A 72089-nucleotide genomic window follows, 5' to 3' on the forward strand; every position below is an offset into this window, starting at 1 on the left:
CCCAGCTCTCTCTCATCTTCAACCTTTCACTCATTCCGTTCCCTCCCTGAGAGTCCCCACAACCCACCTTTCACCCAGCCAACTCTTCTTCAGCCTCGTGTCTGGGTTTAGATATCAAGTCTTCCACGAGGCCCTTCCGGACCACACGCCACACCACATCTGCAGCGTAGGTTGGATGTCCCTCCTCTGGGCCCCCATCAGATCCCTGCCACCTCCATGGTGCCTACCTGCTCTAACTTCCCATTTGACTGGCTGTGTTCCTTGCTAAACTATGAACTACTGAATCTTACCAATACATTTCCAGCACACAGTAAGCCCTTGATATGTATTTGTTGAATGAATGAATGAATTGATGAACGTGTGCATTTGGCGGCAACAGGCTGTGCAAGGTAAGCATCTCATTTTCCAGGTCTCCCTTTCAAAGCCTCATTCCCAGCTTTCTCCAGGCAATGAAGACTGGACTTCTAGAATCACCTTCATCCTGCCTGTGCCTCATCAAAGCCCTCATTATATCATGTTGTAATAACAAGGCCAGATCTTCCTCGTGCCCTTTGAGAGCAGCGACTCTGCATTTTACCCTGGGCTCTCACCTGGCACAGATGCAAGTTGCTCAGTCAATACCTGTGGGCTCTAGAAACTAACAGGAATCTATTCTGTCCACCTTCTCCCCAGGTGCACAACACTCCAGCTGATTTCAACCTGCCGTGGAGGTATTTATTTTGCCCCAAGGTCACTTTAGATTTACATCTGCTTCTCTGGGTGCATCTGGCGCACGAACAGCAAATTCCAGCTCATCTCAATATTACTCATTTTTACCTCTAACTAGTTCTGAGAAACTTAACAAATCATAAAAACAAAACAACGGAAAGTCGGCTGAGGATGAAGACCTATTATTATCTTGGCAGGCATTTTGTTATAATTTTATAGTCAATAATAGAATGTCCCTGTTTTACATTTTATGTATATATTTTTGTGTGTATATATATATACATTATGTATCTATTCTTCAATAGAAAGAGACATAAAAAAGCCTTTTCAAATGAGGCATGACACGTAACACTGGACACTCTTCTTTACAATATAGAGATGTGCTTTCTACACAATTACAAGAGATGCTCAGAGGCCACATAGGGTTTACAAAGACAGCAAAGCACCCCCGTAGAAGAGAGGTGCACCATGCAGCTGGACGGCACCATGCAGCTGGACGGCACCATGCAGCTGGACGTTTATTGCCATTAGTTCTATGTCCAGACAGCATATTGAAGTTAAAAATGGCATCCGGTTATTGGAAAAGACGATGATCACTGATTCACCCTGGCTCCGTAACCGCTGGCTGCACGGTCTTTCAAATGACCAGGGAATGACAAACTTTGCTGATGGGCACTGGGAACACAAAAATGAAATGCTCACCGGAGGGGCAGGGCTCCTCGTTTGGCCAAAAAGGAGAAGCTGCTACAAACGTATGGTCCTGCACTGAGCTTGGGCACTTATCTGGACCAAGAAACACAACATCACAGGCTGCATTGCAGGAAGCATGTTCCCTCTGGGTTATACAGCAGACTGGTCTTGTTCATAAGTAACCAGAGTCTATGCCCATCGGGAAGCTGGAAAAATACCGAGTGGGAGAGTGACCAGAGGACTTACTGATCCCATACGTGTTAAGACCAAGATACAATGAAAGTTTGAAGAAGACCCACAGAAACCCTACATCTGTGGTGTGGGAGTCTGTCTTTCAACTCCCTCCCCAGCTTTTCCTTTCTTAAGGAATGTATAAGTCTGCTCTCCTACAAAGCTGCCCACCTGGACTTGATCCCCATGGTCTACTTTGTTTTCCAAAGTCGCATTGCTAATATGCAAGGACCTAAAATTCTCAGATGAGTCTAGAATCACTTGGCTTATTACCATGGCATTGGTGGTCATCACCAAGGTTCTGGTCCAGGGGTTGGGACCACGAATCTGGTCCTAGATGAGTTTCTACATTTTTAGAAGCAAATTTTGCAGAAGCAGGAGTTTTTGCCTCCAGAAGATGGGTCTCCCGTGTTAGTTGTCCCTATGGTCCTGGGTCATGCATTCCTTCAGTACAAATGATTCTCTAGTCTTCCTTTAACTCATAGAGTGTACTCAGTCTTTGGGACCGTATTAAACACCCTGGTAATTTTCCAAACTTCCCCTTCAGTCACTTACCAATAACAATTTAAGTTGAGTCCTCGATCTGGCTGTTGTTCTCATCTCTGATCTCACGTTTGTCCCTGTTGTCTCTTGGTTTGTATCAGTGGTGACCTTTCCTAGCCCTTTATTTTCCTAAGGCAAGAAGACATTTCTAGTGAAAGATAACCAGCACCCTTCTTAGAGCTCCCCTGAGGTTTTAAATCCAGCACTCCTCCACTTAGATGTCTTTCCCCTTCCACGGAGAGGAGAAGCAGCTGGCCATACGAATGGTTTTAATTTTTTGCAAGTGCATCAAATGCTAACATAGCATTTCTTTGGAAGTATATCAGCAGGAGCTTCACACGTGTGCATTCATCTCAGTGCCCCCTTCTGCTAGGTTTAGTCTCAGTCAGTTTTCCCTACCACAGACAGAGATTTCAGCAATCACGAAAGTAATGTGCGGACCAAGGCTACGCATAGAAAAATCTGGAGAAGTAGGCAGAGCAGCCAGTTCACCGGTTATTTCTTCTCTGCAACAAACTTGCATTTACTGATAGCATCACCTGCCTCTCCCCATACCTCAAATCACCCCACCCACTGCTGTTATGAAATAAAATTGGAGTTTACAAAGCATTCCTTTGCCCCTTGTTGAGAAAACATGAGGAGAGAATGAGAATATGGGCATCACATGGTCTTGAACAAGTGGCACATTTGAATCTATTAAGGATTGTATTTACACAAATATGTTCCACTTCTGCACAGAGGTTAACCTGAGTTCTGAAATGCTTGTGTGCATCAAAAATGATAAAGCTATGAACTAGTCACACACCGAACAAATCTAGTTAAGTTGGAGTGATCTCTCTGTGAGCCAGTGGTAGTTAAGAAGGTGGGCTCACCAACTCCAAGTATTCTGTTTCTTTATTTTCTCAGAGTTTTCCTAGAAAGTATCTTGAACGAGACTCCAGGTGGCTAGACAGGTTCGGGCAAAGTCTGTTGTCTTTTACACTATTGGTTCAGCTTTCCCAAATCTCCAAAATGGAAGCACCTCGAATGTCTGGTCCTACCCCACCCTCCATCCCTCAGCGCCTTCCTCTCTGAGCTCCAGCCTGGAATGACAGAGGTCTGTAAAAGGATGTCTCAGCCAGAGCTCTTACAGATCGTCAACGTTTCTGGCGAGCTCCCCAAGGCCGCTCCCTCAAAGCCGCTACTTGAAGTAGTTGAGTCCTGCCACCAAGAAGAACTTCTCCAGGAAGAGCTCGGAATCCAGCACAGCGATGTGAGCTGCTCGGCCAATCAGGGTGTTGGCAGTGCTGGGCAAGGCATGGAACACGTTGTGTCGAATCAAAGTGCAGTCCTTGGCGTCCACCAGAGGGCGGAGAAGGTTGTTGATCATCTCCGCGAAAACGGGTCCTGCGAGGAGGGAAGACGGATAGGAGATGGGGGCAGAACTCAGCAGCAGAATCTAGAGAAAAATGCGGGTGTGTGTCGGGCTCCTAGTCCTGAGCAGAACGGCTGATGTGCCCTAATGGGTACAACACCTTCATGACTTCCTTCTGCTTTTAAATCAGAAAGTCACTGAAACAAAGGAGGAGGAGGAGGAGGAGGAGGAGATGGAGAAGGAGAATAGGAAAGAAAAGAAAAGAGAAAAGAAAAAAGGAAAAGAAATGTGGCTCACCTGTGTGTCTGTCTTTGAGGGCAGTTTTACACATCTCGATCCTGGCTGAATGAAATGGCACATAGCGGTCTTGGGGAGAAGCAACCAGCACAACATTTTTAAAATACTGCAGACCTGCAATAAGCCAGATGGGTGCTTTTTTACCCAGGTAGTTTCATCTTAGCCTCTGCTTTGCATACATTTTACAAACTTGCCCCAGAGAGAGGAAAAGGGAGAAGACACCAGACACACTGGTTGAGTCACTGCATAAGGACCTTCTGGTCTGGGAGGTTGAAAGAGGGAAGGTGACGGCTTTGTCCTCATCAGCCACGGAAGCTAAGGAGACACACAGCTCGCTACTCTGAACAGTGAGAGATAAACAACACGGAAGTAACAGAAATGCCCTTCTGGGCTGGGAGTCCTAGGGAGTCCGTAAGGAAGTAAATCTAGTCTTTTGCTCCGCCTCCTCAACCCCACGGCTCCCTTCATTCCGGCCTCGGTCATGTCCGCTGCTTGAGGAAATCACCCTCTGACCTCATCTCCCTGCAGGTAGCTTCCCCTCCCTGGAATCAGTCTCACACTGAGGCACAGAGATCTTTTAAGTGAAGCATCACAGCCTATTCTTTCAGTCCCCAGAGCCCAGCAGGGATCTCCAGGTGCTGCAGTGCTCCGCCCAGGTCCTCCACCGGCCTGCTCTCAGCCCAGGGACCCTGCGGGGGACGCCTCCACTGACGTGAGTCTTCTCATCCAAGGTCACAGCCCAAGACCATAATACACTGGGGATTGGCTGGACTCAGTGACTGGCAGATACGGGGCAGGGGGTGTAAAGACCAGCCCTTTGCCCTCCGTCAGGATACCTCTGTAGGGCCACCCCGGCTCCCAAGCTCCCAGAGGGTGGGGCTCGCTGAGATGTCCGGGGCGACCACGCTGTGGTCCAACTGCCCCGCTGCCCAAGCCTCCTTCCTCACTTCCCCATGGGGGGATAACCCTCAACGTAGCACACAGAGACACACGTGGGTAAGGAACTTGACCAAGGTTATGGTCAGCCCAGGGCTAAGCCGGACTCACATTCGAGGAGACAGAGATATCATCAGAGTCAGTGTTTATAAATTAATGGAAGACTGTGGACCATGAGACAGACCCTGGGCCAGGCCGGCTTGCTCAGCAGGACTGAGCGGGACATTCAGGCAGCCTCTCTGTTCTCTCCGTGGACACGAGGTCACTGCTGTGCTCTGCTCGCTCCCGTGGCAGGTAGGGTCTTCGACATCTATCTGTGCTTCCTCATTACGGAGTTGCGGGTGAAGCTGTGATCTCAGGCCTGCGAGAGGGACCCCCATCCCCCCTTGCACTGCCAACAGAAATGGACGGTGTCCACCGGCCCTTTTTGTAGGTGGATCTGCACCTGGCTGAAAGAGCTGGGAGTTGGCACATAGAACTTGGGGCCTGTGCAGTTAGGACATTAAAGGCTTGGTGGGCAGTGGAGGTTACAGCTCTGCTGTAGAGGTGACACTGCACACACCTGCCTCTCATCATGATACCATCCCCAGGCCATGGGGGGAGGCGGTCCAGGGGCAGCTGAGTTCTTGGGTAGCTGGTGGCCTCTTCATGAGTTGAGGAGGCTGTGTAGCAAAGCAGCTCATGACGACATCCTTCTGTGAGTGAGTCAACGTAGCCTTGACTCTAATTTGGGTCTCAGGAGTTGGCTCTCCATCTCTCACTCATCGCGGTCTTGGGGTGCTGCAGGGGATCCACTCACCTGTTTTTTGGCTTAGCTGGTAAAGGAAACATTTGCGCAGATCAGCATTATCCCTGAAGGTCAGCTGCAAAAGGGACCCGGACTTCTTCAATTTCTGCATGAGCCACAAGCCTAGAAAGACGAAAACAAAGCAAAACCCACATCAAACGCATCAAACAAAAAGAAAGCAAAAAAGAATGGGGGAAAGATTTAACATTAAACCGTGATTTGTTAGCTAACTTAAAAATGAGAGCGTGCTAGGCAATTTAACAAATCCTTGGGAAGTCAGAGGGACATTTGTATTCTTATGTACTGGTAGCGGGGATAGAAAATCTTATGAGACAGGCTTCAGGAGTCATGAAACTATCCACACCCTTTGATTTTTCAGTCCCCTTCTATGAATCTAGCCTAAGGAAACTGTCCTAAGTACCGAAAGAAAGTATATAAGAATGCTCCTTACAGATCCATTTAGGATATCAAAAAGCTAAATTCAACCTATTTCGAAGTCTGTCCATTTACTGTGGTTATGCTGACACTAACGCGGATGAGTATGAGTATTATGTCACAAGCACAAAGAAATGAATTTGATAAAAATGCAAGGAGGATGGCGGTGTGGGAAGACGCGGAGTTAGCGTCTCCCCACAACTAGGGCGCCTGTCAGCTGCTGGTGGGGGACTCTGACCCCCAAGGAGATGGGAGGAACCCCAAAGTGAACCGGTAGGATGTAGGGGGACCTAGGGGGGAGGAGAAGTGGAGGCCAGACAAGATCAGTGTTGCTGAGGCTGGGGAGATCAGGAGAGGCAGGCGGGAGGGGCCCTGCAGGAGGAGCAGGAGAGGAGCGGAGGGTGATTGCCCCGCCCACTCGGGCATGGGGAGCCTGCTGAGCTCCCAGGCCCGTCCCCTGCCCTCCAAGGCCCACCCCCCCCAAGCCGCATTGGTCCTGGGAGGATAGGAGGGAGGCTGGGGAGATCAGGAGAGGCAGGTGGGAGGGGCCCTCCCTACCCACGACCCGAGAAGCAGGAGAGGAAAGGAGGGCGTTTGCCCCACCCACTCCAGCCCAGGAAGCCTGCTAGGCTCCCAGGTGAGGTCCCCTGCCCTCTGAAACCAGAGTGGGGGGCACGCCTGGGTCTCTTCTGTTCCCTGAGCCTAAGCCCCACCCCCCACAGCTCCCAGCGCCTTTCCAGCCCTGTGGGTCCTGAGCATTGGCCCCGCCCACCACCCAAACCCTTACTTAGGCCCCACCCTCCACAGCCAAGGCCTTTCCCCCCACCCTTTTTTTTTCTTTTTTTCCTTTCCCTCCTCCTCGTTTTTACTATTGTGGTACTGATGTACCTTCCGGTTGTTGATTCATCTATATTTTTATTTTTACATTCTTTCTGACATATCTGTTAGTTTCCTAGTCTAATTTTATTTTTTACTTTTTTTGTTTTTTTTGCCACCCCACATGGCTTGCGGGATCTTGATTCACGAGCCTGGGGTCAGGGGGAAGCTCCTGTGGTGGGAGCTCCAGTCTGAACCACTGGACTAACAGAGAACCTCAGACCCCAGGGAATATTCATCAGAGTGAGGTCTCACAGAGTTCCTCATCTCATCACCAAGACCCAGCTCTACCCAACAGCCTACAAACTCCAGTGTTGGAAGCCTCAGGCCAAACAACCAGTAAAACAGGAACACAATCCCACTCATTAAATAAATAAAATAAGATGGCAAAAAAATATGTCACAGATGAAGGAACAAGGTAAAAACCTGCAAGATCAAATAAATGAAGAGGAAATATGCGAGCTACCTGAAAAAGAATTCAGAGTAATGATAGTAAAGATGATCCAGAATCTCGGAAACAGAATGGAAGCACGATTGAGAGAATACAAGAAATGTTCAACAAAGATCTAGAAGAACTAAAGAACAAACAAACAGAGATGAACAACACAGTAACTGAAATAAAAAATACACTAAAAGGAATCAGTAACAGAATAACAGAGGTAGAAGAAGGAATAAGTGAGCTGGAAGACAAAATGGTGGAAATAACTCCTGAGGAGCAGAATAAAGAAAAAAGAATGAAAATAATTGAAGACAATCTCAGAGACCTCTGGAACAACACTAAATGCACCAACATTCGAATTATAGGGGTCCCAGAAGAAGAAGAGAAAAAGAAAGGGTCTGAGAAAGTATTTGAAGAGATTATAGTGGAAAACTTCCCTAACATGGGAAAGGAAATAGTCACCCAAGTGCAGGAAGCACAGAGAGTCCCATACAGGATAAACCCTAGGAAAAACACACCAAGACACATATTAATCAAACTAACAGAAATTAAATTCAAAGAAAAAATATTAAAAGCAGCAAGGGAAAAACAAAAAATAACATACAAAGGAATCCCCCATAGGGTTATCAGCTGATCTTTCAGTGGAAACTCTGCAGGCCAGAAGGGAGTGGCATAATATACTTAAAGTGATGAAAGAGAAAAATCTACAACCAAGATTACTCTACCCAGCAAGGATCTCATTCAGATTCGATGGATAAGTCAAAAGCTTTTCAGACAAACAAAAGCTAAGAGAATTCAGCACCACCAAACCAGCTTTACTAAAAATGCTAAAGAAACTTCTCTAAGCGGGAAACACAAGAGAAGAAAAAGACCCACAAAAACAAACCCAAGACAATTAAGAAAATGGTAGTAGGAACATACATATCGATAATAACCTTGGATGTAAATGGATTAAATGCTCCAACCAAAAGACACAGACTGGCTGAATGGATACAAAAACAAGACCCATATATATGCTGTCTACAAGAGACCCACTTCAGACCTAGGGGCACACAGAGGCTGAATGTGAAGGGATGGAAAAAGATATTCCATGCAAAGGGAAATCAAAAGAAAGCTGGAGTAGCAAAGACTACTATTTGCAAATGAAACAACAGACAAAGGATAAATCTCCAAAATGTACAAACAGCTCATGGAGCTCAAAATCAAAAAAACAAACAATCCAGTTAAAAAATGGGTGGAAGACCTAAACAGACATTTCACCAAGGAAGATATACAGATGGCCAAGGGGCACATGAAAAAATGCTCAACATCACGAGTTATTAGAGAAATGCAAATCAAAACTACAATGAGGTATCACCTCACCCCGGTCAGAATGGCCATTATCAAAAAAGCTAGAAACAATAAATGCTGGAAAGGGTGTGGTGAAAAGGGAACCCTCCTACACTGTTGGTGGGAATGTAAATTGATACAGCCACTATGGAGATAGGTATGGAGGTTTCTTAAAAAACTAAAAATAGAACTACCATATGACCCAGCAATCCCACTGCTGGGTATATACCCTGAGAAAACCATAATTCAAAAAGAGTCATGCACCACAGTGTTCACTGCAGCACTATTTACAATAGCCAGGACATGGAAGCAACCTAAGTGTCCATCAACAGATGAATGGATGAAGAAGATGTGGCACATGTATACAATGGCATTTTACTCAGCCATAAAAAGAAACAAAATTGAGTTACTTGTAGTGAGGTGGATAGACCTAGAGTCTGTCATACAGAGTGAAGTAAGTCAGAAAGAGAAAAACAAATACCGTATGCTAACACATGTATAAGGAATCTAAAAAAAAAAACAATGTTATAGAAAAAAAAATGGTACTGATGAACCTAGTTGCAGGGCAGGAATAAAGAGGCAGACATAGAGAATGGATTTGATGACATGGGGTGGGAGGGGGAAGCTGGGGCGAAGTGAGAGTAGCATCGACATATATACGCTACCGAATGTAAAATAGTTGGCTGGTGGGAAGCAGCAGCATAGCACAGGGAGATCGGCTCAGTGCTTTGCGATGACCTAGAGGGATGGGGTAGGGAGGAGGGGAGGGAGGCTCAAGAGGGAGGGGATATGGGGACATGTGTATGCATATGGCTGATCTGCTTTGTTGTGCAACAGAAACTAACACTGTATTGTGAAGCAATTACACTCCAATAAAGATCCATTAAAAAAATGCAAGGAAATAAGCAAGACACGGGGTCTACATATATTATGATTACTGCCATGTAAATGTGCATGCATGCAAAGATAAGGAGAGTCAACCATAGAAAATCACTCTAGCTATGCTAGACTGGAAGGATTATTGGTAATGTCTCATTTTTCAACTCTTTATAGTGTTGCCAAATTACTATTGTGAAAAAATGTGGTTCAAATCATTTGTTTCTGTTCAAAAATGGCTTCCTTGGTTTGTGAGGAAAGACAGCTTGACAGGGGAAAGGACTTCCATTTGTTGTGTACCATTGTGTCAAATAACTCATGTTCCCAGCGGATGTCCTACAATAACAAAAAGCAAACAAATCTGACCCACCTCCTGTGAGGAAAACAAGCAGCCCAGTCTGTCCTGAGTGCGGGTCAGGTACAGGGGAGCAGAGGCAGAGAGCTGGGAGACGGGCATGGAGGGGACGCTTATTGGGGTGACCCCCAATAACACGAAATCGATTTGGGCAGTCGGGAACTACTAGTGAACTCCTTGTTAGGCATATAACTTAATAAACTGTTCACGACTATACAAACCCCAATGACCTATAATACTTGGGCTGTCTACGTCAAATCATGTCACTTCCACAGACGCCGCCCCATTAGTCGTATCTATATGGTCTACAGGGTAACTCTAGCGCCACCACGTCACACAAGGCTCTTCATCGTCACCAGGCTCTTGCTGAGACTGCCATGGTCATCCTGCATCTGCAGGTCGCCCTGTGTTTCTGTCACAGAGAACCACCTGTGGTTTCCTGATTCCATCGAGCTCTAGGTTATTAAATACACTATTTCTTCGGCACAGAAAACTCGTCTTAGCATTCGCTGTCTTGGAAATTCTGCTCATCTTCCAAGATTCATGGAGTCTCACTGCTTCACCCTCCATGATGTCCCTCCCTTACAACACAGAGGAAACCGTGAGAGCCTTGGAGCTGTGGCTGTGTGGTCATCCCAGGAAGAAGCTTAGAATCCAGCTATAGGTCACCTTCCATACATGATAACTCCTTTTGTCCTTCTCCTGTTTAATCGTCAACAATTCTATGGCACACACATTCACACCCACATACACGCCCCCATGTATGTATATATATAATGTACATGTTTATAGACATATATAAACACATACAAACACATATATACACATATATGTTTACAGATAGGCATATGTATATACATACACACACACATCATACATGTATCCATACTTATACACAAACATATACACATTAGCTTCATTTTACCAGTAAGGAAACTAAGTAGCATAGAGATGAAATGTCTTGGTCAGAGTCTTCCTCGAGTGCCTGGGTTAGAACTTAACCATAAGCTTGTCATGGAAGTGACATGATTCAAAGCCCATTGCTACAGACTGAATGTTTGTTTCCCCAAAATCCACATGCTGAAAACTAAACCCTTCCATGTGATGGTATTTGAAGGTGTGGTCTTTGGAAGGTGATTAGGTCATGAGGGTTGGACTCTCCTGAATGGGATTAGTGACCTTATAAAAGAGACCCCAGGGGCTCCCTTGACCCTTCTACCAGGTGAGCACACAGTGTGAAGACGGCCGTCTGTGAACCAGGAAGCGGGACCTCACCCGATACCAAATCTGCCAGTGCTTTGATCTTGGGCTTTCCAGCCTCCAGAAGCATGAGAAATAAAAATGTCTGTTATTTCCAAATCCCCCCTTACCCAGTCTATGGCAATTTGTTACAACAGCTTGAATGCACAGACATCCATGCTCTCTTCCGCACCACTATTTATTTTTAGTCACAGAAAACTGAAGCAGAAGAGACCTTGGGAAACATCCTGTCTAATCTCATTCAGCTCACAAACAAAATAACATCTTTCTGAGCCCAGGTCTCCTTCCACCATCTCACGCTTTGAAGAGGTTCCAAAGCCACAGGTTCCATCAGGAAGAGCATCTGTCTCTGGTTCCCCCTCCCCTGGGTCCTGAATGAACTCTGAGGAATGACGAGGCTGGGGAGAGTCCTACCTGTACTGACCAGGGTGCTGTTGTTGTACAGGGTCCCCAGGTGCGGCCCGGAGAGCGACAGGAAGGTGTGGAGTTTGTTGAGGTAATACCGGAACCGGGGCCGCGTTAGGACCGATCGGATGATGATGTTGCCCAGAGAATGGCCGATGAAGCTGTCGAGAGACAGAAGGCGTCCACGTGAGCGACAGCAGGAGGCTGGCTGCCAGGAAGGTGCTGCACCAGGAGCACCAAGGGGCGAGCCACCCTCCACCTCCCATGGGATTTAGGGGAACCGGCAGGGAGAAGGGGGGCCGCTACTTCATCCCCAACGGGTTTCCGAACGCTGGCCACGTGAAGCCCGAGGTGGGGCCTTTGTGAACGGAAACTCTGAGCCCAGTGTGGTCAGAAGAGAAGTGTGGGCATCTTGGTGTTATTAGAGCGCCCTCTTCCCCCCAGTCCTGGTCTCTACGCCTCCCTCAGTGCACCTGGGGGTTCTTTCTGACATTCACGTTGGAGCATTGAACCCTCCTGGTCATCCACAGGGTAACATCCCAGCTCCTTAGCCTGGCTTACGAGGCCATTCATGTCCCGACTTCTGCCTGCCTCTCCAATTTTACTCATCCCTCGTTCACTCAGTACAGTTGGTGAGTTGCCTGCTCTCGGCCCACAGAATGTGCTCTGCTCCAGCTGTACTGCTGCTCAAAGATCTACGGATTCGACACATCATCACTTTCAAATTAAATGATTATGTATCAAAACCCCATTATATTATATATTATATTAGCTGCCTAGCTCTTCTCGTGTGCGTCCTTTTATTTTTACCTAACTCTGTAGCCTCTGAAACCGCATCTGTTGAATAAAGAAGTGATATCTTAGAGGCCTAAATGGGGTCATGGATGTTGAAGACTCACCACTATGTCCACATCTGCAAGTGCCCGAGAAACACAAGCTACCGACTATCACCTTAACCATCTCAACATTTACGCCAAGTGGCCTGTTACAGTGGAAGGACACACTTAGCACTGATTGAAACCCTTTTATGGGGCAGGCGACGCATCCCCTCAGGGCTGGTCCCACTTAATAGATGGGGAAACCGAGGCTCAGAGATGTAAAAAGCTTGTAAAAGGTTAGATGGTAGAATCGGGACACAAACTTGTGAGTGTTAGAAGAACGAGAATTTAAAACCTAGGATATTTGTTTAAGTCCAATTCTCTTTCTACAGAGCTACACGGTGTTTATTCTCCTGCACACCTGCTATGACAGACATGGGCGTGTCAAGCAGCCCTGGTACCCACTTCTGTTCTGAAAGTAATCTACCCCCTTAAAAGTCCCAAGTTAACTTATCCCACACCGGTATACAGACGGCATCATGCTGAACTTGTACACAGCAAACATGTAAAAATGGCACCCCTCCCCCCAGCATTAACTACCTGTGGTTTCCTTTTACCTAATTCGCGATATGGAGAGGTTGTACAGCTGGATGTGCTGAATGATTTCATCCAGTAACCGATCGGTCATGGTATCAAAATCTGCAAACGTGTCCATCTGGAAGGAGAGAGAGGGAACGGGTATTGGGGAGGGCGTGGTGCCAGGCCAGGCCCCGTGCACAAGCCCATCTTCCTCTGCTAAACACCACCGTGCATCCTGGGGGCATGCCCACGCCTGACATTAGGGTACAAATCAGTATTCGACATCAAGAAAAGGAGTCCCCGATTGGGGCTCTCCAGGTCAGACTGTGGGTTCCCTCTTTGTGAGGCGACAATGGTGCCAACACTTCACAGAACAGTTGGGAAAAGTAAATGAAGAAACACGCCAACTGCTCAGCGCATCGTAGATGCTCAAAGCGATCCTCTTTCCTCATCACACTTATACCTCTTCACCCTGCGGAGTACACGCCTTATATAGAGCAGGTGTCAAAGAAAAGGCAACAGGACGGACCACTGAGAGAGGAGGAATGAGACTGCACCTTCCAGTGTTTGCCTGTTGATTATTCTCTGTACGATTCCCATTGTCAGTGGTCATGGGACCCTCTAGTTATAAGCAGTGCTATGCCTCCAAAGAATACTTAGCCTCATCCATCTCAAATCCCATGGAATGGGGCTCAATGACAACATTCCACCCAGCCCCACCTCTTGGCCATGGAATCTCTCAGTTCTCATCTACCTTGACATCCCATTAAGGCTCCAGACCTGAAATGGCAAAGGCCCCATATTTTACCTCTGACTATGAAAAGGTCATAATCCAGCTCCACTGGCTACATAGATGCCAGTGACAAACTCCTTCCCCAGGACAGACCCACGGATGCCTGATCATTTATGCTCTGAGCTGTCACTCAACCTATGACCGTGAGGTCAAAAGGCCCAGTCACCTGACTCACATGTCCCCATTTCTTACTATTTCCTCCTCCCAAAAGAAAATGAGCTCTCCAGACCTTCCAAGTGCCTGGCCAGTGTCCCTTGGTAAAGTCCCCTCCCATCTGTGTGGCCATAAACCATCACGGTGACTTTAGGAGGCTCATCTAAGACACGAATCAGGGATTCTTTCGGTTCTGACGCTTTTGTTGTCATACCTGATTCTTTTCAGACATTAGGAAGTCCAGTTTTCCTCCGGGGAGCCCCAGTTCTATGAAAGTCTTTACCAGACGGAGGTCCGCACTGTTCCCTAAAAACGACAGATAGCCCCACCGCGGATCCACAATTAATCATACAACAGCTGACACACAAGGGATTTATTTCTTACTCCTTTCCGGTCCCCCTCCCATTTCCCGTTTTTTCAATAAGTTGATAATAAAAACAACTAAACGTGTCCAATCCACTGGTCCCCGCGCTGCCCCCTCCTCCCGTCCACACAGGGTCAGGGCCTTTCTGGTAGTCCTCCCTCAGTGGGATTATTCCCTGATCTATAAATATGTGGCTTGTGAACACTCTGTACACAGGAACGGTTGAAGGCACGCCGCCTCTCCCTTCTTTGACAGCCAATTCTGTTTACTCAGGACATTCTGCAAGTGGTGTCACTTAATGATGACACACTGATGTGGCACAACGTGATATCTACAAGTCCCCTCTCAAATCGCTTCCTTAATACAAGGACTAGTTCTGCCATTTACAGGTTGTCAGCAAGCAAGTCCCTCAAACAGGGGCATAGTTATGTACAACAGAGTAAGAATCTCCCTTGGGAACCAGAGTCAGCAAGGGCAAGCTCCATGGGTACCAGCTGCCAGAGTGACCATCAGGGCAGAGGAAGAAGAGCTTAAGGACTTGAGGCTCTGCTGCCAAGAGCAAAGACACAAAGAACACACAGAATGCATCCCTGAAGTGAAAATCATGTGGAAAACAGTTCTGATATAACAGAATAAGCTTCATGTTCAAGTATGGTTAGGGGTAAATTTCATGCAGGCCATGGGGTTCAGCGGCAGCTTAATGAATGTTTTAATCTATTCCTCAAAGGGATCCCTACAGAGTTGAAAGTCCGAAGCTGCTTATGTGGCTATATAGGTGACCTACTTTACCATGTAACCATCCTTTCAAAGCAGCTGGGAAACTCTAAGTGATATAGTTGACTACCAATTTTACACCCGTCTTTATGAAACCACCAAGTGATTCAAAGGAGGATGAAAATGCCACACAGAATATGGGAGAACTAAAGATATTTGACTTTGTCTTCCCCTTAATTTTCAAGGATGACCCAACAGAAGGGTGACCCAGGACGATGGCCTGTCAGAGCACATGCTCACACATGCAGGGCTACAGTTGTAAGATACTCCTATTCTTTTAGAAAATGTTTCTATTTTGTACTAAGTTAAATTTTGTTCATTCCTTTCATTTCTGACAGTAAAAGTTTGCTCTTTGGTCCTGTTCTTGTTTAAAGCTACCTAATGGCATTCTAGGTTGTGGCCTTAATATGTATGTATCAAGTGTTTCTGTTTAGCTTAAGGAGTCTAAGGAAGGGATGACAATGGGCCCCTCTCCTTCAGCTGTTGAGCAACAGAGAACTTTCTGCAACTTAAAGCTTTTTCAAAAAATATGATTTGATAATGTGTTCCACTGAGGACACTTACAAGAATATAAATCTTGGGCTTTGGGCACGATGTGAAGAATTGGGCAAATACCCATAACCATTACCAATTTCTTCAGTTCTCTGTTCATATCAATACAGCCTTGGAAGTGGCATGTAACCAATGGGTCCTGTAAAACTCTGCAAAGTTTAAACATATGGACGTTGAACTAGAGAAATCACCTTCAAAAGACACGTGTGCTTTGTGATTGGTTGTCTTTTTGATGATTTTATGCCCAAGTGACAATGCTGTGATTGGCGGCTCCGTTTTCGGACACAGCACAAATACTGGAGAAGCTAGCCTATCTTTATGGCATCCCTCTTCTCCCACTTGCAGGATGGAGTCTGTGGCCGGACCAGATTTCTTATTTTCGCAAAGAGATTGAGAGGCTTATCTCATTTTAATGTAACATCAGGTAAGTAAGAGATGCACACTGGTCATAGATCCTGTGTTAAAAATACACAGGATGAGCAAGAACGTTATTCTTTGCCTTTCTGGAAGTCCTTCTGATTGGAAGCCCCAGTTAAAAATAAGCATGTTTTCAACAGCTTAATACTTTTGCAAAGAGAAAGTGAGTGTCAAGCTCAAAAAAGTCTTCCGACAATGGCACACGTCAAACTTCAGCAAACTTATTTTGTTTATATTAATTATTTTTAGTATTACTCTTTGTGTGTAGCACGTGAGTCTAGTATTTAATTTGTGGTGTGATTTGAAGTTTATTTTTTTTAATAAATACACTCAAAAAGTATGCCCATTTCAGTACAAATTTTGAAATTATAGTACAAGGTACATGGGTAGAGTAAATAAGGGGAAGGGAATGTGTGAACAGCTGAAATTTGCAAAGCACTGAAGTCAGTGCAGAGAAAGGAAAGCTCACCGGAAAGAAAACCCAGTGTTGAGAAAGACACAGTGGTGTGAAATGGTCCCTGTCCATGGAGATGGGAGTGAACTGGTGCAGTTGGAAGAGGGGAGAGCAGAAAAAGCAGGAAATGAGAATGAAGAGGGCCAGACATAAAGAATATTTTATGCTGGGAATTTTCTAAGCTTTCTAAAATAGCAGTTCATTTTATTTTATTTTCTGAGAGCTACAAAGAGCTTCCATTCCAATGATGGAATGACCAGACTTAGTAAGATTTTAAGAAAATGACTCAGGGATGTGGATGGAGGTTCGGGTTGGGGGAGAGATGAGAGCTTGTTGGTAAAAGGCAAAATGAAACCATGGGCTCTGGAGCCTGACAGATGGGTTTTAATCCTGACTCAACCACATTAGCTGTGGGACCTTATACAAGTTACTTAGCTGCCCTCTTACTCAGTTTCCCCACTTATAGATGGGGGTGATAATAGCAGCTACTCTGCAGGGCTATGGTCAGGATCAACCACGTTAATAAATGTTAAGCATCTAGAATGGTCCCTGGCCCCTGGTGAGTGATGTGTACATTCTGGCCATCATCTTAGTTTTCGTCATCACCATCATCATCATCATCATCATATCATCATCTGGAATGGATGATCTACCACTGGATTCTTTGACACTTCACTAAATAGACCTGTTGACTTAGCATCCTGGCAGGCGACACATATAGCCAGGAGTTGATGCAGACAATTAAATGCATTAGCCCCAAGAGTGAGGAAGATTAAGGATATTAACAAGAGTGTGTCATGGAAGTGAAGCCCATCACCATTCCCTATTTGATCATCATAAGAAGAATGTGACCACCGGTTTTGCTACTCATCACCACTGAAGCCGTAGAGGAGCCCTTTCACTCCTCTGACCCTTAGTCATACATTAGAATCTGTATAAAGTGGATGTGATTTCTTCATTCCATTCATTCCTTCATTGCATTAATTCATTCGTGTATTTCGTTAACTCAACATATTTTTTTGCCAGAGAGATCTTTTCTTTGAGAGCAAAGCCATGCCATTTTCCTAGATCCAGGATACTTACTAATGTTCCACAGTCACTAATTGAATATTTGTTGAACAAGTCCCTAAACTAGATTAATTCATAAATATGATAATTCGTCTATAGCGCAAAACTTTGAGGAGGAAACCTTTTTAGAACTCACCATCCAGGCCATGGACACAGACTACCAGGTGAATCCCATCTTCCAAATTTTCTTCCTCTTCCTCTGGTGGGAAATACGGTATGTCAGAAGCTAGTACAGATAAGTCACTGTACAGAAATCCATCAATCTTCAGCTCTTTTTTAAATTTTTCTTTGGCCTGATAAAAACTGGAGAATACACTAATTAATCACGAGCCGAGCTGTGTATTCCATGTTGAACAGGAGATGCATTGAGCTGGGATGCAGGAGTGACGGACAACTACGAGGAAATATCTGCCAAGCGACCAAGGCTGAATGTGGGACCTCATGGGAGACGCTAGTGAAAGAAGGTTTGTTCTGAACAACGAGGCAGAAAAGTGACCCAGTAAAACCAAGGGCTGTATTGATTTGGGTTCTGCAGATGTGGTTCCTGCATTGCATAGAACCTCTAAGGTTCCCTCCAGCTCCAAGGATCCACACAAACTTTAAGCGATCCTCCGAGAGTGAGAGTTTATTAACCTGCTTCCATCTACTTCTCCAGCATCATCAGCTAGCCTCCAAGAAGAACACGTTTCTCATAAAGTCCCTGCATGAATTATGCCTCTTGTCTTTACTTCCATGCCTTTGTGCATTTGGGTCTATCTGTCTGAAATTCCTTTCCCACCTGGTTATCCTGTTCTTTATCTGGTTACCTGACAAGGTGGTTAAGACCATGGACTCAGGAATCAGACTTCCAAAGTCAGAATCTCGGCTTTGACACTTACTAGCTGTGCACCAACTGCTTTAACCTCTCTGCATTCAGTTTCCTCATTTGTAAAAGGGGAATAACACCTGTATCGAATTCATAAAGTTGTCTTTGCCTTGCTGTATTAAGTGATATAATCTATTCAAAATGCTTAGAACAGTACTTGAAACAGATTAAATGTGAAAAAGAAGATGTGATCGATTACCAGCCATACCATCATCACCATCATAATCATCAACATGATGTCTCATGTTTTCTCCTTAGCTTAGGTATCATCTCTAAAAAGCTTCTCCTGGCCACCATCTCTGTTCACACTCACTGCCCCACAGCCAAATTAGGTCCTTCTCTTTCTGGTTCAGCTGTGCACACATGAACCATCCCATTTACTCAGTTGCCCTCATTTGCTTCTGTCATCTCCCTGTCTCCTTGTTAGACTGAGAGCATAATTACAACCAGGACAACACTGGCCAGGCACTGGATAGTGCCTGCTATGCACTGGTTAAACTGGTGACAAAGTACTTAATGGTCTTTATAAAACATGGGATCCAAAGTTTACCTGCCTGTGTAATTTCTTTTGGGGATAACATTAATGTGTAACTCTTCAGCATTTTTTGAACAGATGAATGAGATGGGATGTTTTGATTAAATGATTCCATACTATACTTAATCAAATACATAGTTTATAGATGAGGGAGTAATATGAATACAAACCCAAGACAAGGATAAAGGGATGGATTCTGGCATTTCAAAAGGAACAATAAACTTAAGAACCACACAAACGGGGCTTAGGAAGAAAATCTGAATTAGTCCTATTCCCAAAAGGCTCTTAAAGAAGTGTGCAAAGACAGAGGTACAATGACACTCATAAGATAGTTGTTCATCATAAGAAAAACTGAAAAAAAAAATTCATGGTTTATCTCTAAAGGATTTTGTTAACAAAATCATGGTACATTTATACAATGGAATATTACACTAAAATGGTAATGCAAAAATAGATTTATAAACATATAAAGATGCTTCCAATATATTAAGTTGGAAAAAACTTAGAGTTTGTAAAGAATTATCTTACTTTTGCAAATTAATAGTATATACGTAGAGATGCACATAGGAAGTATAGATGAACTTAACACAAGGGCTATATTTGAGAGATGGGCTTATTGATGATATTTTTTACTTCTTTACACTATTCTACATTCCTGACTTGTATGATAAGAATATAACACTTTATTTAAACCAGAAAATAACTGATTTCACAATTTTGAAATAGTATGCCTGAAATTGAGAAATATGTGGAAAAATCTAAAAGATGGTGCTTGTGTAGGTAAGCCACCAGCAAACCTACCTGAACATCCTTTCACTGACTTCCTCCTCCAACTTGCTGGAATGGTTCGGAACACCTCCAAAGGAACCCAAAGGTTGATGAGTGATGGGAAATGGGGTCTGTTTGGAAGAGAATCCAGCCCTGGCAGGGGTCTCCTTGGGCACAGACGAGAAAGGGAGACAGGTGGCAGTGCAAGACACGGATAAGTTGACGACCTCGACAGCTTTCAGGCTGTCCAGAGAGAAGGTCTCTGCAGAGGTCACGTGGGACAGCATGATGGAGGGGCCTGCCCTTGGCTCTTGGTTTTCTGTAGCTTGGGACTGAATGGCGTGAGTCACAGTGGAGCACACAGTGCCTGCTTCACGTCCATCCTCTGGGAAGGTGTTAGGTCCTCCACTAAGCGCTGTATCATCAATGATGCCAGGTGAGCTGCTTCGCTCATCTGTTGAATCCCGGTTGATGGTTTGGGCAGCTGAGGTACAACTCACTTCAGGCACCTCATGGTGGGTGAAATGCTCAACGTCCAAGATGCTGCTGTTAGAAAGAGTTCTTTTCCCCGCATTAGAGTCTTCAGGCATGCGCTCTGGGGTCTCCATGAGTTCTGTAGGAAAAGCTCTGTACCTAGGGGTTTCAAGGGCTGGGATGCGTGGTATTTTTAAAGTCAGACCTTTGGTTTCAACCCCTGGAGGGTTATCGGTCCTGCCATCAAGACAACAGGGTCCTTGAGGATCAAGCTGATTCTCTTTACCTTTGGGGATATCTATGTAACCAGGGCCCTGCTGGCTGTCAGCATCTGCAACTACCTCCACAAGGGAATGGTGAACCCCAGCATTGCTAAGGTGAAGGCGGCGTCCGGAGGGATCCGTGCTCCTGATGGGCGCAGCTGAAGTCTCAGAAAGACCTCCGCCCTGCGGCAGGGAGTCCGCATCTTCAGCACACTCCTCGGGGCTACTGATCTGGGGCGCAGAGACAGACTTGGTCAGTTTGGTCAGGGCCAGTTCCCGCTCCTCCTCCTCAAAAGGCAAAGAGCTAATGGAGGTGAGAGAGGCCTGGATCCCGCTTGGCAAACTCGTATTGCTCTCTGTGTGTCCACCCTCTAAGGAGTTCCTGTGTAGGGCGTGTCTTCGAACCAGCTGGTGCAAGACGTCCCGGTCACTCGGCAACTCCAGGGCTCTACTTCGAGCCTCGGACCAGGCGACGGAGCTTGGCTCACTCTCGATGCCCGAATCAGAGATGATGGAAGAGGATCTCTTGATGACCCCAGAGAGTACGGACACTTCCTCCTGCTCCTCTGTGTGAGGGTCCTTTGGGGAAGCCTTGACATCCAAGGGGTCCCTCGAAGAAGAGTTTAGTGGATCACAGGGCTCCGAGGGGACGAGCTTCTGACTCAGCAGCACCATCTTGCTCCCCTGGTCTGCTCCCTTTCCGAGAGTACTTAACTCATGGGGTGTGGTTTCCTCTGAAGAGATGGCATTGCGATGACTTCCGCCTGCTACCCCTTCGCTTAGCTCAGTTCTGTCTAATTCATAGTTATCTCGAGAGCACGCACTCTCGTGCTGGGTACTGGTGACCGCCGTGGGTTCAGCTCTGCAGGCGTTCTTATTGCTAGAATTCACGTCAATGTAGGTCAGTGCTGGGGCCTGGCCATCCTCTGGACCAGGACTCCTCCTGGGCAGGTCTTCATCTGTCGGCGGGTGTGTTCCAACATCAGACCTTTGGTCAGTCTGACATTCATCTTCAGGCAAACCTGTTTTGTTCTGGAATTCACCAATTGTCAGATACACCTGAGATTCCGAGCACACGTCCGTATGACTCGGTGTGGTGACATTCTCATTTGGCCCTGGACACCTAATAACCTCTTCATTCGAGTCCATCTGGGGTGGTTTCATGGTGGGCAAGACAAGGTCTTCCCTCAAAGATGATTTTCTATTTACAATATGGTTCTCCTCTCTGTCGTTTAGATTCAGTACTGCGGGACTTGTTGCTGGAACATCAAAACTAGGGTACACACTCAAATTATGCCCTACAAAAAGAAAAAAAGAAAGAAAAAAATGTGTTATACTTTAAGAATCTACATTCACGGGGCTTCCCTGGTGGCGCAATGGTTGAGAATCCGCCTGCCAATGCAGGGGACACAGGTTCAATCCCCGGTCCAGGAAGATCCCACATGCCGTGGAACAACTAAGCCCGTGTGCCACAACTTCTGAGTCTGCATGCCGCAACTACTGAAGCCTGCACACCTAGAGCCCCTGCTCTGCAACAAGAGAGGCCACTGCAATGAGAATCCTGCACACCGCAATGAAGAGTAGCCCCTGCTCACCGCAACTAGAGAAAGCCCGCACGCAGCAATGAAGACCCAACGCAGCCAAAAAGAAATAAATAAAATAAATCAAGTTATTAAAAAAAAAATCTACATTCACAAATTACCCAAATGCCTGATTGTATAATAAAGAGTTTGTCTGGACTTTGTTCCTGCTTCCTGGGAGATATCCTCTAAATTCTTGGAATTTCCCAAGTGATAGGAATGTCAGTTATTCATGGCGGATCCTGAGCTAATGATAACGAGGTGACTCATGGTGAGTCCTCTGATAGTCTGTGCTGAGAAGGTGACTCGGGACGGGGGCTGGCCATGCCAGAAAGACCAACCACGTGACAAGTTGACTGAGGATTTGAACCAGGTGACATCGGTACAACCTCTGGGGAGGAGAGATGGGCTGGGGATTGAGTTCCATCATGTGGCCCATGATTCAATCAATCATGCCTACATTATGAAACGCAGCATGAACTCTAGACATGGAGGATTGACTAAGCTTCCCCGGTGGGCAATGCACATTTATATACCAGGAATACCAGTCCTGGGGGCATAAACGTTGCATGTTTGGGGCCCTTCCAGACCTTGCCCTATGAGTCTATTCTTTTGGCTGGGCTTTATTTGTATCCTTTCTAATAAAACTGAAATCATAAGTATATCCCTTTCCTGAGTTCTCTGAATTGTTCCAGCAAATTATCAAACCTGAGGGGGTCATGGGAATCCCCGGATTGGTAGCCAGTTGGTCAGAAGTCTGGGAGGCCTGAGAACCCCTGAGCTTGCGGCTGAGTTGTGAAGGAAGGACAATCGTATCAGAGACTGTGCCCTTAACCTGTGAGGTTTGACCTAATACCGGATTATCAGTGTCAGAAACGCATCACACTAATGCAAAAGCTGCCAAAGATTATAATTCTTGATTTACCTTTTACTTAGTAAAAAAACATTTTGAATAATTACCACTTACAAATATTAAAACATTTACCCACCTTGTGTACAGTATTTACAGAGTATAGAGAATGCTTTGGAGCCAGGAGCCCCTGGTTTCCAATCCTGACACTGACACTTGCCAGCTGTGAGACCTCGGACAGTTAGAAAAAAAAATAAGCCTTTTTCCTAGTTGAATACATTTTCTTCTTAGGTGGGCAGGTTCATAGTAACCAGTGGGCCTCACAGCCATAACTCAGAGTAGACTTCTGATATGAAATGGACACATGGGGAAGACAGATTTCTGCTTTCTGATGGGAAACAATGCCAAGCTTGAGCTCCATAACCAGGGCAATTATCGTACACGGCACTCAGACCACAAGAGGCTCCCAGGTCGCTTTGGTCTTTATAGCAGGATGGAGGAGCGCCAAAGTGTGACCTTCTTTTTCTTACTTTTCTTGAGGGTAAACTATTATGTCTCTCATTCTCTCCCCTAGTCTCTTTTCTCTTCTATTTCATTCCCCTCCTCCCTTCCTCCTCCTTCTTTTCTTTATTTTCTTTCTCGCTCTCTCTCTCCCCCTCCCAATATGCATAATTGGGATAAGATAAGTGCCTGTAACACAGCTCTTTTGAGAAAGCTATATGATATATTATTCAATTTCCATATACACCAAACAAAAAAAAGGGGACTGGCCTTTTATTTTCTTTAAACAGTTTAAATCTTCCATGCAGTTTTAATGAAGTTAAATGAATATAATTATTATTAACATTATCATGGAGTAAACCATTGAGACACTTACTTAAAAACTACATGGAGCTTTTAGACATCACCATGTCATCCTTTGAGTGAAATTTATGATTGGGTCAAGGATTAGAACAAAGATTGTGAAGAATGAATCTCTTCCTTACCTGGACATGTTCTTTGCATCTTGAGACACTGAGCAAATTTCCCTTCCTCTGGGGAACTGTCTCACACCCTACAGCAAGTTAGACATTCTCTGTTGCAAATTCCTAGTGTCTCCTCTACACACATGTAGTGTAACACATCTACCACCATACCATGATCCATGTGGGCATGGCTTGTTCCCACTGGAGAGAAGAGTTTGTGTTTTATAAGTATCTATATCTCCAAGGCTAGCATCCTGGCTACTTCGCAGCCAATGAATTGTGTTCATAAAATGAATTGAGAATAGATCAGAAATGCAGCAGAACAAAGACTATTACTCTCATTGACCGTTTGTACTGGTGTGAAAAAACACAATTTCAATATTATTTAGTCCTACAAATGGTAGATTGACATATCCTATGTGCAAAGCCCTATACTGGGCCAAAGTTTAGAGAGAGGGAAAGTGGGGATCAGTTATAATAGTGAACCAGTCTTTGTCTTTATGGCATTTTCAAAATATTGGGAAACAAACATGGTACAGGACAGCTGGCTCTCCTACCAAAACATGTGGGTTGTATGCTGGAAAATATGAATTGAGCTTCTTCATAAAAGGAGACAGTAGGTCAACCTAAGTAGGGAGGATAGTGTGAGCAAAGCCCCAGGAGTCTGGGCGGCATAGTCTGGTCAGGTGTTGGTTGGATCCCACGCGGATGCAGCAAGAGTGAACAGAGGAAGTGGGGGAAGGGCATGAGATTAGACAGGAAGAGAGAGCCCACAATATGGATGAACCTGAGTGCCTCGTAGGAGTAAGGAATCTGGTCCTTATATTACAAGTAACAGGTGGATTGGTGGGTTCTTGAAACAAAAAGGAGAGATTTATCATAGACAGTTAAGACAGGACATAGGAAGCCCAGTGAGGAAGTAGACTGTCAAAACAGCTATTTTAATTTCACTACTACAACTACGGGAAAAATGAGAGTAGCAAAGGATCTGATTCACAGAGGATGGATTTAGACTCAGAGACTAACAGTATTAGTTGACATGCATTCATAACTTCCTTTGTGCCAGTGGACGAAACTATCCATTGCTCCCAGTAGCCTATGGAGTAGAAACCACAACCCCTGTTGACCAATTTCATACAGTTACTAGATGTTGGCAAAAAAAAATTCAAATCCAGGCAATCTGGCCAACTGTTAAGACCTTAGGAAAACAGCCAAATTGCCTTGGGACAGGAGAGCGAGGGGGTGGGTGAGAGAAGGGATTACAGATCATATAGACAGAATTTGCAAGTTCCTGGTACAGGTTAAGTATTCCAGCCACAGTACTACAGTAGACCATGAACAAACATTACAGTTTTAGTATGAAAACGAAATTCTTTTATTTCCCTTTTTCCACTACACTAAAAGAATGGAATACAAACCCAAAAACTTCATTGCAAATTATAAAAATTAAGGCCACCAAGCCCTTGAGGAATAAGAAAATAGTTATTTATTCGCTAATACTTTTGCTCCAGGATTAAAGAATCACTAAAGTAAAGTGTAAAAGAGCAAGAACTCAAAAATAGCTTTGGGAAATAGACTCACAGACGTAGAAAACAAACCTATGGTTACCAAAGGGGAGGAGGAGAGAGGTAAATTAGGAGTTTGGGATTAAAATATACACACTACTATATATAAAATAGATAATCAACAAGGACCTACTGTATAGCACTGGGAACTATACTCAATATCTTGTAACAACCTATAATGGAAGAAAATGTAAAAAAAGACTATATATATTTACATAGATATGTGTATATATAACTGAATCACTTTGCTGTACACCTGAAACTAACACAACATTGTAAATCAACTATATTTCAATAAAATTTTCAAAAAAAAAGAATACCTTTGGGGTTTGAGCATGGATATAGGTGACTCTGTAAAAGTAGTTTTGGGGATGGGGATGGATCAGGTGAGAGGTGTGTGAGGGAAGCCTTGGGGAAGTATCCAGGCCTCTGAGAGCAACTGCCTTGGGGTTCTTCCAGGGAGATGTGACCATAAATGCTGGGGTCCTAGCCTCAGCCAAGTCCCATGTCCCAAGCACATAACAGAAGTTGCAAAGCGGACTTCTCTGGTGGCGCAGTGGTTAAGAATCCGCCTGCCAACGCAGGGGACACGGGTTCGAGCCCTGGTCTGGGAAGATCCCACATGCCGCGGAGCAACTAAGCCCGTGCGCCACAACTACTGAGCCTGTGCTCTAGAGCCCGTGAGCCACAACTACTGAAGCCCGCACGCCTAGAGCCCGTGCTCTACAAGAGAAGCCACCGCAATGAGAAGCCCGCACACAGCAACGAAGAGTAGCCCCTGCTCGCCACAACTAGACAAAGCCTGCGTGCAGCAACAAAGACCCAACACAGCCAAAAATAAATAAAATAAATTCATTAAAAAAAAAAAAAGAAGAAGTTGCAAAGCAATGCCGGTCCTAAAATACTCTGTAGATGTGGACAATGCATGGCTTCCAGGGACCTGCGTGGGCAGATGGCCCTAGAAAAGACCTCCCCTAACAACGTCTTGCTGCTTTGAAACTCTAGGGCAGTGATGTGATGGGCAGTAAAGAGGATTGTCAGGGAGCCCCAGAAAGGCTGAGATTGACTTTCCAGCTAAAGCTGCAGGGGGGATGGGGCTCAGCTGAAATGAGGTTGATTCATAAAAAATAAAGATATGTGATAGTATAGCACATGTGAGCTGGAGGACTGAGATTTATACCCATGAGAGTACCTATTAATATGTATGTAAAAGAGAGACTGGAAGCTGATCTGAAGTCTAATAATGATAGTATTAGGGGGTCTGATAGTGGGTGATTATTTTAAATATCTTCTCTAACTGTTCAAATTTTCTGTGGTTCAATCATATAACTACAATGAAGATCAACATATGTACATATGTACACACACACACAGTCTCAATCCAATGTTCTGAGCTTTTTTTTTTCTTTCAATATATGTATGTATTGTTGTTTGAGATGGTGCCAAATCTTATTTATTTATTTATTTGTTTATTTTTTACTTTTATTGGAGTCTAGTTCATTTACAACATTGTGTTAGTTTCAGGTGTACAGCAAAGTGACTCAGTTATACATATACATATATCCACTGTTTTATTTTTTTGTTTAGATTCTTTTCCTATATAGGCCATTAGGGAGCATTGAGATTGTTTTGCGCAGCTGGTTGGCTGCCATCTCTGGAGCTCACATGCAGTCAAGCCGTCATACACAGCGTAGACACTAGATGTCAGGGTACAACAGAAAACCGGACAACATCCTTTGTTTGCAACGTTGCAGTCCTTGGAAATCACCTAGACTTTTTAAAACATCCTACAAATCTCAGATTGCAGAAACTCTGAAATTTAAGTGGCCCCTCCTTTAATTATGGGTACCCCAGTAGAATGGTTTAAAAAATATTTTGCCAAGAGATGACAAGCAGACACGGGCTTTGGCATTGCAGTGAACTGGCTTTGAATGCTGGCTTTTACAAGCTGTGTCATCTTTGATTAATATTTACCCTCTTTGTGCCTCAGTTTTTCTCTGTTAAATAGGGCTTCTGAGGTTGTTTATAGGGTTAAAGAGATAAAGCTCATAAAACCTCCAGCATAGGGGCTGGCATAGTTTGGTCCTTTAAGGGATTATGGGTCTCTTTCAGCTCTGTCATTTTTAAGAGCTTGTTGCGTTTCCATGAGCAGGGCTGTGCAGGGGACAGGGAACGGACATTCGCTCTACAGTTTGCACTAGGCTCTTTCCAGTTGATGGATCAGTTCATTAACAAACTCTGTGCAGCCCCAGCAAAACAGATTGCAATCTGCACACACGCGCACACACACACACACACACACACAAACGTGTTACATCTTCCCCCTGAAGGGAGCTGTTCATCCATTAATCCATATATTTACGTGCCCACTTTCTCAAATACTTTACCTGGCTCGTTCCATAAAGCAAGCACTGCATAGGAATGTCAACCGAATGCCATTTAGGTTCAACCAGAAATGAATTTATATTTGAATTGTACATTTGAGATAAGAAAAGATCTCCGTCTGACTCTCAGGGGACTCTGGTGAGGGGGAGAATTTGGCTCCCATTTTACAGGTGAAAACATTGAAGCACTAAATACAATTCCGCCCCAGGAGTCCCAAAGGGAGTCTTTACTATAAGTGTCCTTTGCTTCCATTGCTTTGTCCATTCATGGCAACAAAGTCATTTCCAATCACAAGCTTAACCTTAGTTCTTGCTTCTCCTCTAGGAACTGACAAATACTTCATTGATTTGTTCCCATGGCTGCTGGGATGTAAACAGAGCAACTGATGGGAACCCAGTGGTAAGCCCTACTCTTGAGGTTTCCAAAGCAAAAAAGGAGAAGACACACCTGTGGCCGGGCAGTCCACATATCTGTCCTCGAAGATAACGGGCAGAGTGCTCCAGTCACCGTCAATGTCCAGACACTCTGCGGGCAGCGGGGGCATGGCGGTGAGGTACTCTGAATTCCGGACATCCAGAGACAGCTGGCTGTGGGTCTGGATCCTGGGGAACATGGACCCGATGAGCATCCAAGGAAGATTTAAAGGTGTTAAACTTACTGCTCCATCCCTCTTATCCCAAGACAGCATTCAGAAAATGTTCAGTAGACTCTAACAATTGCCATTGGTCTGTCTACCCTCCCTTTTTCTTCCCGGCTACCTACCCAGCCCCCAAAGCCCTAGTCTGCTTTGAATCAGAACTGTTCTGGGTGCTGATCAGGACATGGATTGTGTCATTAGGCAAAACACCAGGGCATTTATCACATACCAATTAGTAGAATGTAATAAATACCATTCTAGTGGAATGTATGCTGAGTTTCTAAATGGCTAGGAATCGTAAATTAGTGTTTTGGAGGAAACACTTAAATATATATATACTTTACTCCTATTTCTCTAACTACCTATAGCACTTAGGGTCTGAATCATATTTTGTGGCATTTGCATTCAGAACCATCTACAATTGCTTTTTTATTGCTTGCTGTGTGGACAACAGGATCCTTGATTAGGGTATAAATTCCCCTAATTCAGGAGCCATATTTTTTGTTTCCTGCATATAGGATTTTCAAATGCCCCTTATTCCTCCTCCATGACCCAGATATCACTCCACGAGTAGGGATGTGATTCCAGAATTTGAAATAAACAGTATTCCTAATTCAAAGGCTGGGCTGGCGGAAAACGTTTACTCCCTTCTCCTCAAGTCCCTGCAAGATGGCAAGAGTTTATTTTTCCCCCATGAAGGGAAAATTATTAACAATCCATCATTTTTCTCCATGCCAGCTCAATCACTCTTGCCCAAGCAAAGACGATGCTCTTATCGGGTTGGTGAGTTTGGGAGAAGAATTGAGCACGCATAGCTACTTTCTGTCTGTCTGTCTTTCTGTCTCTTTGTCCAACTGCAGATGTTTTTAGAGAAGCCTGACTCTGGAAGTCCCCAGCTCACTCTCCAGCCCTTTAGATTATCTGCCCGCAGAGAAGAGTTCCGTAGCTGTGGAACATTGCACAGGCCAGGGCAACTTCTGTAATCCAGCATCCTCAGTAAGAAATATGATGAAGATGGACATATATGCACATATATGCTATTTTATATATGTATATTTAACATAAATATTAAATGTGTATATTTCATTTGCCTCTTATTTCTCAATTGGATTTTAACCTATGAAAGAAAAAGAGAAGCAATTTATTCTCTCCCTCAAAGCCATGAAGGCCGTTGCAAATTCATCATTCTTTGGACCTCTGCCTGAATATTTAAATGGAATTTTGTTGCAATCAGTTCTGCACTTCTCAGCTATCATCAATTTTTGGTCCAGTTTTCAGCTTATTAACAAAGTATACTGATTGAACACCAACGTGCATAGGATGGTGTGCACACGGTAGGGAGTAAACCTAGAGGATTGAAACTTGATTCTGGACCTAAAGAACTTATAGAGTCATGAATAAATTAGGTGGTTAATCAGGTAATTATAATACAACAGGATAGGTGCTGGAGAGTCAGAACTAAGTTATTTTAGGCAGGGAGTTCTCTCCTGCTGGAATGTAGTATACAGACATTGTGAATGTGACCACATGCCTCAAACAATGCTTCTCACGTGTTAACAAATAACTAAAAATTCCAGGGCATGTACACTACGAGCTACCACCTCACACCTGTTAGGATGGCTATTATTGGAACAAACAAGTGTTGGTGAGTATGTGGAGAAGTTGAAATCCTTGCACCCTGTTGAGGGGAAGGCAAAATGGTGCAGCTGCTGTAGAAAACAGTACGGAAGTTCCTCAAAAACTTCAAAATAGAGATACCATATGAGCTGGCAATGCCACTTCTGAGTATTTATCCCAAATAATTGAAATCAGTATATTTAAGAGATATTAGCACTCTTATGCACGTAATAGCACTATTCGTAACAGCCAAGATATGAAAACAAGCTCACTGCCCATGGGCAGGTGAATGGATAGAGAAAATGTGGGACAATGGAATATTATTCAGCCTTAAAAAAGGAGATTCTGCAATACGTGACGACAGGGATGGACTTTGAGGACATTACGCTAAATGAAATAAGCCAGTCACAGAGGGACAAACGCTGCATGATTCCGCTATACATGCGGTATCTAAACTAGTCAGAGTCATAGAATCAAAGAGGGGAGGGGTGGTTGCCAGGGGTTGGGAGAGGGGAAAATGGAGAATTGCTCATCACGGGGCATAAAGTTTCAATGAAGTAAGATGAAGAAGTTCTAGAGATCTGCTGTGTAGAGCATATAGGGCCTTGTTCATTTCATTTTTATTTCAAGGTCAGGTTTATCCTGACTCCCGGAGTACAGCCCAACAGCATACAGATACTTCTATTTACAGGTCAAAAAATCTACATTCTATTTTTCTGCTGTATTCTTTAGGATAATGGTTCAATGCTATATAGAGCAGCCATAGCAGGGGGGCTAGGAGTGTGGGATCTGGACTTTGACAGATCCATGGTTGCATCACTTGCTTGCTGTGTGGTCTAAGTTACTTAACCTCTCTGAGCCCAGGTTTCTCCAGTTTCTTCTGTAAAGTGGGGATAATAACAGTTCCTTGCTCAGGGGCTTAGTGTGAACATTAAATGAGCCACTGCGTGTAAAGTATTTAGCACAGCTTCTTACCAGAAGCTTCTCAATAGACTTATTAGCAGCAGGAAGGCAGGTGAAGTGACTGTTGTGCTCAACTCTATATACATAGCAACTTGTAGAATAAATGATTTTTGAAAAGGAGACGGTGTTACAATTATTACTACGGAAATCATAAAAGAGTGGCATCTCAATGATCATTTTACAGAAATTAAGTCATCAGTATAGGTCTTCATACTCATCAACATTTTCACATTCATTCATTCAATAAACTTTCTTTGAACACTTCCCTACTGTGTGAAAGGCACTGGCTGGCATTGGTAAAAACAGAAAGAGGAACAATAAAACACACCCTTGCTACTAACCAGTTCTAAATCATTTTCAAACACTTTTTAATCAGTGCAACCCATGGCAAGAAATGGTCTTCATTCTACACGGCCACGAAGTACAATCACGCACACCCCCAGAAACACACACGCTGAAACGGAAGTTTCAGAAACACTTCTTACTACTACTACCTATCTTACTTTACCCTATCCTATCCTATCCTATGTCATTTAAAAAAGGCCGTTGTAAATCCACTAAGATGATCTCACCGTTCACTCACTAACCGTGACCTATCATTTGAGAAACACGCTCCAGTGTGTGCTTGAACAAGAAGGGTCTTGACAGCGAAGTTTCTCTTGTCCATCCTGATGTGGGGGGATGGTCCTGTCCCCTATGCAAACAGCATGAGCTCCCTGCGGCTGCACCCTCCCCTCCAGTCTGACCACCAGATGAGTACACCCGTGTCCATGCACAGTCGCCAGCACTGCAAAGCATCTCTTCACTCTCTCCATCTACGGTTTAGTTCTGTTCACAGCCCTTAGGACCCGTCCTCCAGTAATTTTCTGTCTGAAATAAAATTTCCCTCTTGATTCTATAGTTCTTATTTTAATGACCTAATGAAACGTTTACCTCTTTCTAAATAGCATCATTGCTATTCTAGTGTATGCTTTCTACTGTAGGTTAATATCTACTATTAACTGAATGGTAACACATTTCTCTAATCTCTGAAGTTGCACTATGGGGCAAATGTTATAATCTCCTAGGTATCTGCAGGGCTCAATCCCTCCCCCTGCTTTAGAGCTCCATTCAGGTGTCTCCTTAGGAAGTCTGTCTCTGACAGCTCTACGAAATAGCACGCTTTGTGCCTGTCACGCTGATATATTTCTCCATAGCACTTATTATGTTTGCCATATCATATTTATTTATGTATATATTCATATATTTATATTTATGTATATATTTATTTGTGTATATTTATTTATGCATATGCTTTCCATTACTAAAATATGAGCTCCATGACATAGGGAGTATGTCTGTTTTGTTCACTGCTGGGTATCCGATACCCCAAATAGTATCTGGCACACAATCAACACTAGATAGATACTTGTTGAATAAAGGAATCTCCCTTTTACATCTAAGCACAAGCTAAGCAGTAACTAGTTTGATGTCACAAGCAGTATAAGTTACAGGATCAAGATTTCGAAACAGGTATATGAGATTTGAAATCCAAGGTCTCACCACCATAGTCACATGACAGGTTTTTAAGGCGTTCGTTATAATTACCATACCACAAAGTCTGAATTCTTCATGCTGGTCCTCCCTGGTCCTACCTCCCTGTCTCCTACTTGCTCACTCCAATCTAGCTACACTTGCTTCTTGATGCTTCCAAACACTTTGTGTTCCCATACAAGGACCTTTGCACCAACTATTCCCTCTGACTAAAGAGTCTTCTCCCTTATCAGGGTATGGCTTGCTAAAACCCCAGTCTCTGCCCAAATGCCACATCCTCAGAAAGACTTCCTTTTATCTCTTTGGCTAAAACATTCCTTCTCCCACACCCAGTGTTGTGTTGGAGCCAGTTCATATTGGCTTGCAAGAGCCAGCTGTATACATCTCTTCCTGAATCCACATTCAGTGACAACATATCCCTAGCTTGAAATTGACCATGGTGGGAGCATCTACACATGGAAATTGGCAAACACTACAGACTGGAGTTTTTTTGTTTGTTTTTGCTTTCCCGAGAGCTAGTTGTGAAACATTTATGAGGACACTGGCCACACCTCTTCTCATAATTTTCTATGTCCTCACCTTGATGTGTTTTTCTTTACTGATCACTCTCTGAAGTGATATCATGTACTTCTTGCCTGTCTCTCCACTAGAATGAGTGACCCATGGGGAGAACATCTTTATTCTGTTCCCTGCTGCATCCCCAGTGTCTATGTGAACAGCAAACATTTGTGTAAGTCATCAGGCATCACCTAACTCTTTCCGAGCAGAGTCTGCAGCTGCCCCAGGTCGGGTCCTGCGCGTGATGCTCTCATGTGATCCTCACAACCATTATCCCACCCATTTTAAGGAAACAAAGACTAGGTGAGCTTCAGGGAAAAAACAAACAAACAGAAAATTAACTCTCTCAAGGATCTGCTGCGAGTAGAGGAGGAGGATTTTGAACCCAGGTCTCCCAAATACCATATCATCCGTACTTTGTACAAGTGGTTGTCATTCCAACAAAACTCTTCCAGGACACTAGTTGCCTATGCGTCTGTCACCTCTTTGTGTGTTCACACTCCTTGGGAATGCAGCCAGGGCCTGGCAGTCTGAGGTCTACCTATTGTTGTGGTGATTTGGAATTAGGTTTCCTGCAGTAGTCTTGAATTGCAGTGCTTTGCTCCGTGGTCCTCAAAGTGATGCTTATATTTGCCAAATTAACTCTCCCAATTTTCATTTTACAAAATACAGTTGGTTCTAGCAGGGGGCTGGACTGAATGAATGAATGCATGAGTGAGTGACTCTAGATACTTCTAGAAAAGCCATTTTAACATGAGATATGTTTTCCTTGGTGCCCCTCTCAATTTCAGAATCCATGAGGCAAACTTAAACATTGCTGTAACTTTCCAAATAGAATTAAGTGTGGGGAGAAAATAAGGTTATAAAGATGAGGGTGAAAAGATCTTCGGGCCTGTCCTAAGTGATGGATGGATTTCAAGTGTTTCTCCTGCTGGATTTACTATAGCATCTCAAACATTATTCCATCCACATTTATTTTGGAGGCAAACGTACTATTCAGAAACCAAAAGGAATGCTTGGACTTGTGTAGCCAAGGCCAGACATCTTGGAGGAAGCACTGATGGTGCCCACAAGGGAAATCTACAATGAGAGACAATGATCTCACCTTTTGTCAACCCTTCGACTTTTCTGAATGTTTTTAAAATTTTTCCAGAGGAAGTCAAACTTAGATATTCAGCTGTCCTCCTAATTAGGTAGTTCAGCCTTAATTCTTATGCTAAATGCATTTCATAGCTGCTGCAAAGTCTCAGGTGAATTTTTTTTTTTTTCTGACATAGCTTGTGCCCACACCACCTGCTTCTAATTCATTTTGCAAAGAGGACTCAGCACAGATGTCTTCAGGGACCTTCAGGGAAGCCTTGATTCTGGCTACAGAGCCATAAGGATACTCAACAACAACAAAAAACTTCGGCTATTGATCTTCTCTGCCACCTGCCAGCTCCTGCCTCTGCAATTTGTCTGACTCTTTTGCCTTCAGAGAAAATGCACCTGAATGTGCAGAGGTGGGCAGACTTCTCTCCTTCACGATTGGAGGTGAAGGGAAGAAATAACTTTGAACAAGAATGTCCTTGGCGCTTAGGGTTCACGATGTGGGCATGCAACTGGTTACTTACAGATTTTCCTGAAAGGTCAGCACTGCAAGTTTTTGGTGCTCCATATAAAAGAAGGCCTCGGAAAACCTTCGGACCTGAGGAATAAAATAGTATAAACAATGTAACTCATTGGGTGGGTTTGGCCTTCACTTTTTTTTTTTTTTTTTAACTATTTATTTATTTATTTTTGGCCGCACCATGCAGCATGAGGGATCTTAGTTCCCAACCAGGGATCGAACCCGTGCCGCCTACAGTGGAAGCGCAGAATCTTAACCACTGGACCACCAGGGAAGTCCCTAGCCTTGACTTTTTAAAAAGAAATTAAGGCTCAACGAGGGAAGTAACATATATTAATATCAGGGAGAGCTTAGCCCACAACCCAGAGGTTCTGAAACACTAGTATTTCTACCCACCCCCAGCTGCCCTCTCTATTTCTGGTTCTTAGCACAAACCTGATTTATGGACACAGTTGAATGCATGTTTATGAATCTGCTTTTGGCTTGCATTCTGTCGTTTTTACATTTAGGTCTTATTTCTTCTACTAGAATATGAGACCCTTGAAAACAGAGGCCATAAATAAACACAGATGAAATAGAATGTGCAAAGCCAGTCATGCAAGTGTGTCCGCTAAGCACTTTGTAGACTTAGCTATTTGGTCCTCTTGCTGGAAATGAGAAGACCAACATCTTTTATTATGCATTAGTACCCACCGCTGTGCACTCAAGCTAGTGGCAAAAAAATGAGATAGGAACAATGGAGTAGATGTGAAGACACTTCTTTGAAACACAATCAAAGCACTTCGTCATATCCCTGAGATTGGCTTGCTATCACTTGGTAGCCAAGGCAGGTATTTTTTGAATAGTAGAGCAAAGATTTGAAAGCCGAAGGAAGTTCATAAAGTTTCACTGCAAGTTCATGGAGGAGCAGGGCTAGCACTTGGGTCTACAGAAGTCAATCCCGACTTTTATTCTCTGCCCAATGAGCCAACTGCTGTAAAGCTTGCTTGAGAGATCACTGGTGCATGATTACAGAATTTATACCATTTAACCCCTTACCCGCAAGGTGTGATGCTCCTGGGTGAGATAAGCGGTCACTTGGGAGTGTAATGTCACCGTGTCCAGGAACTGGGTCCACAGAGCCATCAGGTGGGAGGCCAGCTGGGCAAGATCCTTACTTATCTGCTCAGCTATCTTCTCTGGATTATTCAACATCTGGGGAGGCAAAAGCGTGGCAGTAAAGGACCTCCGCTCCACGAAGCTACTGCCGTCTTCCTCCTGAAGTCTTTACTGGCTTCTCTGCTTTTAACGAATCCCTCTCCTTTCTCTGGACTCTCCTCTGTATCCTATTACGTTCTGAACTCAGTACTCGACAATCATGATAGCTTCCACTTATGAATATCTACTAGTTGGCAGGTAGAACACTAGGTGTTTTTATATGCCCTTTCCTATTTAATCCCCACAATGAACCTTTGGTAGAGTTATTGTAGCCATCATTTTATACAAAAATAAAATGAGAGAGGATTAAATAGCACACCCAAGGTCACACAATGCTGAGATTCAACTGTAAGACCATCTCACCACAAAGCCATGGCACGACGCTGCCTTTACAGAGTAGGCGTCGTAAAACATCTCCCGAGAAACAATAAAGTCTTTATAACCTCACGGCATCTAACTTGTTAGGTGATTTCCACATGGCCGTGCTCAATAGACCCGCCACCATCTTCCCATCACTCCAAATTTCTTAAGGAGGATCCCAGATTGTCTTAATGAAAGTTTGAAGGACCCAGCCTACAGAGGTCCGGAGCCCTTGGGGGAACTTTTGGCTAGCTTCAGTTTAGAACTACGAGAGCCGTCTGCCTGGGGTTAACTTTCATTGTGGAGAGGTGAGAAGAGAGATCACATCCCTGAGGACAACCAGAGAACCAGTGGTCCAAGCCTAACACTGACTTCTACGCTTCATCACTTACCCACCAAGAATTTAATGTGCATCTCCCATATCCCAGGCACATGTTTAGAATACATGGGGGCACAAAGATGAATTAGAGAGCATCTCTTGGGACTTCCTTGGTGGTCCAGTGGTTAAGACTCCGCACTCCCAATGCAGGGGGCCCGGGTTCGATCCCTGGTCGGGGAACTAAGATCCTGCGTGCCGCGAGGCGTGACAAATAAATAAATAAAGTGAAGTTCAGTAAAGGTATTTTGACAAAAAGAGTGTCTCTGCCTGCAGAGAGCCTCATTCACCAGAGGAGATAGGAAGGTGGGTTAACCATGAGGAGTATAGCCAATATGTTATAACTTTAAATTTAGTATAACCTGTATAAATATCAAATACTATGTTGTATACCTGAAACTAATATATTGTATGTAAATCAACTGTATTTCAATAAAAATAGGTTTATACCATCCCTATCCTTAATATGCTTAAAAAGTCAACTTAAGAACACTGAAAAAAAGAAAAGAGTGGTGGGCATGTGTCTGTCTTGGAAGACGCAGCAGGACACATAACCATTGCTGCTTCAAACCCATCTCTGAGCTCCTTCTTTGCCACGTGCCTCAGTTTCTTCATCTGCAAAATGAGTGTGCAAAGCAAATAACCCTTTATTGGGTGTAACAATGTATGAGGAGACTAAGTTCAAAGCCTCACTTGAAACATTGAAAGTTCCCTTCACTCTTCTTGGACTAAAGGCTGATGCTAGTATAAGGCATCCTGGGTGGAGCGAAGCATCTGAGAGTAAGAAAAACAGAGAAGAAGGAATTTGACACTCTGTAGGGCTCTTTAATTGTTGGGTATTGCAGCTTTGTAATTAATGACTAGCTTCCGGGTACAAGGCATCATTCACCTGTAGTGTCTCTAAGCTGCTTCTTCCAAGAGGAAAGATCAGTCTTTGGTGACAACACAAGCTACAAAACTCCAAAATGAGAGAATGACCCTGTCTTCTGATGGAAGCATTGTTTCCACCACTGGCTCTGTTGGGAGACAGGGACCAAACAGGGAACGTGCACTCTTGGTTCAGTCCCATAATCCATGGCCCAAAGTGTTAAGAGGCAGAAAAGGAAGGATTGGGTTGGGGAGAGTAGGGGATGTGATTGGCCACTGGAAAACCTCTAGGCTGGAGAGTAAGGCTGTTAGATGGTCTATTAGTGGCTTATCTTTAAATTCTCCAACACGTTACCCTCACTAATGGATGCCAAGCTCCTGCATCAGCATCGGACACCTTTCTGCCCCTGACAACGTTCCCGGCCTTCCCTCTGGCTACCTTCCCTCTGGCCCAGTGCTGCCCATGGCTCCAGCCTCACCAACCTGAACATACAGCTCTTTCCAAGCACCAGGGCCTTGATCGGGCTGCATGTTCTCCTTGGAATGCCTACTCTCTCTTGCAATCTCCTTTCTCCCTCTGTTCACCACTCTGGACTTGTCTGTTCTCCACCAGGTAACCGTTTCAGAAGCCAGTGCAGTCCCCCTTGTTCCTGATGATTCTCTCAAAACTTCTACTGTGTTCCACGTGTAAGCCTAGCCTCCCTCTCCTTGCTGTCTACTTGACCTTGCACAGACTACTCTCATGGCACCACTCGCCATATGTTGCTTTGGTGCCCTCCTTTGCCTGCACCCCGAGCTTTAGCCTTCTCAATATTCTCGGTACCTACACCGTGGCTGATGGATGATGGAAACTCGGTAACTCTTTATTGAGTCAGCTGGTGACTTTGCATCAGTGAGAGGCACCCGTGCCTTAGGAACTGGACTTCCTTTACTAGCCTTCTCGCCCTGACACCCACGGCTCTCCCCAGCATCCACTCCAGCAATACTGGCAAACACAGCATGAATTCTGAGCTCAGCCCCCAGAGAGGAAAGGAAAAGCCATTCATTAAATGTGTCTTTGGGAGCATTATTTTCTTCCCCGAGCTGATTATAGCAATGGTTCCAGGTAAGATTAAGGAAGCTTCTAATTAAGCCACAAGAGGACTTTCCTGCTCTCACAGAGGCCTGGGCTTGTTCAGTTACAGACGATGGGTGTGGAAGGGTCTCTCTGGCAAGAAAACGAGAAGCCCTTCACGCTGACAAGGAGGCAGTCTGGACCCAGTGCCATTTCAGGTGAAGCTCCTGAAAAATATACAGCCACCCCTGCCGTGCTTTTCATCTGGGTCTAGCCACGCTCCTTTGCTCATTTACTCACCACCTCCGCCCCTTGCTCTGCTTACTGAAGTCTGAGCTTGGAGTATGCCGAGCTCTGGGAAGCCAAAGATAAATATGTCCAGTCCTGGAAGGGGCACATGGTCCAGTTACAGCTATTTATTTCAATAGTTAGACCTACAAAGTACTAGGAAAGAGATAGGTCCCGAGTGCTGTGAAAGGGTCATGGAAGGCTTCCCGGAGGAGGTGATGCCTGCATTGCATCTTCAAGGTAAGCAGGTGTCAGGTGGAGAAAAGCCTGCTTTATACGCCCTGAGCTGGCCGCGTTCTCTCACCATGGGCTGCACACTGAATCACTGGGAGACCATAAAGCGTTTGGGCCCGTCTCTGAGGGCAGGACCCAGACACCAGGATTTTTCCATTGCTGTCTGGTAGACACTCAGCATGATTTGAACCTGTTTGCTGTACCAAAGCACGAGGCTGAGTTTCATTAGAACCTTTCCACCCGTTACGGAGAGCACAAGCCACCACTTTTCTAATCAGGCTGCACAGCGGAAATCCTGATCGTGGGCTCCAATCACCTTTCCAGCCCAGACCCCCACAACTGGCTTCAAAGGCTCCCTCTGCAGCCGTGCTGGGCCCCGAGCGCCCATGGTGCTTCCGTCAGGTCGAGTCTCGCCCTGGCTTTGCGTGGTTGTTCCCTCCCCGCCTTGCTCCTAACGTCACCTAGAGCCTCCGGTGCTCACATAGGCCCCTCGTCTTATGCTTCCTGGTCCAGCACTGATGCTACTGACAGCTCCCGCCTCATGCGTGAACTAATCGACTTCACCCTAGGCTGTTAGTCCTGGGGAGCTCTCTGCCATCTCTGTCTTTGTCGTATTCCCAACAAATAGTAGAGTAGCTGGCGCATCGTAGGTGCTTAAGAAATGTGTACAAGATTCACACAGAGAAAAGGTGCAGATGAACTACTCCATGACTGTAGAGCTCTATGTTTTCAAATTGTCTTAAATCACCTGAAACAGTTTCCACTGCCCAATCCATCCTTGAGATGGATGCTTTTGTGACCATGCGCTTGGTTGACCACTAGGTGGCGATGTCCTGCCTCGAAACGTTCTGTGGGCTGTGAATGTGTCTTTTGCGGGGGTGGGGGGCGCGGGCAGGGAGGAAGCTTTGTTTCTCTCACTCCCAGCACCAGGCCAGCCCTTTAGCAAACCACAGACCGGGCTGTGCTCCTCCCCTACTCCCCCTTTCCCTCCGTGTCACCCAGCTGCATCCCTGCAGCAGTCAGCTAATTTGGTTGCTCTGTACCAAATAAGGCAACACTGTCACTCAAAACCAGGGGCCTTTTTCCTGCAGTTTGGGGGCCCGGTACCAAAGGAGGCAGGCAACCCGCTGGGTTTTCATGAAATATATCTAAGAACTCATTGGCAGCCTGAGCTGTGGCCTGAACCACTGCAGGGACCAGATGCATCAATGTTGCAGTGGCTCGCGGATGGCCTTGGCTTCTGCCCCACGCCCACCCCTTAGTGGTTCAGGGACCGCGATGCTCCTCTGTGTCCACTTGTGGCAAAACGCGTGGGGACATATCCACGTCTCCCCCTGCACTCGCAGGCTGCGGCGGGGGAACCCCTGGTGCATTTGTACGTTTCAGGGGTACAGCATAATGATACACGTACATACTGCGACACGACGGCCACAATAAGGTTACTTAATACACCTATCACCTCACATAGTTACAATTTTCTTTTTCCTGTGATGAGAACTTTTAGGATCTACTCTCCTGGTAAATTTAAAATATATAATACAGTATTGTTAACTATCAATCACTACAGTATTGTTACTAATCACCATGCTGTATCCCCAGAACTTACTTATAACTGGAGGCTTATACCTTTTGACCACCTTCACCCATTTCCCTCACCTCCTCCCCCCATCCCCCCTGGCAACCACCAATATGGTCTGTTTCTATGAGCTTTTTTTTTTTAGACTCCACATATAAGTGAGATAATACAGTATTTGTCTTTCTCTGAATGACTTATTTCACTTAGCATCATGCCCTCAAGGTTCATCCATGTTGTCACAAATGGCAAGATTCCCTTCTTTTTGATGGCTGTATACTATTCCACTGCGTACAGACACACTGCATTTTCTTTACGCATGTGGGTGGACACTCAGGTCTTTTCCATGTCTTGGCTATTGTATATAATGCTACAATGGACATGGGGGTGCAGATACCTCTTCAAGATAGTGATTTCATTTCCTTCAAAGAAATACCTAGAACTGGGATTGCTAGAGCGTATGGTAGTTCTATTTTTAATTTTTTGAGGAGCCTCCATACTGTTCTCCACAGTGGCTGCACGGATTTTCATTCCCACCAACAGTGCACGAGGGTTCCCTTTTCTCCACACCCTCTCCAGCACTTACCCCTTGTCTTTTTGATGAGAGCTATTCTAACAGGTGTGAGATGCTATCTCATTGTGGTTTTGATTCATCTGGGGAACTTTTAATGAAAATGCAAATCCCTGAGCTCTACTCCCATCTACTCTGTTTCAACCAGTTTAGATGGGACCCAGGCCAGGGTGCGTCTAAAGTCCAAATGTGTTTCTACTGAGAGGCCAGGGAGGAGAAACAGTGGTTTAAAAGACAGAAACGTCAGATTGCAAGGAGACAGTCTCAGGAGTCCTGCTCTGAGCATCGATTAGCTGTGTCACCGACCCTGAGCTACACACTCCTTTCCATCTCATCTGGCTCTCGTTACATGAGGATAGCAGTGCTTGCCCAGACCATCCAACGCGATGGGATGTGAAAGCGTTCCAGAGATTGTAAGTAACGGAACAGCATGCACTGGCCAAGTACTCATTAAGCACATACTCTTAATACGTGATTGATGAACTTTTGGCAAATGCAAAGCACTGTTTTCAAAATCGTCATCTTCATGGAAGCTGGCCTCCTGCCATGTGTGAGCCACCCGAGCACAGGTGCACTGCTTCTGTCACCCTCCGTGAGAAGCACGCAGCCCGTAGTCAATAAACGTTTGTTAGATGCATGGGTGATAGACAAATAAAAAGTGTGAATGTCAGGGAAACCAAGACCTGTTAACCTGTTTGGTGTTTTTTAAAATATCTAGCACATGGCCAGGCACACAACAGGTGTCTAAGAGACACAATGATTTAGGGCAGTGGATGGAACAGTATTTCTTCAGTTTAAGATCCAACATGAGGTAACCAGTCGTGTCTTTTCATCTCTGATTTCTACACCAAGCAAGCAACTACGTTTGTCCCACGTAACTACTGCCATTCAGAACTAAGGAGTCAGTTTCCTAATTACCTGTAGCTCTGAGCACAGCTGAGAGAGTGTTTCTTCAACAGCAAGTGACTCTAGGAAAGAAAAAAAAACCCACACAATTAAATGGACACACACTGAATTGCAGAATTTGTCAATGGAATGCACAGAGCACAGATTTCAAGTCGGCACTGAAGTCACAGAAAAAAATACAGCTTCTGTGGACCTTCCTTATCTATTCTGTCTAAAGGGTCCTGTTTATAAAGAGGGTGATTTGGAGCCACGTGGCTTCACACTAGATAAAGGTCAACATTGTTCCATGGATGCACTTCTGAGAAACAGAAGAGCCCCATGTTCACCTTGTGTGGTCCAAAGCGATTCCACATTCTGTTGTGCTTTTGCGGGTACGTACGCACATGCAGGCACACACACGTACACACACGTCTGTGTGACACATCTAGGACCTGGATCTGCATCTCCTTCGTACAGGCGGATGTTCGGAAGTCCAAGGAAGGGGGGTAGCAGAGCTAAGACTACTGCTCAGCGCCACCAACTCATCACAGTCTTCCACACTGGCCACAGAGAAGCCCGCAACCCCGCCGTCTTACAGCTCGAATTGGGTGGACTCTGGCCACTTGTGGTTTCATGGTCGCAGCTTTGCCTGTGTTTGAACTTTCCCCTAGTTCCATGAGGCTGTGGTCAGACCTTGCACGTGGCCGACGCGTGGGTTTTAATTAAAGCATCGTTGCCAAGGTGAGTGCAAGCAAACCTTCAGTTCCTTGCGGTCCTCACGCATGAGCACATGCTGCCCGCCCAGCAGCTGTCCTCAGCTCTGTGAGCCCCACGAGGCATAGTGCACTTTTATCACTGATCATGGCTGTGCGCTTGGGGTCTGGCACAATGCCTGGTACACAGTAAACATTCAATAAAAATAGGGTGAGTGAGTGAATGAACAAATAAATTCAGTTCTTTTGGGTTAAAAAAAAAAAGTTGAAGCAAGAAGCCAACTGCTAAGACACTGCCTTCATTCTCCCCCTGAGCTAAACTGGCTCTGAACGGTGTGGGTCTCCTTTGAGTGCATTTGACCTGAAAAATTTCAACTCCAAGATCACGTGCTTCAAAGGGGGCATTAGAGCTGGCAAAGCCAGACGGTAAGATGGCACCAGAAGTCAACGTAACAACGTTACCCTTACTCCTTCATCCTGCGCACCAAGCACTGTGTGTGAGGGATCTGGGGGGCTTCTGCCCTCAAAGACCCCCAGTCTAGTGGGGAAGAGAAACATGCAAATAAATGATTGTTGTGTGGTGTGTTCAGTGTAATAACGGATAATGCACAAGGCCATCAGTACTGCCAGCGCATGATTATCTCCGCAGGGAAGGTCTCAGGGTGCAGGGAGGGAAGTTGAGGTTCCTTCCCAGCAGGATTGTTATTACCCTTGAATACCAGGCTAAGGATCTGGCTTCTGTTCTAGGGGCAAAGGGCCTCACTGGAAGACTTTGAGCAAAACCACAACCCACCACCTGCTGTAAATGAGTGTGACCTGATATAAAGACTCTGCCCCCGGCATCCCTGAAGAATCTCTGTGCTCCTGTCTTGTCGTGCCACACATTGTGACCCTGAGCAGTCACTTCACCTCTCTGAGCTTCAGTTCCACCATCTGTCAATCAAGAGGGATGAGGCCCAATGATCATGATGTCTGACGATGGACGAGAAGTAATTCAGCCCCAGAAAACCAAAACCAAATATGGTGACTACTGAGAGCTTGCTAATATCATCCAGATGAAATATGTAGAAATACCGACATATATATGTAGGATTGTTTTACACTCTTGTAAGTGGCAATACAGTAACTACAGCCTAATTAAGAAAAAGGCTGTAAACAGGCATTTTCCCTTAGAAAGGAACTCCACATTATGTACCCATAGCACCAGGTGGGTAGTAGGTCTTTAATAAATGCTTCGTGGATGAATGAATGAGTAAATGAAAGTGACTCGAGGTGCTTGCGTCCCTTCTCCCTGCATTGGCAAGTCCAAGATTTTCTCCAGCTAGAATGATGTCGAATACAAAAAAAAAAAAAAAAAATCTGAAACGGTGCTTGCTACTGTGACATTTACAAAAGCGCACTGACTTTTCTCGAGCCCCAGTCCAAAAGAGGAAGAAGTTCGGTCGGCTGCTGGGGTGAGTCTTCCCCTGTGCCCGGCCCCTTACCCAGCTCCATGCGTGGCAGCTCGGGGATGTCCCTCATGATGGTCAGGAAGTAGGCACGGAGTCCCCGGTAGGCGTGTAAGAGCAGGAAGCACAGCTCGCGGTGCCACTTGTAAGCATGCTGCATGCAGTTCTCAGAGGGCACGTAGAAGCTCCCCTGCAGGGAAAACAGAAACGCAAGCTGAGGGCTATCCCACGTGGCCAGGTCCTGAGCAAAACTGGGAAGCGGTTCAAGATGCCAACCAAAGAGGTGGAATCTCTTCCCTATCCTTCTGTATGTGGAAACCATTGAAACTGGCCAAGCCTCTATCTTACTGTGTTCAAATTAAAATAATAATAGTAATAATAATATTAGATGATGGTGATGATGAGGACGCAGACCTCACAGGTTTGGGGCAACTGAATGTCACCCACTTACAAGCCTCCTTCTCTTGCCACTGTAAGAAGAAGCCATGGGACAGACTGAGGTGGGCTCCTTTTCACAGGGAGATAAGGCATTTAGAAAGACCTCTGTATTGATGGATGAATAGTACACCGTGCTGAGAAGGAGAAAAATGCTTTGCTGTAAAACAAGAAGTAGTTGTGAGTTGCAATTCTCAGTGTTGAAAGTGTAAGAGGCTGTGGATGTGCCCATGCGGTGTGAGAATGCTCTGTACATTCTACTGTGTTGGCAGCTGTAGGACGCATTAGAGCAGTAGAATTACACACGTCATTTGTCTGATGAGGAAAAGATGCCTAAGTCTGCAGTTTACTTGGAGGCCCAGATGAAAAAGGAGGACCAGGACAGTTCTGACTTTCTTGCAACCGCACTAGAGAAGGATGGCTTGGGGTGAATTTCAGGAAGGATTTGTTTTAAGAACGGAAGACGGAATCTCACCAGGATGGGTCTGGGCAGAATAAGGGAGGCACTGAGTAGTAAGCTGGAGAACTCCATGGATGTAGGAATCTACTGCTCATGTGGGTGAGAGGAGAGCAAGCCAATGTCTCTTCATGAGCCGTCCAATGCTTCCTAGCCTGTCCTGCTGGGAGAAACGCCAGGTGGGGTGTTGGTGGAATCGCATCCTCTTGGTTTCTGTGAGTTGGCTGAATTGCATAGTTGTCGATGTGGCAGCCTCTTGCTTCCTTTGTTTCCTTTTTTCTTTGCTGCCATCTAAAGAGGGTTGAGTTGGTCCAGTGGGGGCAGGACAGGTCTGATAAGGGTCAAGAGCCACCTGAACTTCATCTGTACTCCCAGTGGTGCCATGAAGGCAGACAATGGTGGGTATAATTATATTTGCTCTCATCACTACATCATGAGAGTTGGGTCCTGGCATGCAAGGTGGTACAAATTAGGAAACCTGGATGGAAGTCTCAGGTCTGCCGTCACCTCCCTCTGAGACGGTCTTAGATTAGTTCCCTGGGAGAAAGACTGCAAGACAGAGATTGGCCTGCAGGAAGGTCATGGCGTGTGCTCTTGGGAGCAACGGCCATGGGAGAGTAGGGTGGGGCAGAGGGAGGAGGTACGCTGCACTGTCATGCAGGCGCAGGGACCTCAGTCGATCCCAGGGGGAGCTCTGGACCTGCAGCTGTCTGGCCTTGAGACAGGGGCCAGGTCTTTGTACCCATGCACTGACTGTCACTGGGCATGGGTTACCTCGGGGAGGAGGTGTGACCTTGGTCGGCAGCTCTCCCAGACAGGGCAATTTCCAGAGAGGGACTCGGCCATATGCAGTTGGCCACCATCACCCTTGGTAGAATGAGGAAGGAGTGATTCAGGCCTGAAGATGGAAACTGGGCACCACAGAACTCCCTGGAGAAAGTCTCAGCAGCACCCTTCACTCCCCGGTGCCTCAAATTAAACCTGGCTTTCTGTTATGAGGTCCCTTCTGATTTGAACGTAACAGAGACATTCAACAAGCTTTGTCATAAAAAGACTTTTCCATTTCATAAGCAGAAAATTCAGTCAGGACATCTGTGGTTGCCAGGCACTCAGGGTAACTTGTATATTCCCATTTCTCATCTTTCCTATTATATTAAGATCAGAAGTCAGTACAGTTGTAGGAAGACCAGCAAAGCTTGTGCATAGCAGGGTGTGTGTGTTGGACTCCCCAGGTCTATAGAGCAAGAAAGAATCCACTATTCATGAAACATCTAGATATTCCCATCATACTGTATCTCACTGGATGCTTAACAGTCACCTTATAAGGCAGATATTCTAATATTGGTTTTCAAAATAGAATACAGATATGGGAAAAATCTCAATATTACCAAAGGAAACACAATATAAAGTTTCCTATTCCCCAGAGTCCAATCATTTTCTTGTACATCCTTCTACAATGCTTCTATATGCATACATACCTATGTGTATATATGTGCACTTACATACATATATGTCCTAAAAACACACAGAGACACACTCACGTTGAAAAATGCTCTGGATATTTCTTGGTTACTCATTTTTATCACTTATGCCTTGAAGTTCTTTCTTCTCAGACCAAAGAAGTGATAGCAACTCCAATTCCCATTTCATAGATTGAAGACTGGGGCTCAAAGAATCTAGTGAGTTGTACAAGTCACTCTGCTTTGCCTGCAGCGGAAAGGATTCTCAAGTTCAGGTGCTCAATGAAGGCAGGCCTTTCTCATCTGCCATGTGTGCCTTTGAAAAGCATGGCTGGCCGAGGACAGGGGCTCAGCTAGGCCTGCTTACTTTGACATAGGCATTAATACAAGTCCTGCAGTGACTCCATTATCTGTGACTAAGCAGAAATGAAAGCAGGCAGAGGATTAACAAAGGCATCAGATCTCGCAGCTCTGAGGCCACAGCCTGTTTACCTCAAACACCCCTGAACCCTCCAATTTCTGGTCCTGCTAACTGCTCACAACTGCATTTTCTTATCACCAATGCCTCCTTTTGACGGTGCTCCAGGACCCATGGAGAGGGCAAGGGATCTACAAAGCATGTTACTAAGTTTCACTTTTAAGACTAGACACCAATAGCATATGGATTTTTCGAGAGAGACATAAAGAAAATGTTGGAGAATCTTCATAAGGCTGATTTGATATGATTATTGAAATAATAAGAAGTCAAAGTGTTAATCCAAAGAGAAATCCTAAAAAAATTTGGCTGGAGATTATCATAAACAAAACCAGTGCCATTTCCCATAAACACTCAACAGCACGACTTTAGGAAAGTGAATGATTTGCTACAGAAAATCCCATTAGCCGGCCCTCCAGGCCCACAGAGCCAGGATGGAGGAGCCAATGCCCTCCCCCCCATTAGAAGTGCATGAAGTGGATTGAAAAGCCCTGCCCAATCTCCCCAGCACAAAGAAAGAACACTTTAGCATCCCTCCTTTTCAACAGTCTGGAAAGGAAACCCTAAATAATACGACAGGATTCATGTAGGGTAAGCAGAACATCAGGCTGTGTGCAAACTCACAACGGAAGGCTCCTGACCAGGCCCCCCCCCCACCCACGGCATCATCTGTACAACATCTGTAAAAAGGGAATGATAATAATCTGACCTGTTAGGGTTGCTGTGAAGGATTAAACAACAACACTCAGGTAAAACACAGACTTACGTGATGTCTCAGTGTAATGTCAGGGTGCACTAATCTTTTTCAATTAGGACCCACCCACTGATGGCCTCTGGAAATGTGTCTATGGATTTATGCAGCTCAAACCTCAATGGTCATCCACATAGAAACCTGCACATGGATTTTAACTCAATGGAAGTCTTCTGGGAGCCGTGCAGGGTTAAAGTTTGGTTAGAACACAGAATCTGGAGTCAAATAGGGTCTATTCCTTGCTTGTGGACTTATCAGCGTGACTCAGTTGGTCCTCAGCACCTGAAATGTTAGTTTCCTAACATGAAAAGTGGGGATAATAATAAAGTTAAAGTGTTTAGTATAGTGCCTGGTTTATATTAAGTACTTGTTAAATGTTAGAAGTTTTGCTTTTTAATTCATTTATTACCTAACAGAGGTATCCTGCCATCAAATCAGACCTTCGTATACATGCCTCTCGAATGAGTCTGCATCTCTACATCTAATTACTGCCCTGGGCTCTAGAGCTCTATTCCAAACTGCTGATTGGATAGCTTGCCTGTTGTCACAAACACATCTTGAAAGGAGCTTATTACTGCCCCCCCTTACCTGATCCTTCTCTTCCTTCTGGTCTTCGTTAATGGACCCACCTTGTCCAACATCCAAGAAAGCCAGGGAGCTCCTCTAGTCTCCAGACTTCTTTCTCACCCCAAGAACCAGTTATGAAGTCTTGAAAGTTCTAAAATGTTCTTGCCTCTGCCCTTATTTGAGTCTTCTCTATTGCTCACTTTTATTATTAACACATCCTTCTCCTGGGTCTCACTGCCCAGGTCTTCCCTTTCATCTGCAGCACCAGTGTGTTCCCACTGTCTACAAGATCAGGTTCCTATTCCTTAGCATGGCATTCAAGGCCTTGAGCCCCGATCACATCTCCTGGCTCAGCGGCTGCCTCTTGTTTCACTCCAGAGTCCACTAGCTGTTTTTCCTTCTTTTAAGGGCCTGTCCCCTTGCTGCCTAAAAGTCACCACCAAGAATCAGGTCAATGTCCTGTTCTTTGTGAACCTTCTCCAACTGCTCCCTCCTCTTGGGTCCCTTGCACATACCTCATTAGACCACAGTTATTTCTGTAAATTTCTCTTTCTAACCCTCCCTGCACACTTTGAGGTTAGACAGTATGCTATTTGTCTTTGAACCTGACACACCTAAGACACAGAATGCAATGACTACATGAACAGTGAATGAATGAATGAATGAATGAATGAATTGTAGCATCCTCTAGAGGTCTTGGCAGCATCACGACAAAATGGGCTTGGTGAACGTAGCCCCAGATTGAAGGTCCAAATTACCTTCACTTCCCCCTACTTAAGAACTGTGGAGCTTTCATGCAATTTTGGAATTTGGATTTGCTAGACCGCCACAATAATCATGCTATAGATATTTATGTCCTACAGAAATATACTTATTTATACTTTATATGAAATATGTATACAGTCTGATTTTTACTAAGCATGTGGTAAACACTGATAACCTTTAATTCAGACACACCCATAAAGGCAAAACATATTTTTGTATAGAAATATCAGTCATCTTCTGTGTTACAGTTATGGGAGAATGCACAAATGGAATTGGTTTGTACTATTCTGGATGTTTCTTTAAAAAAGGAATGCAAGCTCAATCAGACCTCAAAATCTAGAATTCTATTCATAGTAGCTACTGTTCATTGTATGCCTGCTGTGTGCCTGGTACTATTTTTTTGGCCCCTGAATTCCTCTTCTTGGCAATTCAGTGAGTTTTTCATTATTATCTTTGTCTTTAACCAATAAGAAAATAATAATATAACTACAACAGCATTAATAAACAGCCAACATTTATTATTTGACTCTATTAAATACCAGGCATTGTTTAAGTGTTTTATATGTACTAATTATTTAATTCTTCTGCCAACCTGATGAGATAAGCACAATTATTTATCCCCATTTTATAGACTGGGCAACTGAACCCCAGAGTGATAAACAACTTGTCTGCAGGTCTCATGGCGTGCGAGAGGTAGATCAGCAATGCAGACACAGTCTGACACCGGAAACCACACATTCCTCGTCTTAATACTGAACTTAACCTTCGAATTGAGCTTCAGGAAGTTCAAATGGCCTGTGTTCACACATCCAGTAGGTAGAAGAGTTAAGCTTCTAACCCACGTTAAAGCCTAGATTTTAAAAGGAAATCAGCTCTGTAAATCACAAAGGGAATCAAACACCCCCTCTGTTGCTATCTTGGTTAGCAGTTCCCAATTTTTGTGTCCCGACACACTGGATTGTGGTGACTAACTGTGAACTGAACTACAAGTATTTGTTACCCCAAATCGTTAAAATATAGAAATCACGGATGATTTCATGTTACTACGACTTCGTCCAAAGCTGTTCCTGCCGCCCTCTTACTGACACCCCACAGAGGTTCCTTCAGCAGTAGAAAAATAGAGTGAGCATTGTCAGGCTTGGACAGATGGGTAGGCATGGGGTGGGGAAGGTGACTGACAGTCCCAGGTCTAGGTCACATTCCCAGCCAGGCACCTGCTCCATTCCACAGGCATGTGCTTGCCGCCTGCCGTCTTCACATGGCTCCAGCACTGAAGCATCGTACAAGCAACTGTTGAATGATCACAGAGAGATCTACATGGCTCCAGCCATAAAAGAAGTAAACTTGGGTTTGTGTTCCTCTCCCTCTGTAAGTTTGTTTAGCCCCGACCTCCCCTCCTGGAAATCAGGAACAGAATATTATTCTTCTTCTATTCCCAGCTACTTCCACATAGTGGGCAATCCATCCATGTCATTGACTGATGTGATATTTAGAAAGAATGAAGGGTCACAGTGAAGCTGAAGAGCTACTCTGTAAAAGGCTATCATGGGGGAGTTTATGACATAATGTCCCACTGAGTGGAGCTAGAGCCAATGGCGGGAAGTTCTAGGAAGGTACACACTGGATGAGAACGTTGCTTCTCCACTCTTGATGTGTTTGCAACGTGGAGGGACATACACTAGCATCATACTCCCAGCTCCTCTCTGCCCACTTACTGAGCAAAAGGTGAGTCTGGGATAAGGAACTAGGTTCTTCCCTGGAGTCTGCCTCTCTTAGTAGCAAGTCCTCCTTCAGAGGCATTGATCTCCATCACCTTCAGCCCTGGGGGAAGCCTGGTAGATGAGGTGGTCTTCAAGGGAGCCCTACATTTGTCTAGCACGGCTGTATCTGATTAAGTAAGTAGTCAATTCTAGAGTTCAATGTCCGGGAACCCCCTTGATCAAAGATGTAAACCAAATGATCTCACATCTTAGTTTGAATTCTAGTTTGTCTTATTTTGTCTTATTTTCCAATTGGTTCAGCACTCAGTTAAGGGGAAGAAGGTATTGTGTATCAGTTCCCCTTCACACCCAGCAGATTTGATCTCGTTGACAATGAAGTCACTAACGTTAATACTTCCCTGTGTCATACTACCTGGGGTGCTCAGGAATAGAGGGAGCAAACAAGGAGAGTTGGCCAGTGTTGGGTTAGAACAGACCAGTGGATTTCAATCACTATTTGGAGAAATCCTGGGGGTACCTTAAGCAGTAAGAAAGGGGCAGGGTGGGTGAGGAACCCACTTCATCAGAGCTTTTCTGTTCACAGAAGCTTTATGATGGGTTCTGCACAGCATTCATCTGAAAAAGAAGTCCTTAGTTAAAAAAATAAATAAAAATTGAAAATCACTGGACTAAGCCAATGCCCCTGAGTGCTCAGCTGTTCTATTGTAGTCCAGAAGACAAGTACAAATTGTGTAGCTGAAAATCAGACCTCAACAGTCCTTGTTGTTTATTGTTTTCCTTTCTGATTCCTAATTATTATTTTCTTTCCTCTCTGTTTATAAGCCTGTTTTAAACAGCAGTTTTTAAAAGGATACTTTTTGATTCGAATTGCTCCAAAATGACAGTGAGGTATTTTTTTTACTTCCATTTTGTGGGAAAAAGCAACAGAGTTCCATAAAAATTCAGTGGACTTGGAATTACAGGAAAGACCTGGGGTCAAGGGGTTAAGTCCTGCTTTTGCTGTTGCCCAGCTTCAGCACTTCTGACACTGGCTTAATTGTCCTCCGGGCAAGAATGAGGATAAAGGGGAAATGTTCTTTGCCTTCCATAAAGTACAACAAACACATGGTCCATTAGTCTTATTATCAGTAAGAACTCCGTATGAATCCTTCCACTGATGTGCTTAAGTGATGGTATTTTCTTTAGTAATTTGTTCAATTCCTATATAACTAAGAGATTTTGACCTATTTAAAACTTTAAAAAGTGTAACTCATTAGTAATTAGATAAGTTGACATATTGAATCTGAATAATTCATGACCATCTTGTAAGTTGCTTTGATGCTTATGATGTAATTTATGATGTAATTTGGGTGGATGCATATATTGCTGCTATTGATCCGTTTGACTTTAGAGAATTGTGTGTTTATATTAGAAGTATTATGACTGGGAGTCCCATTGGGTGTCTTCAGCTCATCAATGGGGTCAGTCCAATTCCATTTATTCTCATGATCCTAATTACTCTATACTTGGTGCTGCCTGTGTACCCGTCGTTGTGCTAAACACTTGAGCTCCAAACATTAACACACCCTGCCCCCACCTGGAAGAACATATGCTCAAGTTAGAGGAAATATTAGAGAACATATTCTCAAGTTAGAGGAAATGGGGACACAAATGCAAAAGTGTAGTGCAATGTGGTAGGCATCATACTAGAGGAAACCCCTCAGGAGGAAACTTTCCATGCTATGAGTGCGTGGAAAGGCGTAGGTAGGGAAGGTTTCCTAGAACAGGTAGTGCTGCAGTTGAATCTTGAAAGACTAGGCAAGTAGAGCAGGGATGAGGGAAGGCACCGAAACCGTCACAAGCAAAGACAGAGAAGGAACAAATTAATAAAGTGCAGGAAAATATAATCAGTAGCGTGCGGCTAAGGTAAATGAATCCAGGCGAGAAAAGCAGGAGATGATGCTAGACAGACAGCCTGGGGTCTGGGCATGGAAGGTCGGGCATATCACGCTGATCAAAAATCAGTTCCCAGGCACCCAGAGACACAGAGGAAATGGACAACATGTGTGCCAGTGTGCCCGTCAGTGGGGGATGGGAAGACACGTGTCGAGCCCTCTTCTATGACTCTGGCTTCTCACTAGTCATTGCATCTGGCCCTCCAAACATGTAGGGAAGTTGAAATCATGATGTAAATTTGCAAAAGTCGAATGGTCCAGAGACATTAAGTAAATGGCCTGTGGTCCCATAAGTACTAAAAGACGAAGTCCAGGATTCCAAAACAGCACAGCCTTGGTCTGTTATCCCACAGGGTACTATTCTGAATGCCCCAGCATCAACATCTTCTCAACTGAAGACAAGACAGCAAGAATAGGGATAATAAAAACAGCAGGAGTAAGGTGAAATGGCCATCAGATACACTGGATTAATTATGTAGCATATGAAGGGTCAAGCGATTAATACTTCCATCCCCAAGAGGCCAGTTCCAAGATCATAAACTCAGACGTATCTACAGAATAAGTGAGCTGTCAGTCTCAGTGCCTTGGGATATGGTGACCACTGTAAATGTTTCTACTTCAGATTCTGTAGAGGTTCACTATGGTCTCTTAAAAATGTGAAATTCTATGCTTTTGTGATTTTAATTATGAAAGGTATTAAATTCCTTTAGCTGCCACTGGGACAGGCGTAGAGTCAGCATGTATAATTACTCTCCTATTTCGAGTTCTGAAGTCTCTTGTGTGAATTTGGTCCTTATCTTTCCCCCTCGTACTTCTGGTGGGCTTTCTATATAGCTCATTCTATAGGGAACCTGGAAAGCAGACCAGAGCAGAGCATCATTGAAAACAGATTCTATGTTCTGATAGCAAACATACAAACACCCATGTGGCTCCTTATAAATCTTCTTACCTGAGACACACAGAGTACCCAGAGTCATTTCTAAGTGAGGTGGGGGATGACTGTCTCAATGTCAGATGGTGGGTACGAACATGGGTATGACCCCAGTGAGGTGCACCCGATCCCAGAGCCCACACTCCTGCACCACCAACAATTAATTCCGGCCTCCCCGGAGCAAACGCTGGCTCTCTCTTAGCCTCTGCAGAAAACATATCAGGCTGTTCTGAGAAATTATTAAGGCAAATGGGAGGCCACTGCACCAATATTGTCATATTAGAATGTTTAATTCTATAAGAAACCAGCTCAGAATACTTCTGGCTTTTATTGGAATGACCACAGCAATTGTAGAAACCAAAATAAGAGTATTTGCAAAATAAGTCATAGTATACCTAGAGCTTTTAAATCAACTCTATAAAGTCTGTTTCATTATTGTCCTCATTTTATAGATAAAGACACAAAGTGGTGGATCTCTCAAAGTGTCAGGAATTGAGAGTTTTCTATAAAATATTATCCAAATTTATAGGCCAATAATAATCTGAACACATTTTAAGTAACATTTGGATTGTGTCCATGACCACGTTGCAATCAAATATTGCTGTGCATTAGTAGCTGCATTTTCCTCAGGGTTCAAGATCAAGCTGTTAAATGTAAAGGCCACTAAAGCGACAGCATTAACATTGCAACACTTCTGAACCAAGGTTGGACATTTGAGTTGTTTTTAATGCTGGTCTGAAGTTAATTGGCTGCTCATTATTTGCTAGTACTCTACTGAATGCGGTGAGCACCTTCTATATGACATACAGCCCAATCTGAATTTGTGATTATCACCTCACCGATAAAATAAGAATAATAAGAGCAATTACCTCCAAGAAATATGATGAGGAGCAACTAAGACAGCAAATGGAAGCAGGGTACTTAGAAGAGTATCTGGCAAAGAATGAACATCTGACAAAGAATGGGTATTTGTATTACAGGAACATAGAAGAGGGGCGTGCAAGCCACTTCACAGGTATGGGAGGAGAGATGACAGAGTTCTAACATGCCAAGAAAGGACAGGTCAGAGGGCCCAGCAGGTGGAGTGATGTTGTTGGCCATCATACCTGCAACCACACTATAGAGACACTCCCTCCCTTTTCTCTGAGCTAAAGAGATCGAGGCATAGAAACAGGGGGTAAGGGGGAACCGGAATCCCATTTCCCTGCAGTCTTCCAAACACAGGTGATTTTGACTTTCAATATTACAGACAGAGCCTTCAGATGACATCAATAGGCCATTTGAAAATTGTGTCTACCAACGAGGACTCTACAGACAGTAGATTCTTTAATTAAGGTGACTGGAGTCACTACATCATTACGATGTAGAAAATACTGCAACATCCCACATTCGAAAATGCCTCATCTCTCCAATAAAACATTTATAGCTTTGACATTTTGATTTTCTAGTATCTTACTTCCAGTTCTTCTTCATTAAAAGCATTTCCCCAAACTGTGCGCAATGTTCAGCAATTTTGTTAGCAGTTGGCAAACTGGATGCTTAATATTTAATCTAATTGAGAACATTACACAACTCAAACTGAACAAGCAATTTAGTTGTCAGATCATCATAAAATCCCAAACACCTTTCTGATGAATGTCTTTATTTTTAAAGTCTAGTTTGAAGGAGGCTCTGACTTAACTAAATACTATCCATCAACTCAATCGGATGCATGTAATCGGATGCCTTTAAAAATTCCCAAACAGTCGCTAACTGTGATATTTTAAAAACACGAGAGATCACATGCTGAGTAAAAGAAGCACGCCCTCCATTGTCAGGGTCAACCTGAATTTAAATGCTGGCTTTGCAGACTGTACTCTGCAAAGCCCTGTACTCAGGGCTCTACTCCACATGTGTAATCACTGACTCTATCTATCTATTAAAAATAATTTTGGAATGAGATTCCATCTATAATACAAGATTGATGACATGCTTTAGTTATACAATAAATCAAAAGCCTGGTTGATATTAAGTGTACCATATGGCCACTCCATAAATAGTAGATACAATGAATAAAATAATAATGATGATTGTTATGATTATTATAGTTAATCCTATTATTTTTATTAATAACATTTTAGTGTTAATAAAACATCATCTCATTTTTCCTCCTAATCAGATCACATTCAAGAGTTACAGGAGGCAGGCAGAGGGAGCAATGGGAGAGGTCAGTTACATTCTGGGTGTTATCTTCAATTTGATGCAATTCCTCTTTGTTTTACTTGATGCCTTTGATTCTTTAAGACTTGGCTCTCTGCTCTGGCAGAAACACCTTTTGGGAACAGGATTTTAGCTTGTTCAGGATCAAATACGGAGGAGGTTTATCTCCCTTGCAAACTGCTGTTTGTGGATATAAGCAAGAGAAGGGTAGATGCAAGAAGTGAAAAGAAACAGGAGTACAAAGGAGGGAAGATTCGATGAACTCAAGGAGGAGCAGAGAGAAAGCAACAAGCTCCACTGGGCTGGAACCCACACAGAGGTGGGCACCAAGTAGGCACCACACAGAACAGGAGGTCTTGATGGATGTGAGCTTCTCATCAGCCCTGGAGACTTGTGGCTGGAAGTCTGCTCTCAACCCAGGTCACAATAACTCAACACGTGGGCCCCGTGGATTTGTTATGAAAGCTGCTCTAATCCAGAGGCCAAAGCCTGGCCCCTCTCCGCGAGGTTTCTCCTTGTCCTGACTTTAATTGCCCGGATACCAGCCTGTTCTGACCCTGAAACCAGTCTCCCATCCCAACCTACCAGCATCTATACGCCTTCACCTTACCAAACCCATGTCACAGATGCCCTGGGGATAGACCCTTGCTGATTCTCAACAGAGATCATAGTAAATTCAAGTTTTTCTCTCCTTGGAGACTACTCTGTCATTTCCTTTACACAAATGTTACTTTTAGTAATACTTCTACACCGAGGCAAGAGAAACTTCTTTCAAGAAGAGTTTTGGGCGGTTTTGACCCTAATTATGGTTGATATTATTACTAACAGCCATATTTTAGAATGAGTAGAATATACATACATAAAATATTTAGCATGGTGCCCACGTCAATCCTGTATACTTTTCTTCAAGAATCATTGATCGGGGGTTTCCCTGGTGGCGCAGTGGTTGAGAGTCTGCCTGCTAATGCAGGGGACACGGGTTCGAGCCCTGGTCTGGGAGGAGCCCACATGCCGCGGAGCAACTAGGCCCGTGAGCCACAACTGCTGAGCCTGCGCGTCTGGAGCCTGTGCTCCGCAACAAGAGAGACCGCGACAGTGGGAGGCCCGCGCACCGCGATGAAGAGTGGCCTCTGCTTGCCACAACTGGAGAAAGCCCTAGCGCAGAAACGAAGACCCAACATAGCAATCAATCAATAAATAAATCTTTAAAAAAAAAAAAAAAGAATCATTGATCGGGTGTTGTTTCTGGGCTAGTCACTAAGCAAAACGCTCTTAGGAAATGTTAAAAGATTACTGGTACAGGATTTCTGGGTTCAAGCCCCTCGTAGTTCAGTGTGTGAGGCAGCACACAGGGATAAATGGTTTTGCTGCAGCTTGGGAAGTGCTGTGATAAATTTATACACAAATGCTACTGCAGCACACATGCACACACACACACACACACACACACACACACACACACACACACACTCACAAAGTATCTGTAGCATTCTTGGGCCAGTCAAGAAAAGTGCCATGTAAGAAGTGACCCTATAATTTATAAGACACAGATTTTTTTTTTAAAAAAAAAGGAGGATGAAAATTTCAGGCACATATGTGAAGGCTCATGTAAAGGACAACCTTTTGCAGAAGTGAAAAAAGAAAATGAGTATGGTTTTAGCACAGCATACATGTGGGGCTAAGGTTGAAGATGAGTTTAGATTTAGGGGTATAAAATAAGGCACTATGAAGGCCTCTCTTGTTTGTCATGATAAATGTAAGGTTCATCATCTCACATTAGCCTAGGTGAGATGCAGTAGAGGGAGGAGGGTCAGAAGACCCGAGACAAATTGGGAAGCTGTGCATTTTCCAGGTAAAAGGGCATCTGCTTAGGCAGTAGAAGAGGGATAAGGCAGGGGTTACAAACCCAAGCCACTTAGAGTTTGAAGGAATCAGTCACTGACGTGGATGTAAGAGAGAAGGGATCAAAGATGATCCTGAGGCTGCTGGTGACTCACTCAAATGAGCAACACAGAAAAAATGTTTGGGTCCCAAGAGGATGATGCCAGCTGAATAGATACGTTGGTTAAGATTAACTCTCTAGAGTCCAGCGGCTTGGGATGAAATCCCAGTGCCATCATTCACAGTCTACCTGGTCTTGGGTATGCCTCAGTTTCCTTGTCTGTAAAACGAGGGAAATAGAAATAGCTTTTTCATAGGGTGCTAGCAAAGAGTACATCAGCTAGTGTGTGCAAAGGCTTAAGACGGGCTGGAAAAGAGTAAGGACTCAATATATTTTAGCTAACATTAGTCTAGTAATTCACTGAAAGTATGGAGTCTGATCTGAACCTACAGGCAAGGCTGAGCCAAAGTTAGAGCGCTCCCTGAAGCCCCCAGCAGACATTCTGGCAGCCACAAGCAGGCAGCATTTTCGCTGAAAGCTCTCTTGGGAAAGAGAATGAGATCAATATGGAACAGGACTCCCTGTGCTACCCAGAGAAAGCAGCCAATGAGGCAGAGAGAATGGCAAAAGTCAGCAAGGAATGAGAGTCAGTTCCAACAATTACTAGTAGAGCAGACTCTGTTAAAGTGAGAGGGTCAGTCAACATAGTACAGGCCTGCAGACCAGGAGCCGCTCTACACCTGGAACGGTCTGAAGACGTAATTCATTCCGAGAGGGTTTCACTGACAGGTCTACTCCTGGAATGGATGTCCAGGGTGAGTACCAATAAAAACATAAACGACTGGAATAGAACTTTCTACGAAGTCATGAGCAAGATTCACAACTATTTACAACTATTGGGGGGTCACTTAAATAAAAGAGGGGTTATCTAACCAATTCAGGGGTAGGATTTTTCAGAATAACTTCTAATAACATTCAAGCACATGGTATTTATTGAGTGCCACATGCTCACCCAGATGATGAGGGTTAAAGGGTAAAGGAAGATGTGGTCTGTCCCCATAGGGCTTTCCATCTAGCAGAGAAGACTCAACCATTTCCAGTGAGATGAGCATTGCACAAAGGGGAAAAGAGGGATCACTGAGGGTTCACACCAGCCTAGGTTCTCAGACAAACCCTCCTTGGGCAAGTAACACTCATTCTGGATCCTGAAAGATGCGTGGGGGAAAAAAAAAAATCTGATGTACTGCCTTTCTCACTCATTTGAAAAAAAAAATTTCAGTTCCCTGTTATGTTTGCAAACAGATGCCGCTTGAAGAACATAGCTGTCTCAAGACTAACCATTTTCTAAAGGGGAGGAAACTGAGGCATGCGACCCTGTAACCAGTAGGCTGCAGAGCCTACACAGGCCCTCAGCTCTAGAGACTACCAGCTTCTTTCCTTCCCGGCTCTGTGAACTTGGGCAAATAACACAACCTCTTGGTGTCTTAGTTTCCTGATGCATAGTTATAACAGTAGCCTCAGAGTTGTTGTAAGGGCTACGTGAGATGATCTATGTAAGTGTTGGCTGTCAACATCATCATCAACATCATACAGCACTGGGCAAAGATGCCCACTTAGGTCGTGAGTCTGGAAACTTTATCCATGATCTATGTGCACGTAAAGGATAACTAAATTTAAAAATGTGCCTTATGGCTAGAATTATCTGTATATCTCCAGAGACTCCTATCTACACAACCAAATGAGAGAGTTGAAAGAGCTTGTAGCTTCAGTGCTGGAAGAACTGATTTTGGAATTCCAATATCCTCCTCTATAAAATGTGAAAAACAAGCCGTGACTCTGGACTTCCTCATGAGTTATTCATTGTTCACTCATCATTCGTTTACACAACAATAGTTAACGAGGCACTGGATCCAGCAGAGTTCAAGAAAGACATGGTTCCTTCCTCAGAGCTTTTGTGGTGATGGGGAGACAATGGGAATAAAACATAGGAAGTAGATGGTTACTATGAAATAACCATCAGGTAAAGACATGAAACTCACGGGCTCCTTCTAGGCAGGGTTTCAAGTTCAGGGAATTCTCGTTTCTGTGATAAAAATGATCTCTCTCTTCCAAATAATAGCGAGACTATTAATGGAAAACATACTTAACCTCCACCCCTTCATATGAAGTATGATTGATAAACTCTAATGGGTGCAAATGTATTGTTGATGGAAACATGATAACTCAGATTACTTCCAAACATCTGAGCAATGAGACTGGAGAAAAAGAAAAACTGAATCCACGTAAGTGTAGCTCTTGAGTTAAAATTCTTTTGTGCACATGAGCAAAAATAGCAATAATTCAACTTCTATTCCTTCTAATTGTAGCTGTACTAAAAATAATGAGAAAAATAAAAAGAGCAGAATGAAAATAGGAGAAGAGGTCTAGCCTTTATTCAATATTGACCATGTGCCAATCACTTTAAATACGTTAACCATGAGAACAACCCATGGGGCTAGCATTATGTTCTGCTCAGAACCACAATTTAGTTTAGTGCGATATACAAAAGAGAGCAATCGCTTCAGAACTGTATAGAAGTGCGTTAGAATTCTGGTTCAGATAAGTGCTCTTAGGAACACTGTTTGGCCTCTCAGATCCTTAGTTTCTTCATCTATAGAGTGGGTTTCATAATAAGAAATGTTCACGGATGTCGGAAGAGATCCTGTTTGCAAAAACTGAACCTTGTGTACATCACATAGTCCTTGCTCAATAAATATCCCTCTCTAGTTTTTCTGGGTACTGGATTTCTTGCCTCCTAAAGTGTGCTACAGTTGTTGAGTCTACACTCCACAAATCCTGTTCAATGACCTGCTTCCCCCAAAGACACACACACACAAATAAAGTGTTTCCCATCAGACTAAGCAACACAGCCAAGAAATTTCTTACCAGACACTGGCAATATGCCCTTCAAAAAATTAAACTGAACCAAACTAGAAAATAAAGCCATTTATAAAATCCCAACGGCAAATATAAGTTGAAATGAGTTGAAAACATTGCAGGCGATGATAAATATCACGTGCTTACTTACCAAGCTAACTCAGCGTGCGTTATATGGGAAGATGCCATTAATAATCACACAGCTGAACACTAGTGATCTGGTCTCCATGGGAACAGAAGGTACTATCACACCACTGTTCTTTGATGGATCTTTTATTATTTCCATATTTGAAAAGTGATTTTTCAAGATGATACAAACTATCAAACATATTCAATTATGCATAACACTGGAGATAGAAAGTGTGGAGTTTTGGAATATTCCATTGGCCCTGCTCATTTTTCAGCAAGGGAAAAAAGGACCCTGATTAGGAGAACTGGCTGATCTTTTTGGGGAAAAGATCACAATATCCAGTTTTCCTGTAATTTCTAGAAATGCTAAGCCTGGAACCTGCCCCTGGTGGCTTTCATCGTGGGGCTGACTTCCTGCCTTTAGTCATGTTACAAAAGCCCACCAGGTATCAGCAAATGCTCAGAGCCCTGTAAACTCGGGGAGAACACTCAGCAATCACATAGTAAAGAATATCAAATCTGTTGAAACGTTTGAGTTGGAGATTGAGAAAATACCCAAAGAACGGTTTAAGGTAATAAGTGATGAAGACCATACCATTCCCAATTAGCCAAAAACAAACAAAAAAAACCAGAGCTGTCCTTGAAGTTTCTCTCCCTCACCCAGACCTATTTATTCTCCCTCCAAAATGCCTCTCACTCTCAACACTACTCATTTCCTGGGATCATTACCTGCGCGCAGGTTCGTTCCTGGATTACTGCAAGGGTCACCCATACCACCGCCTGTTTCCCTGTTTCCCTCCTTCCCTCTAGGAGCTATCGGGTGACAGAGACACAGGTATGCCTGTGTCTGCAGCTGCTGGTGATAAGCTGTTAACAGGAGCTAGTACACGGACAGCAACTTATGCAAGGTTGACCTTGTCCCTTGAACTAAGTCACATGCTTCAATATATTAACACATCGACTTCTCACCCCCAAACTACGAATTTCCCACATTAATATAATTTATATTTTACAGATGTGTTTAACTCAGGTATAGAGAGAGTAAGAGACTTGTCTAAAATTACACACACACGCACAAACTCTCACTCACTCACAGGGTCGAGAACAGAAAATTAGCAACCTAGATCCAGAGTCCAGGGTTCATGGAAGATACTGTAGACACTCAAGCAGGTATATGATTTGAAATGCTTGGGTTTCCCAAAGATGACAATATTATAACGAGAGCCCTCTGGCACATGGTTGAGTCATCCTTCTAGCCTGGAATCTGGAGAAGACCTGCTGTTTCATTCAGACCGGCATTCTTACGAATGTAGTTCAAATATCACTCCAACCAGCAACTGAAGTGCTATTCTGGGACACTGTGGAAAGGCCCTACTGTGTTCAGCTGCTAGTGAGAAACACATAGCCAGCTGTTGAGCCTGGAGACTCCGGAACACTGCCTGGGTTTGTATTCTAGACCGCTGCTCACTAGCTGGTTCCTTGAGCTTTCTGTGCTTTAGTTTCCTCAACTTCAAAATGACTCCAAGAATAACCTGGTTCATAGGCTGTCATTATAATTAAATGAGTAAATAAATATAAAGAACTTAGAAGCGTGTTGGGCACACCAATTATGCTGATGGTGGTGATGGTGGTGGCGATGATGGGGATTAAAATAAGTGATGTGTTTACCCCACAAAAGACTCCTTCGGAAACTCGTTTTCAAGCCTTTTATTCAAACAGCTGGTGTAGATTTCAGCTCATGGTTTACAAGGAAATAGAAAATAGAACAGCAACAACAAGAAGTACCTGCACATGTATCACTGTTTAAAGTTTCCACTAAAGGTCGGGGGGACGGGAATAACTGCTTCAGTCAACATTGAGTAACAGAGACCAAGTTTACTCTCCCATTTGAAATAACTGAAACTCCACATAAAATATATGAAACAACAGTTTTCAGATACTGGGCATCAGGCTACCTAGACTAAAAGTGAGCCCTACAACTGTCCTGACAGACCGCCTGCAGGGAGTTTCCATGGCATGATGCAGGAAAGTGGAATGCAAGTAAATCCTGGTAGACTCTCTGAGTTGAGGAGATGGAGCTGAGAGCACAAGGAGGTCAAGGGGCCCAGAGCCACAGGACAAAATACTGGAGAGGAGAGCAGAGCAAACAAGTCCCAGAGCTCCTACACAACCGAGAATAACTGGTGTAGCAACAAATCGAAGTGGAAAACCTCACTATTAACCAGACAGGTAGAGAACTCAGAAGGGCATTGTCCTAGTAGTTGGGTAAAATTGCCCTAAAGACTTAAGACTTCTCTGGTCCTTCCTAACAAGCCTTAAAAGCAAGTCTTGGCAGGTGGAGGGGGTTGGTCAAACTGACTCCAAATAACCTAAGTATATCTCATAACAAAGTTCTAAATATGCAAAATATATATAGTATTATATATATATATATATATATAAAGATCTATATCTATATAAAGATACAAATATCTCTATAAAGATATATCTATATAAAGATATAGATATATAAATATAGCACTGAACATGAAAAAGGTAAATTCACCATGCCTGACATTGAATTACCAGGCATACAAAGAATCAAGAAAATACAACACACAATGAGGAGAAAAATGAAGCAATAGAAACAAATGCAAAATGGCACAGATGATTAAAAAAAAAAGTTCTCAGCAAAGCGAGTTACAGCGAGGAAAAGAAGGTGAGGCAGAGAGTGGGAGGTGGAGACATGGAGGAGAGACAAGAGGAGCTGGAGAGAGAGAGAAGGGGAGTTGAGAGGTGGCAGAAGCAGGAAGACAACAGAGAGGGGGATAAACAGAGCGAGCCATCTAAGTGAGGGGGAAACGAGGGACGCGACGCCTGGCTAGAGGACAAGGCAGATTTAGGGGCAGGACCAGGAAGGGACAAAGCAGGACACAAAACGTGATGACACAGGGAGATCAGCTTGGTGCTTTGTGACCACCTAGAGCGGTGGGATAGGGAGCGTGGGAGGGAGACGCAAGAGGGAGTGGATATGGGGATATATGTATATGTATAGCTGATTCACTTTGTGATACAGCAGAAACTAACACACAATTGTAAAGCAATTATACTCCAATAAAGATGTTAAAAAAAAAAAAACCATGATGACAGAGTAGAAGAGCAATCACCTGCTCTACTTGTTTTTAACTCATCACAATTATAATGTATGATTTAATGATATAAGTATTTATTTAATATATACACCTCCCCCAATAAACTCCCCCGGGCAGTATCCTGCTTGTCCATGACAGCAGGACAACACAGCTCTTACTGCAGTCTCACCAAAGCTGAACAGATACAGAAACAGAGCAAGGGGGTCAAGTTACTGAATGTGTTAAAGAAGAAAAAGAGTAAGTATTGCTGTTGCTTTACTGACCGGGGCTCTGAGTCTTGGAAGGTTCACTGACTTACTCAAGAACAACAAAAAAAAAGGTCATGAAGAACCTAGTGGCAAGACGGGAATAAAGACACAGACCTACTAGAGAATGGACTTGAGGATACGGGGAGGGGGAAGGGTAAGCTGTGACAAAGTGAGAGAGTGGCATGGACATATATACACTACCAAACGTAAAACAGATAGCTAGTGGGAAGCAGCCGCATAGCACAGGGAGATCAGCTCGGTGCTTTGTGTCCACCTAGAGGGGTGGGATAGAGAGGGTGGGAGGGAGGGAGACGCAAGAGGGAAGAGATATGGGAACATTTGTATATGTATAACTGATTCACTTTGTTATAAAGCAGAAACTAACACACCATTGTAAAGCAATTATACTCCAATAAAGATGTAAAAAAAAAAAAAAAGAACAAAAGCTAGTAAAGGGCAGAGTCCCATTTAAATATGGGTTTCTTTACTCCAAGTGTAGGCCACGCCTAAGAGCCAGAACATAAAATGCTTCTTTTCAGTAACTCCTGCCAAGTCTTTAACTCCTCAATGAATAGTTATGCTCAAGCTACAGTTTTTATTTTCTCAGATGGAGCAGTTGTGAGTACAGAGAGGGGCTCAGGGTGCATCTCTGCTATATTTAGGAGAAAGAAACATTCTATACAGCTGCAGGTGAGGGAGAAGCAATGGGACGAACAGGGTACGGCAGGGTGGGGACATGCCGAGAACGTGAGGCTCTTACACACTGTGGACCAGGTCTCTGCATAGGTAGCTTCCAAGGCCAGGCACACAGGGGTTAGACAGAGTCTGCCACACTGGGCTCTCCTCTGCAGCTTTGTACTCGTGTGATGTGAGGCAAGTTGGTCCACCTCTCTGAGCCTCCGTTTCCTTGTGTCCAAATTCCAAGTGGTGATGTTTAGCTCAGAGGGTTACCATGGGCATTAAATAGGATAAAGCACAGAGAGCATCAAGAATCGTGTAACAATGGCTGTTCACCTAGAGTCCCTTTTCGGGGGTCACCTGTTGGTCCGAAACTACACAGTGAGGAATAGTTACTGCCCTACTGCCCCCAATACTTGCAATCTAGAAACTCAAAGTCTAGCGAGAGACTGGCTAGAAAACGAGCAGTGACAGTGAAATACAAAGTTTGCAATGATAAGAATGAGCAAGAAGATATTTGGGGTCCCAAGAAGGGCCTCCTAACCCAATCTGGGGTCAGAGGAGAGGGTGGGAATTGGAGGAAAAAATGCTACAATCAACAAAGCCTAATTAGAATATGCAGAATCACATATGTTAAAGCTTGGATCGCCTTCTTCATAGACATGAAACAAATCCCCACTGAGCCAGGGATCTTACTGAGCTTTCCTCCAAGTTGAGCACCTGTATGTGTGCATTATCCCAAGCTCAGAGAGGTGATGAGCTCAAGGACTAGAGTGACAGAGCCTGGGTTTGTACCCAAGTGAGTCCAACTCCAAAGCCTGTACCTTTTGGTTCATCCAGCAGACCTCGACTCAAGGATGCATCAGAACCACCTGGGGAGATTTTTTTTAACTACTGCTCTCTAAACCTCACTCTAGCTGGGCTGAATTGGAATCTCTGGAAATAGGGCTCAGATATGCATAATGTTTAAAAAGAAAGCTTCCCAGGAGATTCTGATGTGCACTCCTGGTTAATAATTATCTCCAACAGCAGGGGCAGCCCCAAGGAAAGGCTCTCTCTGCCTGTGACCTGGTATCATGTTCAAGATTGTTTACTGCCAATAAGCTACTAAGAAGTGCGAATGTGTTGGACATCTGCTGTCTATGCCTATGGTAACAAATATACTGAGGGCTAAGAAGCCATGGAGCTTGACAGGCACACGTTGGCAGTGGGTAGAGCGGCCTTTGACAAGGTAGGTTTGACAGGCTGAGCTGAACTACAGACTCTCTTGAGCCAGCTTACTGGGGGTGAATGGCATGTACGTCAGCTTTTAGGTTGCCTATCTGAATTTCCCTTTCTTCCTTTTCAATACAAGTGTACCTTTAGTCCAGGATGAGACTTGGGAAAAGGAGGAAGGAAGGGAGAGGGTAGCTAGGCTTGCAAGTGCTGCCTGCAAGTGCTGCCTGTTAGTGGCCCTTCCTGGGCCAGCTAACATCTTAGACCGAAGACAGAAGCAGGGCCCTCACGGAAATAAGTGTGCACTGCCCTGCTAGTCTGCTGACTGGGTTCAAACCAGAACACAGCTACTTTGTGGGGATTGCTTCATCTTTCCTGCAAAAACCACATTTGCCTATGTATGCGCTCACTTGTGTGTGTGTGTGTGTGTGTGCACACATCACACTCACATGGGCAACAGTGTCACCAAAAAGTCAATCAGCCAGCTGCTATGTGTTTTCATTATTGGAGGAAGGCATTTAAAGGAGTATCACTGGGTTCACATCCCTAAGTGCTCTCTCCCAGCATTCCATCTGTTATGTCTTCCTTCTTGGTACCCTCGGCATGGGGCCTGGGAGAAACTGAGTCCAAAATTGTCACCACCAAGGATGCCTGGTCCTGGTACTGGAGACCTTTCATGGTCTGGCCCATCTTCCACTAAACCCTACCATGCATTCTAGATCTCAAGACCACACCACAGCCTCTAAACAGGTTTTGCATGTCAGACTTCTAGTCTTTGATAAACATAGATTCCTTCCTCCAGAGATCCATAGTTATAGTCAGGGTAGGTCAGACTGTGCTGCAGTAACAAATCACCCTGAACTCTCAGTGTGTAACGCTACCGAAGCTGAGTTATCACTTATGCAAAAGTTACTGCGGGTAAGCAGTTTTTGGTGAGCAGGTGTCCTAAAAGCAGGGACTCAGGATCCAGGGTCCTTCCATCTTCCTACGCTCCCACCTCTAACACGCATTCTCCAACATTTCCACAGAATGAATGGAAAGCATAGAGCACCATGCAAAATATTTTTAAGGTACATGCCTTATGTATTCCACTGGCTGGAATCTAGGCATATGGCCCCAAACTAACTACAAGCGAGGCTTGGAAGGCTATCTTCAAATGTGCGCATTAAGGGGAAATGAGATTGGTGAGAATACAGCCCAGCTCTACCACCACTGTCATCCATCACCAACCATCTGTTCCACTCTTCTTCCCACACCTGCAATACCTTCATACCAGCAAACAACCCTAATCTTATGGACCCACTACATCATATTCCAACTGTAGGGTTTCCAGAGTGATGGGAGGTGGTCATGACAATAGGTCTGAATCGGGCTCTTCCTGGTCCAATAACTAAATATCTAAAAATACAAATTAACTGTCCTTCACGATGCACAATAGGAGAGGGTAACTGACATGGGCACTCCCACTAGAAATGAAGAAGAACGGGAGACACAGAGCAGACATAGGTCTACAGAAATCTTGAAATCCTGCTGGGCCAACAAAGGGTAGGCCCTCTGGTTGGATGTGGGAAAGCCTTGATGATGCACACATTCTGCTACTATTTGGAACTCCTTGGTCCATTCCCCTGGATCCATGTAACTAGTGGCCCCTGGCTCTGCCTTCTGGGGCACTGAGGGGGCAGTGGGGGACATGATCCCTTGGGGGGATACAGCATTCAAAGTCTATCTCTTGCTCTATAGCATCGGAGGCCCAAGGGTTGAGATTATCTCTGAATAAAGATCGTCTTGTAGACTAAGATGGTGGTTTCTTCAACAACATAATTTTCTTAAAAACCTAGGCTGTCCAAAATTCAACACCAATTTATGATAAAAACCCTCCAGAAAGTAGGCATAGAGGGAACTTACCTCAACATAAGAAAGGCCATATATGACAAACCCACAGCCAACATCGTCCTCAATGGTGAAAAACTGAAACCATTTCCACTAAGATCAGGAAGAAGACAAGGTTGCCCACTCTCACCACTATTATTCAACATAGTTTTGGAAGTTTTAGCCACAGCAACCAGAGAAGAAAAAGAAATAAAAGAAATCCAAATCGGAAAAGAAGAAGTAAAGCTGTCACTGTTTGCAGATGACATGATACTACACATAGAGAATCCTAAAGATGCTACCAGAAAACTACTAGAGCTAATCAATGAATTTGGTAAAGTAGCAGGATACAAAATTAATGCACAGAAATCTCTTGCATTCCTTTACACTAATGATGAAAAATCTGAAAGTGAAATTAAGAAAACACTCCCATTTACCATTGCAACAAAAAGAATAAACTATCTAGGAATAAACCTACCTGAGGAGACAAAAGACCTGTATGCAGAAAATTATAAGACACTGATGAAAGAAATTAAAGATGATACAAATAGATGGAGAGATATACCATGTTCTTGGATTGGAAGAATCAACAATGTGAAAATGACTATACTACCCAAAGCAATCTACAGATTCAATGCAATCCCTATCAAACTACCACTGGCATTTTTCACAGAACTAGAACAAAAAATTTCACAATTTGTTTGGAAACACAAAAGACCCCCAATAGCCAAAGCAATCTTGAGATAGAAAAACGGAGCTGGAGGAATCAGGCTCCCTGACTTCAGACTATACTACAAAGATACAGTAATCAAGGCAGTATGGTACTGGCACAAAAACAGAAATATAGATCAATGGAACAGGACAGAAAGCCCAGAGATAAACCCACGCACATATGGTCACCTTATCTTTGATAAAGGAGGCAAGAATATACAGTGGAGAAAAGACAGCCTCTTCAATAAGTGGTGCTCGGAAAACTGGACAGCTACATGTAAAAGAATGAAATTAGAACACTCCCTAATACTGTACACAAAAATAAACTCAAAATGGATTAAAGACCTAAATGTAAGGCCAGACACTATCAGACTCTTACAGGAAAACACAGGAAGAACACGCTATGACATAAATCACAGCAAGATCCTTTTTGACCCACCTCCTAGAGAAATGGAAATAAAAACAAAAATAAACAAATGGGACCTAATGAAACTTAAAAGTTTTGCATAGCAAAGGAAACTATAAACAAGACAAAAAGACAACCCTCAGAATGGGAGAAAATATTTGCAAGTGAAGCAACTGACAAAGGATTAATCTCCAAAATTTACAAGCAGCTCATGCAGCTCAATATCAAAAAAACAAACAACCCAATCCAAAAATGGACAGAAGACCTAAACAGACATTTCTCCAAAGAAGATATACAGATTGCCAACAAACACATGAAAGGATGCTCAACATCACTAATCATTAGAGACATGCAAATCAAAACTACAATGCGATATCATCTCACACCGGTCAGAATAGCCATCATTAAAAAATCTAGAAACAATAAATGCTGGAGAGGGTGTGGAGAAAAGGGAACTCTCATACACTGTCGGTGGGAATGTAAATTGATACAGCCACTATGGAGAACAGTATGGCGGTTCCTTAAAAAGTTAAAAATAGAATTACCATACGACCCAGCAATCCCACTACTGGGCATATACCCCTAAGAAAACCATAATTCAAAAAGAGTCATGTACCACAATGTTTATTGCAGCTCTATTTACAATACCCAGGACACGGAAGCAACTTAAGTGTCCATCGACAGATGAATGGATAAAGAAGATGTGGCACATATATACAATGGAATATTACCCAGCCATAAAAAGAAACAAAATTGAGTTATTTGTAGTGAGGTGGATGGACCTAGAGACGGTCATACAGAGTGAAGTAAGTCAGAAAGAGAAAAACAAATACCGTATGCTAACACATATATATGGAATCTAAAAAAAAAAAAAAAAAAAAAGGTCATGTAGAACCTAGGGGCAAGACAGGAATAAAGACGCAGACCGACTAGAGAATGGACTTGAGGACACGGGGAGGGGGAAGGGTAATCTGGGACAAAGTGAGAGAGTGGCATGGACATATATACAGTACCAAATGTAAAATAGATAGCTAGTGGGAAGCAGCCGCACAGCACAGGGAGATCAGCTCGGTGTTTTGTGACCAGCTATAAGGGTGGGATAGGGAGGGTGGGAGGCAGGAAGATGCAGGAGGGAAGAGATATAGGGATATATGTATATGTATAACTGATTCACTTTGTTATAAAGCAGAAACTAACACAGCATTGTAAAGCAATTAAACTCCAATAAAAACGTTAAAAATAAAAAAACCTAGGCTGTCAATGCATTTGTTTCTAGTCTCTTCTATGAGCTCTTAAATCTGCTTCATTTCTTTGATTTTGTCTTCAGGTTTCTCCTAGAAACTGAATGGAAGCTGACTTAAAGCTTTCTGGGTCGCTATATAGGAGATTTGGGGCATTAATCTGATTTTTGCCCCAAGTCTCTGTCACTTTATTTAACTGAGAAGTTTTCCTGGGCTCTGTCACTCAAAGTTTGTTTGTCTGTCAGTCTGTCTGTTTTTGTTTTTGCTTTTTAAAATAGTGATCTTAACACTTGTGTTCAAAAAGAAATAGGTTTTTCCAACTTTGCCACTCCTAGAATTTCTGCCCAGACTTTCTCTGTTCCTTTCCATGCCTGTTTGAAGGACAGGTCATTCCTTCCCGAGCTCACCTGTTTCTTGTAACATCTCACGAAACACAGCCGCACGTAGCGCAGACACACTTCTAATGTTCTGTTTTCCAACCTCTTCTCCGAGAGCAGCAGTTCTCAGTTGGGGACGATTTTGTCTCCCGGGGACATTTGTCAATGTCTGGAGATATTTTTGGTTGTCACAACTGAGTAGCAGGTGCTATTGGCATCTAACGGGTAGAGACCAGGGATATTGCTAAACACCCTGCAGTGCACAAGCAGCGCCCACAGCGAAGAATTACCCCACGGTGTCCCCAGATGTCCCAAAATGTCAATAGTGCTGAGTCTGAGAACCCTCCCCTTAGACATACAGCTCAGCAGGCCTGTCGTCTGCCGTCCAAGTTCTCAGAGGTAACAGTTTACCAGATGTCCTACCACCCTGGAACATAGATGCTCATGTGTCCATCTTCTGATATCAAAGTCTCCATGTCTAGATGCCTGATTGCTAAAGTCAGTGACAGGCATTTTCTGTTTGTGTTGTGCCTGACACACAGAAAGAAACACGTTTTTTTTTCATTAATACTAACTTCTGTAACAAGCAACCGCTACATCTCTGTTTCTTAATGTTATTTTTTTTTTCTTTTCTGTTTTCCCAAAGTGTGATACAGGTCAGTGGCTCTCCAGTGTGGCTCTCCTCCAAACAGTGTCTTCTGTTTTGTGCCACTGACATCTTAAACACATGACCCCTGGGGTCAACACTGAAAGGAAAGAAAGGCCAGAGAATCAAGCAAGATGTTTTAAGAGTGGGGGAAAGAGGCCTATATCGCTTCTCCTCCCGTTTAAATGGCCACAACCTAGTCCCAAAGACTAAACCTAAATGCGAGGAAAACAGTCCTTAGGGACACCTAAAAGAATGAAGGAGATTTGGGACCGTCTCCACAGTCTCTTCCACACCCACCCGAACACCAAGGTTCTGCGTGTCCTAATTTAGCCCATCTGCAGGGGGTGGTCTCTGCTGGGGTCACACAGCACCGACATTGGGGGAAATCCCTTCTAGAATCTTCAAATTCTGGCTCCTATAGCAGTGACCCTTACACTAAGACCACAGTAAAGAGAAAAGGCCTTCTCTTTGACGTCAAGACTTCCACTGGGGAATATGCGCCCAGCTAGATGTCATGAAAGAACCAAATAAATAACCACTATTCTGGGCAAAGTCAGCTACAGGCCCTCGCCATCCATCAAGAACCGGCTGAGAGATCTGGGTCCCACAAATCCATTTGCAGTGAAACGCTTTATGTTCAGTCCTTGTTTCCACATTAACACAACACTCAACATATCTTGGCAGGGTTAGAGTCAACCCCCGGCCAACTGCCTTTC

At 44.1% G+C, this 72089-nt stretch overlaps 2 protein-coding genes across 2 annotated transcripts; both read right to left on the reverse strand.

The window, feature by feature from the left end:
* Positions 1-1213: 1213 nt before the first annotated feature.
* Positions 1214-30938, reverse strand: FAM135B (family with sequence similarity 135 member B). Its single transcript, XM_082433828.1, has 8 exons — positions 19695-30938; positions 17630-17796; positions 14079-14170; positions 12957-13054; positions 11531-11682; positions 5559-5669; positions 3824-3937; positions 1214-3558 (listed from the first exon to the last, which is right to left on the reverse strand). The coding sequence occupies exons 1-8, from the start codon at positions 21560-21562 to the stop codon at positions 3353-3355; spliced, it is 2808 nt and encodes a 935-aa protein (XP_082289954.1). The 5' UTR covers positions 21563-30938; the 3' UTR covers positions 1214-3352.
* Positions 30939-30953: 15 nt separating this feature from the next.
* On the reverse strand, positions 30954-52459 carry LOC309646974 (protein FAM135B-like). Its single transcript, XM_082433876.1, has 4 exons — positions 44263-52459; positions 42099-42148; positions 35699-35854; positions 30954-34738 (listed from the first exon to the last, which is right to left on the reverse strand). The coding sequence occupies exons 1-4, from the start codon at positions 44546-44548 to the stop codon at positions 34661-34663; spliced, it is 570 nt and encodes a 189-aa protein (XP_082290002.1). The 5' UTR covers positions 44549-52459; the 3' UTR covers positions 30954-34660.
* Between the last annotated feature and the right edge of the window lie 19630 nt (positions 52460-72089).

Source organism: Balaenoptera physalus (genome assembly GCF_965194825.1).
Source record: "Balaenoptera physalus genome assembly, chromosome: 17".
Classification (NCBI taxonomy): domain Eukaryota; kingdom Metazoa; phylum Chordata; class Mammalia; order Artiodactyla; family Balaenopteridae; genus Balaenoptera; species Balaenoptera physalus.

Coding starts and splice junctions, on each gene's coding strand:
- FAM135B (XM_082433828.1), bottom strand. CDS start 21,562: ATGAAACCACCCCAGATGGACTCGAATGAAGAGGTTATTAGGTGTCCA. Junction 14,171..17,629: donor CTGTGTCCATGGCCTGGATG/GTGAGTTCTAAA, acceptor TGTCGTTTTTAG/GGAACAGTGCGGACCTCCGT. Junction 11,683..12,956: donor CTCTCCATATCGCGAATTAG/GTAAAAGGAAAC, acceptor GTCTCTCGACAG/CTTCATCGGCCATTCTCTGG.
- LOC309646974 (XM_082433876.1), bottom strand. CDS start 44,548: ATGGTTTCCACATACAGAAGGATAGGGAAGAGATTCCACCTCTTTGGT. Junction 35,855..42,098: donor AGCTGTGCTCAGAGCTACAG/GTAATTAGGAAA, acceptor TTGCCTCCCCAG/ATGTTGAATAATCCAGAGAA. Junction 34,739..35,698: donor AGGAGCATCACACCTTGCGG/GTAAGGGGTTAA, acceptor TTTATTCCTCAG/GTCCGAAGGTTTTCCGAGGC.